This window comes from Rutidosis leptorrhynchoides, chromosome 1 (genome assembly GCF_046630445.1).
Source record: "Rutidosis leptorrhynchoides isolate AG116_Rl617_1_P2 chromosome 1, CSIRO_AGI_Rlap_v1, whole genome shotgun sequence".
NCBI classification, from domain to species: domain Eukaryota; kingdom Viridiplantae; phylum Streptophyta; class Magnoliopsida; order Asterales; family Asteraceae; genus Rutidosis; species Rutidosis leptorrhynchoides.
Window position 1 is genome coordinate 550,880,328 of NC_092333.1, and position 72,089 is coordinate 550,952,416.

Below are 72,089 nucleotides of genomic sequence, written 5' to 3' on the forward strand. Positions count from 1 at the left end.
GTTTAGAGGTTCCCGGGTCATTGTTACAACTTAAGGACTTCGGGGGTTGACGATACATATAAAGTTCATCGGGGTTGGAATTAGATTTCTCTATTTTTATGCCCTTTCCCTTATTATTTTCTTTTTCCTTTTTAAATTCAGTTGGGGTAATTTCTATAACATCATCGGAATTCTCGTCGGAATCCGATTCATCGGAGAATTGGTAATCCTCCCAATATTTTGCTTTCTTGGCGGAAACACCATTGACCATAATTAACCTTGGTCGGTTGGTTGAGGATTTTCTTTTACTTAACCGTTTTATTATTTCCCCCACCGGTTCTATTTCTTCATCCGGTTCCGATTCTTCTTCCGGTTCCGATTCTTCTTCCGGTTCCGACTCTTCTTCCGGTTCCTCTTCGGGAACTTGTGAATCAGTCCACGAATCATTCCAATTTACATTTGACTCTTCATTATTATTAGGTGAGTCAATGGGACTTGTTCTAGAGGTAGACATCTATCACATAATATCAAACGCGTTAAGAGATTAATATATCACATAATATTCACATGTTAAAAATATATAGTTTCCAACAAAATTTGTTAAGCAATCATTTTTCAAGTAAACACGGTCGAAGTCCAGACTCACTAATGCATCCTAACAAACTCGATAAGACAAACTAATGCAAAATTCTGGTTCTCTAAGACCAACGCTCGGATACCAACTGAAATGTCCCGTTCTTATTGATTAAAAACGTTCCATATTAATTGATTTCGTTGCGAGGTTTTGACCTCTATATGAGACGTTTTTCAAAGACTGCATTCATTTTTAAAACAAACCATAACCTTTATTTCATAAATAAAGGTTTAAAAAGCTTTACGTAGATTATCAAATAATGATAATCTAAAATATCCTGTTTACACACGACCATTACATAATGGTTTACAATACAAATATGTTACATCGAAATCAGTTTCTTGAATGCAGTTTTTACACAGTATCATACAAACATGGACTCCAAATCTTGTCCTTATTTTAGTATGCAACAGCGGAAGCTCTTAGTATTCACCTGAGAATAAACATGCTTTAAACGTCAACAAAAATGTTGGTGAGTTATAGGTTTAACCTATATATATCAAATTGTAACAATAGACCACAAGATTTCATATTTCAATATACATCCCATACATAGAGATAAAAATCATTCATATGGTGAACACCTGGTAACCAACATTAACAAGATGCATATATAAGAATATCCCCATCATTCCGGGACACCCTTCGGATATGATATAAATTTCGAAGTACTAAAGCATCCGATACTTTGGATGGGGTTTGTTAGGCCCAATAGATCTATCTTTAGGATTCGCGTCAATTAGGGTGTCTGTTCCCTAATTCTTAGATTACCAGACTTAATAAAAAGGGGCATATTCGATTTCGATAATTCAACCATAGAATGTAGTTTCACGTACTTGTGTCTATTTTGTAAATCATTTATAAAACCTGCATGTATTCTCATCCCAAAAATATTAGATTTTAAAAGTGGGACTATAACTCACTTTCACAGATTTTTACTTCGTCGAGAAGTAAGACTTGGCCACTGTTGATTCACGAACCTATAACAATATATACATGTATATTAAAGTATGTTCAAAATATATTCACAACACTTTTAATATATTTTGATGTTTTAAGTTTATTAAGTCAGCTGTCCTCGTTAGTAACCTACAACTAGTTGTCCACAGTTAGATGTACAGAAATAAATCGATAAATATTATCTTGAATCAATCCACGACCCAGTGTATACGTATCTCAGTATTGATCACAACTCAAACTATATATATTTTGGAATCAACCTCAACCCTGTATAGCTAACTCCAACATTCACATATAGAGTGTCTATGGTTGTTCCGAAATATATATAGATGTGTCGACATGATAGGTCGAAACATTGTATACGTGTCTATGGTATCTCAAGATTACATAATATACAATACAAGTTGATTAAGTTATGGTTGGAATAGATTTGTTACCAATTTTCACGTAGCTAAAATGAGAAAAATTACCCAATCTTGTTTTACCCATAACTTCTTCATTTTAAATCCGTTTTGAGTGAATCAAATTGCTATGGTTTCATATTGAACTCTATTTTATGAATCTAAACAGAAAAAGTATAGGTTTATAGTTGGAAAATAAGTTACAAGTCGTTTTTGTAAAGGTAGTCATTTCAGTCGAAAGAACGACGTCTAGATGACCATTTTAGAAAACATACTTCCACTTTGAGTTTAACCATAATTTTTGGATATAGTTTCATGTTCATAATAAAAATTATTTTCTCAGAATAACAACCTTTAAATCAAAGTTTATCATAGTTTTTAATTAACTAACCCAAAACAGCCCGCGGTGTTACTACGACGGCGTAAATCCGGTTTTACGGTGTTTTTCGTGTTTCCAGGTTTTAAATCATTAAGTTAGCATATCATATAGATATAGAACATGTGTTTAGTTAATTTAAAAAGTCAAGTTATAAGGATTAACTTTTGTTTGCGAACAAGTTTAGAATTAACTAAACTATGTTCTAGTGATTACGAGTTTAAACCTTCGAATAAGATAGTTTTATATATATGAATCGAATGATGTTATGAACATCATTACTACCTCAAGTTTAGTAGGTAAACTGTCACGACCCGGAAAATTTTGACAAATTTTAAACCAAACTCTCGATACGATATCGTATTTTGACACAATAAGCAAAGTCTGATAGGTTGAGACTCAAAAATTTTGAACTGTTTCATATATTCAATTGACCTTTGACCATTCTCAACGATTCACGAACAACAAATTGTAAATAGATACATATATATTTAAATGTATATACATATATATAATATTGTGATATAAGATTTAATTAATTTAATATGTAAACGACTTATGATATAATAAAACGAGTCCTATAAATTTTAGTTTTATTAAAAATAGAATTAGAATCTATTTGATTAATTTTAACATTTAGTATTTTTACTCGAGGTTGAAAGCTCATAAATAATTTTTTTTAATAAATGTATATAATTAATGACCAGTTTTACACTCTAAAAGACTGAAATAAATAAAGTTATTTAATTTAAAATTTTAGAATTTTTCCAAGACATTTTACCCGCCCCTAATTTAACAACGAAGTACGATTTAGCAGTCTGAGGAAACTGTCGACACAATAAGTTAATATGATGGCTGCTAATACATATTTTATTATTTATTAGTTGTACGTTATTGATTGTTAACTTATGATAATTGATTCATGTTTAATATTCCTTTACTGTTTTCTTTTTGGACTTCCTTGCAACTTGATCATCACCAACTGTACATGCACGATTTAAAGATTCATATTTCAAATATATTTGTCTATATATCTGTCTATATATAATTATATTTACATACACATGGCATCTCTCACAAAACCAAAAACACACCACCTTCACTCTCCTTCTTTCTCTATTTTCTGTTTATAGCTTCGATTGTAACAACAAGAACACCAAACCATTACTCCTTTCTTGTTTAATTTTTCGTGAACCTGAAACTAAAACCACAACCATCTCTCGGGCTTGTTGTCCAGCGTGAGCTTCCACAACCTCACACCACCACCTTCTAGTATCAAACTAAACCACCTTGAACCCACTTACCTCGCCACCACCTTAATTGATCACCAACACCGAGAACAACCATCTTATTTCTCCTAATCAACAGCTCGAGATTTTATTTTTTTCTGCTACTTACTTGCTTCGATTTTCTGTTTGGAACAACCATGAAAACCCGTTACCCACTTCATTCCTTCTCTTGTTTATCTTACCCTTTTTAATGAAACCCACTTCATTACTTCTTTAATCCATCACCCTTTGAAGATCACGACCTTGCACCACCAGGATTACTTGTTTCCGTTTCTATTTAACTCTTATTTCTGTTTCTTTCCTGAGCAAATACCGCAACCACCACCTTCGCAACTCTCTCTCCCTCCTCTCCCTCTCCTCGTTTTGTTTTCTTTTAATCGAAACCTGCAGTCAATATTCACGTTTTGTTATAAACCGAAGGACCCATGAAAACTTGTTACTGCTATCTTTATTTTGTTAGGCAAGGTGGTTGATGATGTAGAATGACGAACAGACAGAATGATGATGAAATAACAAATGAATATTTTATGTTAATGGATAGTGAGCTGTAAAAGAAAGTGATGTGCAAAAAGTGATCAATGAAGTAAACCAAAAATCATTTGTTCTTTTTGTCAATTTTTTTTTATTTGTAAAAAAATACGGGACACCGAAATAATTTTAGCATGGACGTGGCCAACATTGAGTTTTTTTTTATGGGCCATGTGTGATTTAATTTGCTAATTGGGCTTGTTTTATGGATTTAGGCTTGAAATCAATAGTTGGGCCGCAGGCCATTATTTTGTTGTTGTTGGGCCAAGAACTAATTCGGGAATACTGTGAAGCAAAATACGATAATGATGTACGTATGATATATTACTAATGATGATAATCACGAATTATAATGACGAGGTTATATGAATTAAAATAATGAAAGATGATGGTTGTGGTGAAAATGAAAGTCATGACAGTTGTAAGGATATATAGTTGGAAGTGGGAGATAATACAAGAATGTAATAAAGGGTTCATTGGGTTAGTGTGTTTGAGTTAACCGAGAGGTCTCGGGTTTGAGCTTGGTCGGGCATTTTTATTTTAAACACATAGCGTGATGATTAAGATTGTATTCGGGTTAGCGGGACGTCGCGGGTTCAGACCCGGACTTGGGCATTTTTTAAGAGCTACTCCTTTGAGGTAGAATTACTATTATTATTATTATTATTATTATTATTATTATTATTATTATTATTATTATTATTATTATTATTATTATTATTATTATAATTAAAAGTATCATTATTTTTATCATGTTTATTAAAATTAGTATTATTATTGAAACAAACATTTTTATCAAGATTATCATTTTTATTATTAAAATTATCATTAGTAGAATTATTATGATTTTTATCATAATTAGTAAAATTTTTATCATTATTATTATTAGTATTATTAATATATCAAATAAAGAATTTCTTAAAAAAAAATATATATATAATTATAACATAAAACATAACTATATTAATATTTTTGTAATAAATATGAATTATCTATTTAAAGTATACAAAAATAAATATATTTAATCATGATATGAATGAAACCTATAATATATTAAAATCACAATTATATCATTAATAATATGTAAATTGTTTGATTTCAATTATATGTGTTAATATATATAGAAATGATATAGGTTCGTGAATTCAAGGCCAATCCTACACTTGTTCTATGTCGTCATATGTATTTTTACTACAAAATACAGTATGGTGAGTTTCATTTGCTCCCTTTTTAATTGCTTTTGCAATATATATTTTTGGGCTGAGAATACATGCGCTGCTTTTATAAATGTTTACAAAATAGACACAAGTACTTAAAAACATATTCTACGTTGAGTTGTACCACTGGCATATTTCCCTGTAGCTTGGTAACTACTATTTACATGGGAATTGTAAACGCGAATCCTGTTGATAGATCTATCGGGCCTGACAACCCCAACCGGACTGGACGACCAGTATTCAACGGTTGCACAGTACTTCGTTTTGTGACTACATTTGGTACGGTGTAATGAGATTTCATAATAAAGGGAATATGCGACGTTGATTAAATGTTAAGTATGGTTACCAAGTGCTCAACCACTTAGAATGCTTTACATACACTTGAGAGTGTATTATGTTTATGATTATCAAATCTTGTGGTCTATTAACATATTAAAATGATTATTACAATAAACCTATGAACTCACCAACCTTTTGGTTGACACTTTAAAGCATGTTTATTCTCAGGTACGAATTAAGTCTTCCGCTGTGCATTTGCTCATTTTAAGGACATTACTTGGAGTCGATCATCGCAATGGGACCAAATGTTGATGACTTCGTCCAGGGGGATAAGGACGGGTTGTTACAGGTGGTATCAGAGCGTTGGTCTTAGTGAACCAGGTCTTGCATTAGTGTGTCTGACTAGTAGTTGTTAGAATACATTAATGAGTCTGGACTTTGACCGTGTCTATATGTCAAAAGTTTTGCTTATCATATTTAGTCGGAAATCATCTGCTTATCATCCTTAGGAATTGCCTGCTTAGTATTCTTAAGTCTAGACACGTCTTACTGCATTTAGTGCATCGATAGTGTATAGACAAAATTCTTATCCTAGCGTATCTGTTGCTATAGACATTGCCTGACGAATTTCAAAGATTCTCCGCAAATCACGGGATTTTGAGTATTATAAATACATATGTAAGTTATGTATTGAAGAATATCAAACCCAACTCCTATAATTTATCCCAAACCAAAAATTCATTCCCCGACTATACAAGATGAACTCCGCGTCCAGTTCGAATTCCTCCGACCCCGACAGCTACGCTGATATGGATTTTCATTCGGGCTCCGAAGGCAGCGTCACTGGAATGGATCAACTAATTTCCCATCATCTATTTTGGATGAATTGGGGATGGGTTCGTAGTGTACTAAATTATTGGAGACAAGAAGAAGGTGATCCCTTTCACCCACCGAATTGCCCTATTGACGACGAACCTGAAGCACTTACCGGCGAACCTGTTCGAGAAACCATTTTCTCTCTCATTTCTCGAGTATCTCGTCACGATTATATCCTATCCCATATTTCGGATCTTGTTCATTCGCTCACCCCAACCGCCAATCATCCTGGTGTACTATCAGAAATTAACGAACTTCGCGCTCGTGTGACGGCTTTGGAGAACACGGTGCGAAGATTACAAACATCAGCAGCAGCACCGGCAGCATAATCTGTATCATCATCATCAACGCCGACAATACTCTTAACACCCAACCACAATCACGTCGTAAATCTCAACATCACGGTCTGTATCTCGGATATCAACATCACACGCCTCAATATCATCATCTGTACTTCAAGTATAATCCTCGTTCTATATATCATTTTACATCGATTACCTTCGCTTTATGTAACGTTCTACCTCATAAATCTTCGTTCGACATGGTGATTATGAAATCTCTAATGTTTTAGAGATCATGTAATCCAGTATTAACGATAAATCAAATGAGTTTAATATCTTATTGACTCATTAAATTCATAATTACGTCTGAAGAAAATATATATGCAAGTATATTTTCATAAAGATTGTAATTGAAATTTCCTTCGTACAAACTATTAATGATGAAAATATTTTAACGGGTAGGTAGTACCCGAGGAATATTTGGATTTCACATTAATAAGTTACACTGAACATTTTCCGAATCTGATTCAACGGTCATTTGTTATTCTAATTACAACCATCGATATACGTATCCGTTTACCATAAAATAACCATTTCTGTTCAAATTTCATATTTGGATTTTGACCTATCAGAATCCAACAAGTGTCATAATGAAGAAAACATTTGACAAAATAAAATTTGTTAGAAACAAACAAATTAACTATGAGAAATTTTGTTAAGAAACCACGCTAACTGTTCCTAGCTAATTGTTCCCAGCTAACTGATTACACTTTATTTATCGCAATTTACATTCTTGCAATTTTATTTATCGTCATTTAATTTCTGTTATTTACTTTACGCATTTTATTTATCGTCATTTAATTTCTGTATTTATTTTACGCACTTTAAATATCGGGACACGTATACAAGGTTTTGACATATCATATCGACGCATCTATATATATTATTTGGAATCACCATAGACACTCTATATGCAGTAATGATCGAGTTCTCTATACAGGGTTGAGGTTGATTCTATAATAATATATATACTTTGAGTTGTGATCGAGTCTGAGACGTATACGGGTCACGACACGTATTAATTAATTCGAATATAATATAATAAAATATATATGAAGTACTGGACTGTTAATTGTGGACTATCGGCTGTGGACTAATAACATTGAACAATTAAAATGAATTAAAATATTGATTATAACATGTGAAACTAAACAATTCTTCAAGTTTGCCACTTGATTTCTTCTTAAACCTCATTTGAATCTTAACGATTCCAATCCATGTTCAAATCTTTCAAGATTCTTGAAAACACCTCGATCGAGAGGATGAACCATCCGCACTTCATCTACGGACGGAAAGAGTTATACATATAGTTATGCACCTGAAAAACTCTCAGAAACTGAGTAAACGTTTCACACGTAGTTGTGCTAATTCCTTTAGTGTTATTATTACCCAAAATAACTTTGCAGTTCTTCTTCAAAGTAGCAAATTTTGTCACAGCTCCAACAAGACAACTTCGACTTTTCGTTCAAAACAACCTTATTATAACCGTGCAATATGTACTTGTTCTTTTATTGTTACCGGGGAACCTTTTATATTCCACCATATTACCATCAGCGTTTAATCATCTAAAAACATAATTCTCTTGAAAACACCTCGATTTGATAACCAATGATCCAGATCCGTTAACTTTGAAAATGCTGACAAAGTAGCATGTTGTAGATGGTCTTAATGGCCAAAAGTTGATGATAAAGAAGGAAGTGTTAGGAACGCTCGATAGAAAATTTGGTACTGAAAATTTGATTGAGCACACTGTGAAGGAAACAAAGAACAAATACAAGGACCAAACCCTATATTCAAAGAATCCAGATAATTCTGGATCCGATGAAAACTTTAGAGAATATCTTGCTCCAAGGTCATGTTAAAATCTTGCGGAAAATTTTTTTTTCATCAACCTTCAAACTTAGAAATTCCAAAATATCATCATAAATATCTTCGATATTCCTGAAGATACCTTCATAAATATCCTTGACCGAAATTATCTATCTCCTCGTGCTATCTATGCTACATCATAAAAGAAACTGTTTTAGTTTCTATCCTTCTGTAAAATTTGAGTTTAAATTATGAATGTTTCTGGAGTAGTGTTGGGAATTGAAGCATGAGTTAGTATAATATAATGACGTCAGGCCAACGTGATTATATTACAGTAAGTCATGCTGAGTTTCTAATGGAACGTGATAATGGTTCGCAGATCATACCCTCATCATATGCCATATTACACAACTCTTTCATTCTAATTAAGCTCTAAGCATATCACGGAAATATTTCCTTTGATATTTCTGTTCTTCCGTAATTCCAACAGTTTGATAATAAATCGTGCTATTACATTTCTTTCTGGATAGAAGATTTCCTTAAATTCCATGAATTCCGAAAATCCACCATGACTACGTCAAAAGTTAAATCTCTATCTCGATCTTTTGTGATAGCTCCATTTATACGCTTCAAGTAATCGAATTGTTTTATCCATATTACTTAATGATGATAAAACTCTATTTATCAATTAATATTCGTCATAAAAAAAAAATTATTGTTAGCCATGAGGACCTCGATCAAATTTTGGGACGAAATTTCTTTAACGGGTAGGTACTGTCACGACCCGGAAAATTTTGACAAATTTTAAACCAAACTCTCGATACGATATCGTATTTTGACACAATAAGCAAAGTCTGATAGGTTGAGACTCAAAAATTTTGAACTGTTTCATATATTCAATTGACCTTTGACCATTCTCAACGATTCACGAACAACAAATTGTAAATAGATACATATATATTTAAATGTATATACATATATATAATATTGTGATATAAGATTTAATTAATTTAATATGTAAACGACTTATGATATAATAAAACGAGTCCTATAAATTTTAGTTTTATTAAAAATAGAATTAGAATCTATTTGATTAATTTTAACATTTAGTATTTTTACTCGAGGTTGAAAGCTCATAAATAAATTTTTTTAATAAATGTATATAATTAATGACCAGTTTTACACTCTAAAAGACTGAAATAAATAAAGTTATTTAATTTAAAATTTTAGAATTTTTCCAAGACATTTTACCCGCCCCTAATTTAACAACGAAGTACGATTTAGCAGTCTGAGGAAACTGTCGACACAATAAGTTAATATGATGGCTGCTAATACATATTTTATTATTTATTAGTTGTACGTTATTGATTGTTAACTTATGATAATTGATTCATGTTTAATATTCCTTTACTGTTTTCTTTTTGGACTTCCTTGCAACTTGATCATCACCAACTGTACATGCACGATTTAAAGATTCATATTTCAAATATATTTGTCTATATATCTGTCTATATATAATTATATTTACATACACGTGGCATCTCTCACAAAACCAAAAACACACCACCTTCACTCTCCTTCTTTCTCTATTTTCTGTTTATAGCTTCGATTGTAACAACAAGAACACCAAACCATTACTCCTTTCTTGTTTAATTTTTCGTGAACCTGAAACTAAAACCACAACCATCTCTCGGGCTTGTTGTCCAGCGTGAGCTTCCACAACCTCACACCACCACCTTCTAGTATCAAACTAAACCACCTTGAACCCACTTACCTCGCCACCACCTTAATTGATCACCAACACCGAGAACAACCATCTTATTTCTCCTAATCAACAGCTCGAGATTTTATTTTTTCTGCTACTTACTTGCTTCGGTTTTCTGTTTGGAACAACCATGAAAACCCGTTACCCACTTCATTCCTTCTCTTGTTTATCTTACCCTTTTTAATGAAACCCACTTCATTACTTCTTTAATCCATCACCCTTTGAAGATCACGACCTTGCACCACCAGGATTACTTGTTTCCGTTTCTATTTAACTCTTATTTCTGTTTCTTTCCTGAGCAAATACCGCAACCACCACCTTCGCAACTCTCTCTCCCTCCTCTCCCTCTCCTCGTTTTGTTTTCTTTTAATCGAAACCTGCAGTCAATATTCACGTTTTGTTATAAACCGAAGGACCCATGAAAACTTGTTACTGCTATCTTTATTTTGTTAGGCAAGGTGGTTGATGATGTAGAATGACGAACAGACAGAATGATGATGAAATAACAAATGAATATTTTATGTTAATGGATAGTGAGCTGTAAAAGAAAGTGATGTGCAAAAAGTGATCAATGAAGTAAACCAAAAATCATTTGTTCTTTTTGTCAATTTTTTTTTATTTGTAAAAAAATACGGGACACCGAAATAATTTTAGCATGGACGTGGCCAACATTGAGTTTTTTTTTATGGGCCATGTGTGATTTAATTTGCTAATTGGGCTTGTTTTATGGATTTAGGCTTGAAATCAATAGTTGGGCCGCAGGCCATTATTTTGTTGTTGTTGGGCCAAGAACTAATTCGGGAATACTGTGAAGCAAAATACGATAATGATGTACGTATGATATATTACTAATGATGATAATCACGAATTATAATGACGAGGTTATATGAATTAAAATAATGAAAGATGATGGTTGTGGTGAAAATGAAAGTCATGACAGTTGTAAGGATATATAGTTGGAAGTGGGAGATAATACAAGAATGTAATAAAGGGTTCATTGGGTTAGTGTGTTTGAGTTAACCGAGAGGTCTCGGGTTTGAGCTTGGTCGGGCATTTTTATTTTAAACACATAGCGTGATGATTAAGATTGTATTCGGGTTAGCGGGACGTCGCGGGTTCAGACCCGGACTTGGGCATTTTTTAAGAGCTACTCCTTTGAGGTAGAATTACTATTATTATTATTATTATTATTATTATTATTATTATTATTATTATTATTATTATTATTATTATTATTATTATTATTATTATTATTATTATTATTATAATTAAAAGTATCATTATTTTTATCATGTTTATTAAAATTAGTATTATTATTGAAACAAACATTTTTATCAAGATTATCATTTTTATTATTAAAATTATCATTAGTAGAATTATTATGATTTTTATCATAATTAGTAAAATTTTTATCATTATTATTATTAGTATTATTAATATATCAAATAAAGAATTTCTTAAAAAAAAATATAATTATAACATAAAACATAACTATATTAATATTTTTGTAATAAATATGAATTATCTATTTAAAGTATACAAAAATAAATATATTTAATCATGATATGAATGAAACCTATAATATATTAAAATCACAATTATATCATTAATAATATGTAAATTGTTTGATTTCAATTATATGTGTTAATATATATAGAAATGATATAGGTTCGTGAATTCAAGGCCAATCCTACACTTGTTCTATGTCGTCATATGTATTTTTACTACAAAATACAGTATGGTGAGTTTCATTTGCTCCCTTTTTAATTGCTTTTGCAATATATATTTTTGGGCTGAGAATACATGCGCTGCTTTTATAAATGTTTACAAAATAGACACAAGTACTTAAAAACATATTCTACGTTGAGTTGTACCACTGGCATATTTCCCTGTAGCTTGGTAACTACTATTTACATGGGAATTGTAAACGCGAATCCTGTTGATAGATCTATCGGGCCTGACAACCCCAACCGGACTGGACGACCAGTATTCAACGGTTGCACAGTACTTCGTTTTGTGACTACATTTGGTACGGTGTAATGAGATTTCATAATAAAGGGAATATGCGACGTTGATTAAATGTTAAGTATGGTTACCAAGTGCTCAACCACTTAGAATGCTTTACATACACTTGAGAGTGTATTATGTTTATGATTATCAAATCTTGTGGTCTATTAACATATTAAAATGATTATTACAATAAACCTATGAACTCACCAACCTTTTGGTTGACACTTTAAAGCATGTTTATTCTCAGGTACGAATTAAGTCTTCCGCTGTGCATTTGCTCATTTTAAGGACATTACTTGGAGTCGATCATCGCAATGGGACCAAATGTTGATGACTTCGTCCAGGGGGATAAGGACGGGTTGTTACATAAACCTACTGGAAGTGACAAGAAATGATCTAGCTTCAAAGGATCTTGGATGGCTTGAAAGTTCTTGAAGTAGGATCATGACACAAAAACAAGTTCAAGTAAGATTTTTACTCGAATTAAGATAGTTTATAGTTATAGAAATTGAATCAAAGTTTGAATATGAATATTACCTTGAATAAGAAAGATAACCTACTGTATATAACAAAGGTTTCTTGATCTTAGATGATTACTTGGAATGGATTAGAAAGCTTGGAAGTAAATTAGTAAACTTGAAGGGATTTTTGAAGTGTTCTTGAAGTGTTCTTCCTATGATGATTATAGCTTGATTCTTGAAGTGATTTTTGATGAAGATGATGATTAACTACTGTAAAAATACGTTCATAATAGTGTGTGTGTGTGTTGAGAGAGAATTAGAAAGAGAATTGGAAGTGAAATGGAGTGAATGATGAGTGGTAATTGGTGAGTGGTGAGTGGGGTTAAAAGGAGTTCTAGTTAGTTGACTAGCTCATGGTAGAAGTTAAAATTGATTAGTCATACATGACATAATCAAGAGTGGAATCCCATGCTAGTTCCTATTGGTATATACCCATAGTAAGTACGTTTTGAAGCTGTGTATAATACGGGTAAGAATACGACTAGAATTCTTGATGAAAGAAAAGAATGGGAAAGTAACTGTAACCATTTTCGTTAAGTATGAGTATTTTGATATATGTCTTGAAGTCTTCCAAAAGTATTTTAATACATCTAAATACACTACATGTATATACATTTTAACTGAGTCGTTAAGTCATCGTTAGTCGTTACATGTAATTGTTGTTTTGAAACCTTTAAGTTAACGATCTCAATTAATGTTGTTAACCCATTGTTTATTATATCTAATGAGATGTTAAATTATTATATTATCATGATATTATGATATATTAATATATCTTAATATGATATATATATACATTTAAATGTCGTTACAACGATAATCGTTACATATATGTCTCGTTTCGAAATCCTTAAGTTAGTAGTCTTGTTTATATGTATATAACTTATTGTTAATATACTTATGGAGATACTTACTTATCATAATCTCATGTTAACCATATGTATATCCATATATATATCGTCATGTCATTTTTACAAGTTTTAACGTTCGTGAATCGCCGGTCAACTTGGGTGGTCAATTGTCTATATGAAACATATTTCAATTAATCAAGTCTTAACAAGTTTGATTGCTTAACATGTTGGAAACATTTAATCATGTAAATATCAATCTCAATTAATATATATAAACATGGAAAAGTTCGGGTCACTACAGTACCTACCTGTTAAATAAATTTCGTCCCGAAATTTTAAGCTGTTGAAGGTGTTGACGAATCTTCTGGAAATAGATGCGGGTATTTCTTCTTCATCTGATCTTCACGCTCCCAGGTGAACTCAGGTCCTCTACGAGCATTCCATCGAACCTTAACAATTGGTATCTTGTTTTGCTTAAGTCTTTTAACCTCACGATCCATTATTTCGACGGGTTCTTTGATGAATTGAAGTTTTTCGTTGATTTGGATTTCATCTAACGGAATAGTGAGATCTTCTTTAGCAAAACATTTCTTCAAATTCGAGACGTGGAAAGTGTTATGTACAGCCGCGAGTTGTTGAGGTAACTCAAGTCGGTAAGCTACTGGTCCGACACGATCAATAATCTTGAATGGTCCAATATACCTTGGATTTAATTTCCCTCGTTTACCAAATCGAACAACGCCTTTCCAAGGTGCAACTTTAAGCATGACCATCTCTCCAATTTCAAATTCTATATCTTTTCTTTTAATGTCAGCGTAGCTCTTTTGTCGACTTTGGGCGGTTTTCAACCGTTGTTGAATTTGGATGATCTTCTCGGTAGTTTCTTGTATAATCTCCGGACCCGTAATTTGTCTATCCCCCACTTCACTCCAACAAATCAGAGACCTGCACTTTCTACCATAAAGTGCTTCAAACGGCGCCATCTCAATGCTTGAATGGTAGCTGTTGTTGTAGGAAAATTCTGCTAACGGTAGATGTCGATCCCAACTGTTTCCGAAATCAATAACACATGCTCGTAGCATGTCTTCAAGCGTTTGTATCGTCCTTTCGCTCTGCCCATCAGTTTGTGGATGATAGGCAGTACTCATGTCTAGACGAGTTCCTAATGCTTGCTGTAATGTCTGCCAGAATCTTGAAATAAATCTACCATCCCTATCAGAGATAATAGAGATTGGTATTCCATGTCTGGAGATGACTTCCTTCAAATACAGTCGTGCTAACTTCTCCATCTTGTCATCTTCTCTTATTGGCAGGAAGTGTGCTGATTTGGTGAGACGATCAACTATTACCCAAATAGTATCAAAACCACTTGCAGTCCTTGGCAATTTAGTGATGAAATCCATGGTAATGTTTTCCCATTTCCATTCCGGGATTTCGGGTTGTTGAAGTAGACCTGATGGTTTCTGATGCTCAGCTTTGACCTTAGAACACGTCAAACATTCTCCTACATATTTAGCAACATCGGCTTTCATACCCGGCCACCAAAAATGTTTCTTGAGATCCTTGTACATCTTCCCCGTTCCAGGATGTATTGAGTATCTGGTTTTATGAGCTTCTCTAAGTACCATTTCTCTCATATCTCCAAATTTTGGTACCCAAATCCTTTCAGCCCTATACCGGGTTCCGTCTTCCCGAATATTAAGATGCTTCTCCGATCCCTTGGGTATTTCATCCTTTAAATTTCCCTCTTTTAAAACTCCTTGTTGCGCCTCCTTTATTTGAGTAGTAAGGTTATTATGAATCATTATATTCATAGATTTTACTCGAATGGGTTCTCTGTCCTTCCTGCTCAAGGCATCGGCTACCACATTTGCCTTTCCCGGGTGGTAACGAATCTCAAAGTCGTAATCATTCAACAATTCAATCCACCTACGCTGCCTCATATTCAGTTGTTTCTGATTAAATATGTGTTGAAGACTTTTGTGGTCGGTATATATAATACTTTTGACCCCATATAAGTAGTGCCTCCAAGTCTTTAATGCAAAAACAACCGCGCCTAATTCCAAATCATGCGTCGTATAATTTTGTTTCGTGAATCTTCAATTGTCTAGACGCATAAGCAATCACCTTCGTTCGTTGCATTAATACACAACCGAGACCTTGCTTTGATGCGTCACAATAAATCACAAAATCATCATTCCCTTCAGGCAATGACAATATAGGTGCCGTAGTTAGCTTTTTCTTCAATAACTGAAACGCTTTCTCTTGTTCATCATTCCATTCAAATTTCTTCCCTTTATGCGTTAATGCAGTCAAGGGTTTTGCTATTCTGGAAAAGTCTTGGATGAACCTTCTGTAGTAACCAGCTAGTCCTAAAAACTGGCGTATGTGTTTCAGAGTTTTCGGGGTTTCCCACTTTTCAACAGTTTCTATCTTTGCCGGATCCACCTTAATACCTTCTTTGTTCACTATGTGACTGAGGAATTGAACTTCTTCCAACCAAAATGCACACTTTGAAAACTTAGCGTACAATTCTTTCTTCCTCAATACTTCTAACACCTTTCTCAAATGTTCACCGTGTTCTTGGTCATTCTTTGAGTAAATAAGTATGTCATCAATGAAACAATGACAAACTTGTCAAGGTATGGTCCACACACTCGGTTCATAAGGTTCATGAACACAGCTGGTGCATTAGTTAAACCAAATGGCATGACCATAAACTCGTAATGACCGTAACGTGTTCTGAAAGCAGTCTTTGGAATATCATCTTCTTTCACCCGCATTTGATGATACCCGGAACGTAAGTCAATCTTTGAATAAACAGACGAGCCTTGTAGTTGATCAAATAAGTTGTCGATTCTCGGTAGTGGGTAGCGGTTCTTGATGGTAAGTTTGTTCAACTCTCGGTAGTCGATACACAACCTGAATGTACCATCTTTCTTCTTGACAAACAAAACAGGAGCTCCCCACGGTGATGTGCTTGGTCGAATGAAACCACGCTCTAAAAGTTCTTGTAATTGGCTTTGCAGTTCTTTCATCTCGCTGGGTGCGAGTCTGTAAGGAGCACGAGCTATTGGTGCAGCTCCTGGTACAAGATCTATTTGAAATTCAACGGATCGATGTGGGGGTAATCCCGGTAATTCTTTCGGAAATACATCGGGAAATTCTTTTGCAATGGGAACATCATTGATGCTCTTTTCTTCAGTTTGTACTTTCTCGACGTGTGCTAGAACAGCATAGCAACCTTTTCTTATTAGTTTTTGTGCCTTCAAATTACTAATAAGATGTAGCTTCGTGTTGCCCTTTTCTCCGTACACCATTAAGGGTTTTCCTTTTTCTCGTATAATGCGAATTGTATTTTTGTAACAAACGATCTCTGCTTTCACTTCTTTCAACCAGTCCATACCGATTATCACATCAAAACTCCCTAACTCTACTGGTATCAAATCAATCTTAAATGTTTCGCTAACCAGTTTAATTTCTCGATTCCGACATATATTATCTGCTGAAATTAATTTACCATTTGCTAATTCGAGTAAAAATTTACTATCCAAAGGCGTCAATGGACAACTTAATTTAGCACAAAAATCTCTACTCATATAGCTTCTATCCGCACCTGAATCAAATAAAACGTAAGCAGATTTATTGTCAATAAGAAACGTACCCGTAACAAGCTCCGGGTCTTCCTGTGCCTCTGCCGCATTAATATTGAAAACTCTTCCGCGGCCTTGTCCATTCGTGTTCTCCTGGTTCGGGCAATTTCTAATAATGTGGCCCGGTTTTCCACATTTATAACAAACTACATTGGCATAACTTGCTCCGACACTACTTGCTCCGCCATTACTCGTTCTGACACCATTTGTTCCTTTCGTTCTATTAACCCCTGGTCCGTAGACCTCACACTTCGCCGCGCTATGACCATTTCTTTTACACTTGTTGCAAAATTTGGTGCAGAACCTCGAGTGATACTTTTCACACCTTTGGCATAGCTGCTTCTGATTGTTGTTGTTGTTGTTGCGGTTATTATTGTTATTGGGATGATTGTTGTAGTTGATGTTGTTGTTGTTGTTGTTGTTGTTGTTGTTGTTGTTGTTGTTGTTGTTAGGCCGTTTGTTGTAGTTGCGATTGATGTTGCGATTGTTGGGATAATTGTTGCGATTATTGTTGTAATTGCTGTTGTTGTTGTATTGGTGATTCTTATCACCATTTTCCTCCCACTTTCTTTTGACTTGCTTCACATTGGCCTCTTCAGCAGTCTGTTCTTTAATTCTTTCTTCAATCTGGTTCACTAGTTTGTGAGCCATTCTACATGCCTGTTGTATGGAGGCGGGCTCGTGTGAACTTATATCTTCTTGGATTCTTTCCGGTAATCCTTTCACAAACGCGTCGATCTTCTCTTCCTCATCTTCGAATGCTCCCGGACACAATAGGCACAATTCTGTGAATCGTCTTTCGTACGTGGTAATATCAAATCCTTGGGTTCGTAACCCTCTAAGTTCTGTCTTGAGCTTATTGACCTCGGTTCTGGGACGGTACTTCTCGTTCATCAAGTGCTTGAATGCTTACCACGGTAGTGCGTACGCATCGTCTTGTCCCACTTGCTCTAGATAGGTATTCCACCATGTTAACGCAGAACCTGTGAAGGTATGCGTAGCGTACTTTACTTTGTCCTCTTCAGTACACTTACTTATGGCAAACACCGATTCGACCTTCTCGGTCCACCGTTTCAATCCGATCGGTCCTTCGGTTCCATCAAATTCCAAAGGTTTGCAGGCAGTGGATTTACGGAGGTTTTAGCGTCGTTGTGGGTAGTTTTTGATGGCTTTTCTTTAGAAGTGTGGTGCCGTATCTCAACTGGCAACATTAAGGTCGCCAAAATTGTTTCTCTTTGTTTCAAAGCCAGCACATGACCTCTTGTTTGTTGTACTTCGGATCCTTGGTTGTCTAAGTTGTTGTGTGTTTGGTTTTGTGCATCTAGATCATTTAGAGATATATTGTTTTTATGTTGGTAAGTGGGTTTGGTTCAAAGTTGTTTGTTGGTTGTGTTTTGTTCAAGGTGTTGGTAGTATCATGATTTGTATATTTCTTAACCTACTTCTCTTTTCTCTTCGTTTAGCGCTGGATCGTTTTTTTAACTCCTTCTCTTGCGATTCATCTTGTGCCGCTACGCTTCTTCTTGGACGCTAACTCTTCATTCGAGTATGCTTTTGTGGCTCTGTTGTTCTATTTTTGGGTGCGACTCGTGGATTCCAAGGATGTTTTTATTATTATCCATTTGTCTGTTTCATTTAAGATTTGAACGGGTTTACTCACTGAGTGAGTTGTGTTTCTGATGGTTTACTCGGATTGGAGATATAGGCTGCAACAACATCAACACTCACACCTCATCTCAGCTAATCACCACAGGAAACATTTGGTTACCAATAGCCCTCTTTAACTTAACCAATTTAACTTATTTAGTAGTAGTCAACATTAGTCAACTCAATAGTCAAATAGTTGGTAAGGTTAGTTACAAAGTTGTTACACATAATGTATTCGTGTATATATAGTCCTTGTAGCTACTTGTAATAGTTAGTTCACAATTAATGAAATCTTAAGAGAATTTGAGTTTACTGTTATGGTATCAGAGCGGGACGATCACTAAGGTCCCTGTATCTGGTCACAATTCGACCACATTCATCTTCATCACATCCGCCATTGATGCTCTGCAACTAAGCAGCATCAATAGCTCAAGATCACCCAATTAAACCACAAAGCAGCACTATCTGATCACTCCGATCATTACACAATCCTCAATTTCATCACTAATCAACCTTCTAAACCTAATTTCACCGTTTAATCAAGATGACAATTAATGCTTCATCAATTGAAGAAGACATAACCTCACCAAATCATCCACTATATCTCCACCAGAATTATCACCCTGGGCTGATCCTAATCTCAAAGAAGCTAACAGGATCAGACAATTACAGCTCCTGGAGACGATCTATCATGATAGCTCTAAACGCGAAGAACAAATTGAAGATCGTAACTGGTGAAATCACAGAACCTGCAGCTAAATCAAACATCAAATCTCATTGGGATAGGACTAATGACATGATTATCTCCTGGATCTTGAATACAATTTCAGATCAAATTGGTAACTCACTAAGTTTCATCAACTCTGCATCTGCACTTTGGAAGGAACTGCAAGAGCATTACTCTCAATTGGATGGACACAGGATCTACCAATTAGCAAATACAATTGAAACAAGAAAGCTGCACGGTTGAGATCTACTACCAGAAGCTAAAAGGATATTGGGATGAATTAGATGCCCTAGAAGCTCCAAACATCTGTACCTGCATCTGCAATTGTGAGAATGGAAAGGTTAATGGTGAAAGGGAACAAAGGAAGAGGCTAATTCAGTTTCTCATGGGACTAGATGAGTGCTACTCGAATGTTAGGGGTCAAATTTTACTTATGCAACCAATGCCAAATGCAGCTAAGGCATATGGCATGATTAGGCAAGAAGAGAAACAGAAAGAACAGCACTCCATGAGGCCATCAACTGCAGCTGCACTGTCTATGCATTCAAACAACAAATTCACCACAAGATGGAATGCACAAAGGCCTAGCACAAACAACATGAAGAGCAAATTCAAGAAAGGCATATTCTGTGGCAACTGCAGTCTTGAAGGGCACACAAAGGAGGAGTGTTATAAGCTTGTGGGATATCCTATTGGTCATCCTTTGCATGACAGGTATAAGCCACCAAACAAGGTCAACACCAACACTGCACATAGCAACAAAACAGTCAACATGGTCACTTCAAATATTGAAACTGCAACAAATGACTCTGCAATGAATGCAAGGATGAATCAATTACAAAACCAGTTAAATCAAGTGCTAATGATGATGCAGTCCACACAACAGGAGCATACAACAGCAGGTATACACAGATTTATTGCATCTCATATCAATATGCAGAAATATAAATTCATTGTTTCTGTCATGACACATCATACAGATGTATGGATTGTAGATAGTGGGGCCACTGATCATATTTCCACCTCACTCACCCTAATGCACAATATCCAAACCTGCACTAACCCTATCTTTGTCACTCTACCAAATGGCCATCATACACAAGTGAACCAATGTGGTTCAGTCACAATAAACAATGAAATCACGCTTCATGATGTATACTACATACCTAGTTTTGCTTATAATCTCCTCTGTGTAAGTAAATTAGGTCAACATCTACCTTTATCTGTACTTTTCACTCCACTATCTTGCTACTTTCAGGACCACAACAGGAGGATTGCACATGACACCCTCTGTAATGGTCTGTATGTCATCAAACAAGACAAAGTGCACCAAATTCATTCCATCAACCATCCTTCTATCACTGCAGAAGCTCTACTGTGGCATTCAAGGCTTGGCCACTCTTCATTTCAAGTTTTAAAACATATAGCATTTCTATCCCCTGTAATCAAACAATCTTTAAATACTCATGAATGTACTGTGTGTCCTATGGCAAAACAAAGTAAACTTCCATTTAGTGATAGTAAATCTCATGCTACTACTATGTTTGACTTGATCCATATTGACATGTGGGGTCCATACAAGCATACCACTATGCACAACTGTAAATACTTCCTCACCATTGTTGATGACTATTCAAGAGCAACATGGACTTATATCCTTCCATCAAAACAACATGCTACTTCCCAAATAAAACTGTTTCATTCTTTTGTTCTTAATCATTTTAAAAGCAAACATCAAAACTGTCAGATCAGACAATGGGTCTGAATTTCTCAATCACTCACTACAAGAATTTTTCCAAACTCATGGCATCATACATCAAACAACCTGTCCTTACACACCCCAACAAAATGCTAGGGTTGAAAGAAAACACAAGAAACTACTTGAAATTGCTAGATCCATTAGGTTTCAATCTCATCTTCCAATTCACTTTTGGGGATATTGCATACAAGCTGCCACATACCTTATAAATAGATTACCTACAAACCACTAAATAACCACAGTCCATATCAACTACTTTTCAATAAACCACCTGACATATCTCATTTAAGGATAATTGGTTGTCTAGCTAATGCTCATAACCTGACACATGATAAGTTTGACACAAGATTCATACCATCTGTTCTATTAGATTATCCAACTACCCAAAAAGGATATATACTCTACAATCTGCAAACTCACAAAATCTTCACTAGTAGGCATGTTACCTTTAATGAGAACATCTTTCCTTTTGCACCACAATCCACTCCCACTTCTACAACATCTACATCTCAACCCATATCCACTACATATCACTTTGAATCATATGGGCTTACTATACCACCTTCACTCACTTCTTCAAACACATCTCAACACAACAACAACAACAACAACAACAGCAGCAACAACTCTCAATCATCTTCTACACCACCAACACCAATATCTACACATCAGACTAATCCTTCTTCTACCACTCAGTCATCTTAATCACAATCTACCTCCACAGCCACATCATGTCAACCTCAAGACTCACCACCTCAACCAACAACAACCATAACTCAAACAACCAACTTAAACACAAGAAGAACATCATCCAGACCACACAATCCACCACTAAAATCTAAAGATTATCACTGCTCCCTCAAGACTTCCACACTTAACTCTGTCACCAAATTTCATCACTCAAAATATATTAACTACCATAATATTCACTCTCCAACCAATATACATCTTATCTGCTCCATCAATGCATCAGTGGAGCCACAAACCTACAATCAAGCATCTAAAAATGTGAAGTGGGTAAAAGCAATGAACAAAGAATTGGAAGCCCTTGAATCAAACAACACATGGGTCATTACTATACTACCAGATGGTAAGAATACAGTGGGTAGTAAATGGGTCTACAGAATCAAACTTAAGGCAGATGGGACCATTGAGAGATACAAGGCAAGATTAGTTGCAAAGGGATTCACACAAAAGGAAGGTATAGATTTCACTGAAACTTTTGCACCAGTTGCTAAAATGGTTACAGTCAGGACACTAGTTGCAATTGAAGTACATCATAACAGGCCAATAGAACAACTGGATGTAAACAATGCTTTTTTACATGGGGACCTTCATGAAGAGGTCTACATGCAAATTCCTCAAGGGTACAACAGAGAATTACCTCCCAATGCAGTGTGCAGGCTCACTAAGTCATTATATGGCCTCAAACAGGCCAACAGACAATGGTTTACAAAACTCACAACTTTTCTATTACATAATGGTTTTAAACAAAGCTATGCAGACACCTCTCTACTCACCTATACTCATGGTCCTGATTTCATAGCCATAGTCATCTATGTTGATGACTTGATCATTACTGGTAACAACACCTCACTCATTTCTACCTTCAAAACCAAACTGGACAAGGCTTTCAGCATCAAAGATCTTGGATCTCTCAACTATTACTTGGGAATTGAATTTCTAAGAAACAATGAAGGCATCACAATGACTCAAAGAAAGTATGCTCTAGAATTGCTTCACACTACAGTCTACAGGAATACTTGATGAAAAACCATCAAATGTTCTAATTTACCCAAACATTAAACCTGTTGCTGAAGAAGGAGTTCCACTATCTGATCCATCTCTCTACAGAACCCTAGTTGGGAAATTAATCTACCTAACTATTACAAGGCCAGACTTATCATTTGCTGCACAACATCTCAGTCAGTTCAGCCAACAACCCACTACTTTCCACCTAAAAGCCTTGTATAAGGTCTTGAGATATATCAAATTATGTCCAGCACAAGGTTTACATATTTCAGCCAACAGTCCACTAAAGCTTAGGGCTTTCTGTGATAGTGATTGGGGTAACTGTCCAACCTCAAAGGGTTGTCTCAAGATCCTCCACTGAGGCAGAATACAGGGCCTTGGCTGATTGTACATGTGAGATTACCTGGTTACAGAGTCTTCTCAAAGACTTGCAAGTTTCTGTACATTTACCTATCTCTATCCTTTGTGATAATGATTCTGCAGTTGCCTTGGCATCCAATCCTGTACAACATGCAAGGACTAAACACATTGAAATAGATTGTCATTTTGTTCGGGACAAAATCAAAGCTGGTCAAATTATCAAAATGTTCACACCATCCAATACACAAGTTGCAGATGTCCTGACTAAAGCTCTCAGCAAATCACCATTTTATAGTTGCATCGCCAAGTTTGGCATCTGTGATCCTTACACATTGCCAACTTGCGGGGGGAGTATTGGAGATATAGGCTGCAACAACATCAACACTCACACCTCATCTCAGGCTAATCACCACAGGAAACGTTTAGTTACCAATAGCCCTCTTTAACTTAACCAATTTAACTTATTTAGTAGTAGTCAACATTAGTCAACTCAATAGTCAAATAGTTGTTAGGGTGGGTTAGTTGTTATAGATAATGTATTCGTGTATATATAGTCCTTGTAGCTACTTGTAATAGTTAGTTCACAATTAATGAAATCTTAAGAAAAATCGAGTTTACTGTTAGTAATGTGTTGTCTACTTGATGGTTTATTAGATGTAGTTAAAATGACTCCTATTTCAGTTGTGGTTTTTGATGGTTGTTTCCGTTGAATTTTTTGGTTGTTTTTGGGGCTTCAAAGACGTTTTGCTTTATCTTTATTGTTTATGCAATTATGCTGAATCTGTAAAAGATGAGAACCATAGAGTGAGTACTGGAAAGAATGGTAAAAACCCTTTTCCATTGTGTTTCGAAAACAATCTAACATATAGCAACAGATAGATTTTGTTACACCTCTTTTATGTGTTCTTTTGTGATCGTGTTCTTTCAATTTGACAAGCACTTGTATGAGTTACTAGATTCTAAAATAAAATACTATATTTTTTTGTGTACATAAGTCACTCATGACTTTACTTGCAGATTTCGATTCAGGTCAAAATTCACCTTTGAGTTTTGATGATTCTCCAAAGTCATCAAATGCGCCATCAAGTGGTCTGATATCAATCCAATTTGGCGATAAAAGTTCTCGTTATAAATCTTCTTGTTGATTTTGCTTTTATTTCAAAAACAACTAACAACAAAACCCAATACCACATAAGTGGTGTATGGGGAGGTGAGATGTAGACAATCTTTCCCCTATCCGAGAATAAAGACAAATCATTTCTCCACTCAAAGTGAAAACACTCTCAAACGTAGAGAAAGTCATCCCTCTCTCTACTCGACGGATAGAGAGATTGCTTTCGAGTGAACCTCCGGCCAATAAGTAGGAAAAATTTTAAAAAATTAAATTAAATTAAAAATAAAATTGAGACACCGTGAAAGTGGTAAAATCAAATTTCCATGGATTTTAAATCCTGCCTGAAATTTAATTTAGGCTCTAAGAGTCAGTCAAGTCGCCAATAAATCGACGCTTGCTGTCGACTCAATAACTAGAGCCGTACATTTATTTCAAAAACATTTTCGGTTATTTTAAAAGTTATCTTAATTTTTGCCAAAAAAAATAATCAATCCAACTTGGCAATAAGATTTCAGATAAGAACGGTGTTTAACAAATTGCCAAACCTCCTAGGTATGTTGTTCATATATTTAATTGCTTCTCCATGTTATACGTACTCGAATGCTAAAGCTCTCAAACATCATATAGATCTTGTTATAATTGAACGAACCTTGTGAAAATAAAGAACTATATAGAAAACTTTACATTATATTAGAACGTGCTAGCCACATAAAAACAAGTAGTGGCATCTAAAATGCACAAGACCTTCTTAACTTTTCAAATGTGGGAGTGGGAGATTGCTTCATTTGGTTTATCACAGCCCATTCATAATTGTAGCAAAGAATCAATCATGGTATGGAAATGGTTTATTTGGGTCGTAATGGGTCAAGTGTTATTCAACTATAACACTTATATAAATGCAGTGACGTGACATACAACTTATAAATGTTGGGTGCTAAATTGATTAGTTGTAAATAATTCTTCTACGTTATACAGTGACAACCGACAACACAAATTAGTCATTTTGGAAGTATCAACCATGGTTTTTGGTCAGTTAGGTTATGCAGACAATTAATGTTTCTAGTTGCAACTGTGGTCTATAAAATATATGTAAAGAACTAAAGATAGATGATTTCTACGACTCTCAATGGATTAACAAAATGGTTAGGTTGTGTATTTGTAAGCCATTGTAAGTTCGATAGATCTTTTCTACAGGTTGCAACACATCTTTGCCCAGATATCTCCCTCGTGGTACAAACCACAAAGCCGAGTACAAAAAAGACAGAAAGTCACATTTCAGTTAGATTTTTTGTTCAAAGATCGAAATCTGTGTTATCACATTCCCAACTAAGAGAAGACATAACAGAACTACCAAAAGACTGATGACGAGATCCTTGTATTCATCATGTCTTGCTGTCAACCATACTTTCGCATCTGCTCTCTGCACAAAACGATTACATCTGAGTCTCTTCCTTGTTGGAATTTACATGAAATATCAAGTGAACAAGTGAAGCAAGAAGAATGGCAGGCATACCTTAGTTTCTGCTGATAGCCTGGTTTCAATGTTTCCGCAACACCTAGTGTCATTCTTGTTATATTCAAGACTTGGTACTCCCACTTTACATCGCTGATTATCAACAACACAAAAAATGTCAGTAACTGCATCTCGCCATACCACAGTAACAAGTAAGCACATTATACTATTGTTTACCTGTTTCCCGGGTCTATTTCAAGAGCCCTTTTCAAATCAATTTCTGCGAGGTCCAAGTCCGCAAGACCAAGGGAAGCTTTGGCCCTTCTATACATCGCCTTGATGTTTGTGCGGTCAATTTTCAATACCTGCAATAAATAAACTCATCATGTCAACCTCTCTGTATATATTTACAGTATACATCCATCTATCTATCTATCTAAATGTAATAAAAAGATTCTATAGTTGGCATTTTGCAGGAAAAAATTTCTACAGCGAACAGGACTCAGGTCAAAACATGCAACATTTTAAGTGCACCTTGTTACAAAATTTCTTAATATGTGAACTGTTGATCAGCAAGTTAAGTGGATCAAGTTTTTTTTATAAAAAAAATACTATTATATAAGCTGTCAAATTTGACACTCTATCTGAACCAAATCAACCCCATCTATAATTAAGTGGTTTGGAATTTAATAAAGAGAAAATTGTGCGGTTGATCCATGAGGTTTACATCATATGAAGTAGTTGGTCCCTGAACTTTTTTTCCGAGGTGGTTGGTCCTTGTGGTTTACAAAATGGGCGTGGGTGGTCTCTGTCCGTAATTATGATGTACGTTGGCGGACCAACCACCTCGAAAATAAAGTTTAGGGACCAACTACTTTATATCATGTAAACCACAAGGACCAACCGTGCAATTTTCTCTTTAAAAAATTAAAATTTTAGATCTTGTTTTTCAAACACACCTTGGAGCAAAGCTTCCGAACTTCTTTGTAATCATTCAGCTCATCCAGCTCCAGCTTAGAGGCTGCATCATTGAGGTAGCAAACGACCTTTAATGCTCTTGTTTGCTCCTTTTCCTCCTCACTAAAATCAGTCTCATCTTCAATAAACTTGGCAGCCTAAAAAAATTAACAAAACTTAGCATATCCACAAGCTATTATTATTAACACATTTTACATCCACAAACAGGAAAAAGGACACAGGACAATACAATACCTTCTCATATCGCTTAGCAGCTTTCAGATATTTACCGGCCTTAAAGTAGGTGTCCCCTTCTTCCTTCTTTTTGTCAGCTGCCTCAATCTTCTCCAAAGTAGTCATATAAGAAGACTCTTTACCCTGCAAATACATGTTGTTACGTAACCTATAACTTTGTAGTTGTAAACATGATCATCAATTCATCATCAATTAACTCCCACTAACCTTAACAAAAGAAACAAGCTCAATTTCATACTTCACAGTTGAGTTTGGAGGCACAACAGCTAATTCTTGCTTAGATTTTGCAGAACCAAAAGCGTATTCTGGTGCAATAACGAGATCAGCAACCTCGCCTTTCTTCATTGTCACCACAGCCCAATCAAGCCCATCAATTACTTGCTCTGATCAAAGACCAAAATAGCCAAAAATCAAAACAGACAAATTATTAATTAAAGACATGACGACTTTCAGATGTTTCATACCTTCATCTGTCTTGAATTCGAAAAGCGCAGTCTCATCATAACCTTTTTTGAAGAATATGGTTCCATCTTGGAGTTTACCAACCAATTTCACTGCCGAATTATTATAAACAACAAAATTATAACACAAACTCGATTAATTCCATACGATAAAATAAATGACAACAGAAAAGAAAGATGCGTACCCTGAACTACAGCTCCTTCGTTCGGGTGCTCATACCCTTCACCTTCTTTCAATATTTTCTTTACAACCTTTTTGTCACTTGTAACATTTATAACAGTTATCCATGACACAAGCTCTAATGTAATTTGTAAAGTAGCATTTGGTGGTACTCCAACTTCATTACCCGAAGCTTGTTTCCCCTTCTCTCCAAATCCATCTATAACATATTGTAATAAATTCGACTAAACGAAACACACGAAATAAATTCTATTTTTAAAGTGCTAAAACATTCACTTACATTTTGGTTTAACTGCAAGGACTACTTTTTCACCTTTCTTCATTGTTTTCACAGCCTTAGACAACGCAGGGCAGAAATGGCCTAACCAAATAATAAGCAAATCATCACTAAAAGTAAAAGACACTGCGACAACAATGAAACTTGACAGAAAAGAAGAGGTTATCAACAAAGCAAATTTACCATCTTTGACAGTGAACTCGATTTCATCTGATTTCACAACCAAAGTATCATCCGCAAGTTTAACCTCATAATTCACTGCACAAACATCAAGAATGAATAAGAAGAAATAATGTTTAATGAATGACAACCTAAATAAAATACCTTTGACTTCATCAAAATCCTTGGGGTTCTCCAATTTCTCTCCTTTGACTAAAATCTTCTTGATTATTCCACCATCTTTGCAAATATCGATGACACTCAACCACGAAAGCAGCTGCACATTAAACTGTAGAGTAGCGTTTGGTGAGATATTTGGAGGCAAACCAGACTCACCATATGCAAGCTCTGCAGGAATGGTGAAAAGCGCATTCTCTCCTTTCTTCATTGTTTTGATCCCTTGATCCCATCCCTTAATTACTTGACCTATTGAGACACAATAACACTATGGACTAAAGTGAACAATTCAATTGTAAGACATTCAATTGTTAACATAAACCAGTTTTGCACTTTAAGTGGTTGCAGGTAAAATGGTAAATACACGAGTCGACCTAAACATTAGCGAATATAAAATCTCCAGCAGTGTACGAAATAAATAACACGAACGAGTAATGCAACCAACAAGATTACAAAATAAATTTGTCTGGAGATGGATACATAAAACTACATATACTATGTACTAATTTAGAAAAGATCAAATAAGGTTTAAATGATGCGAAAATGAACAAATGAGTCTTGAACACATTTGAAGCTAATAAAAACACACCAGTAAGACGCTAAGTAACCGCATAAGGATTTCATAATTAGCAAACCACGATCCATGAACCCTAATCTATGCCACTAACAAACAAACATGTATTTGTATAATGCCATTTCAAGTATTCAACGTCATGCGTTTTAGATAAATATAATAACTATTTGTGTGCTTTTAAATTAAGAATATTACTACATTTGCTGAATAAATAATGCCACCACAGATAGCTCAATTAAAATTAGATCACAATAAAATACATCCAATAACTAATTTGATACTCAGAAAAATAAATAAACTGTATTTGATCAAATAAATATAAATATAGCAATTGAATAAGAAGCAATAATGCTCACCTTGACCTACAGTTAACTTAAATGGAGTTCCCCTATCACCACTCGAATCGAATTGAGTTCCGTCAAGCAACGTTCCAGTATAATGAACTGTAGTAAGAGAACAGAATCAATAGCAAAAATACATATACATGTAGATACATATAGATACAGAATCAGAGAGCCGCCGGTATACCTTCAACCTCATCGCCATTATCAGGAGTGTCACGACCTTCACCTTCTTTGACAATTTTCTTCTTTATACCTAGAGTACCGATTTCCTTTTCGTCTCCAACTTTTAATGTCACCGGAGCATCATAGGCCGCCGGTAAATTGTTCATAATATCTCCGGCTGCCGGAAAATCAAAAACGTCATCCATTGTGTTTGATTGTGATGAAACAAATTTTGTGGTTAAAATGTATATTTTATTCAAGATAAACGTAGTGAATTAGTGGAACTTGTGACGAAAGGGGGAGGGTTTTCTTACAGGAGTGATGATGGAAGACAAATGTGAAATGGTTCTAGAAACTTCTTTCTAAAACGGTTTTTAAGTGAGTGAAAAATAGGGTGATGAAGGAGTCGGATTGTTCTAGATTTGTTCCCCTATATTCTTACATTTATTTACTTGTTCCCCTTTATTCCTACACTAGGTTGGTTTTAGAGCCCGTGTAGAAAATCATGCCAAAACATAAGTTTTATTATTTATTATTAAGGGGTGTTTGTCTTTGCGATTAAAACTGATTTTCTGATTATCACGTTTATCAAATCACAAAAAATCTATTTTTAGTGTTTGGCAAAGATGTGGAAAAAAGTGATTTTTTGCGTTTATAAAGCTCCAAAACATGATTTTGCAAAAGTGGGTGGGGGCTTACTACCAAGAAAACGGCTTACTACCAAGAAAACGCAATTCTCAGAACATTTCCCATCCCATCAATGCATATTACTATTACTATTATACCCAATTTAAAAATCATTTCTATTTACCGTACCTTTATTTCAATCTTGTTCCTTCAAACTGCTACTTTTCTTTTTGTCTACGCCTATACGTTGTCTCATCTCCTACTATGAATTTTTCTCTTATAAATACAGATAATTTTTCTCTTATAAAGTTATAAGTATATAATACACTAACTCCAATACGTTTGAGCAACCTTGCTTGTTTTTTTGTTTGTTTTTGTTTATGTTTATGCATATAATCAATAATCAATGTCAAATGGATGAATGAATTATTCGTGTTTATTTGTGTACCATGATTACAACGATTGCTCAAACGTTTATGATTTTATTGTTTACGATTTTTTATGTATGTATTTTATTTGTGTATTTTTTTATGTTATCTATGTATTTTATTTTTCTTAAAGGAATGTACTTTTTAGTAATTTTACATGTTAGGTTGTCAAATTATAAGATTTCCCAAACACTCAGAAAATTGATTATCTGATTATTTCGATATCAAACAGCATAATCAAATCCAAACACTATAAAACTAAATCACGTTTTGATACAGCTGATTATTTGATTCTGATTATTTAAAACGCATAATCAGTTTTCAAAACGCAAATCCAAACACCCCCTAAAACAGTGTTGCAAAACTTCCTTGCAGAGCCCGTCCATTTCACAACTGTTGAATAAAAAAATAAAAAAATCATTCTCAGAAAACACAAAATGTCATTATATTACTTGCATTACAAATGAAATCAGAATGAATAGTTAGAAAACCAAATGTATTATGAGAGTTCACAAACGTTAGAACCTTTTTATTTAGTATTGATATTTATCAAATATATAATACGATTAATGAAAAGAAAACCATTTTCTTACTGATAACATTTTTATTGAAAACATTAGTATTGAATATTTACACATATATTATGAGCCCGTCTATTGAAACCATTTTAACTTCAACTGAAAATTAATCGATAAACACTAAAAACATAAACTCGTAAAGAGTTGTTTTAAAATTTATCGTTAATAATAATATTTTATGTACATCTCTAATTGCATATAATTTTAGTACAAACTAATTTTATTGTGAGAAAATTGTGCGGTTGGTCCCTGTGGTTTACATGAAATGGGGTGTTTGGTCCCTGAACTTCATTTTCGGGGTTGTTGATCCCTGTGATTTTCAAAACACGTGTGGTTGGTCCCTATCAGGGACCAACAACCCCGAAAATGAAAGTTCAAAACTTGTGTAGTTGGTCCCTGTCAGGGACCAACCACACGTGTTTTCAAAATCACAGGGACCAACAACCCCGAAAATGAAGTTCAGGGACCAAACATCCCATTTCATGTAAACCACAGGGACCAACCGCAAAATTTTCTCTTTTATTGTGTCAGCTATTTTAGTTTTAGTTGACAAACATGAGCCTGTAAAATTTGATGGCTAATATAATGTTTTAGTTTATGTAATGTATGAATTAGTGATGTGTGACAGATTCAATATGAAGGAATGCCAAATAACTTAACGTGTTCATAAGTATGTATCAACGTTAAGGCTTTAATAAATTACTAATAATTTTAATGAAAATTAGTCATCAACAAAACACATACATGATGACGGGCTATTTTCAAAATTACTGATAGTTAAACCTGTGGTTGATAAGTAGAGTATATATTTTGATATATAAAGGATTAATAAATTATTGAATTTAAAAATATTAATTGAAATAAAGTGCCCGTGCGTTGCACGTTTTGACCCACATATTAATATTTTGATATTCGCGTTCTAAATGGATGCATGACTGAGTTTGCTAAGATCTTCGATGAAGTCGGGGATTGTAGCGGGAGAGAAGCAACCTAAATATACAAGATGGATTTTTGGCAATAATGAAGTCGAGGATGTTGTTAACAATATAAATCATATATTAAATATTAAATGGTTAAAAAACCAATTTCAATTATCTACAATTACAACTACGATATGATGTAACGACCAAAAGAGATTCCTAAATATCACCAAATGGAAAGGCAAACAAAAATTACTTATTCGTAGGACAACCTCCAAAAACCACAAAGAAATTAATAACTAAAAACTCAAGACTCAAGTAGGAAATTCATGTATGTATCCATTACGTCTTATAAAGATGCATTTTTTCTTTCATTAGGTGCACCTAAACATACACTTAAGAACCTACAATTTTAAGGAAGTATATCAACATTCATACATGTTCATAATTGTGACGATCGCTCCAAATCCATTTGGCCGAATACGTCATTCATTGATTTCATTGCGAGGTATTTGACCTCTATATGATACGTTTTATAAACATTGCATTCTTTTGAAAAGGCACACCATAAATGAATATTAAATCAAAGGTTTTCGACATCTGATGATTTCTACATATAAACAATCACCTTATATAATAGTTTACAATAGTACTTCCATTGACAATGCAGTCTAAATAAGGTACATGGTGATGAATTGGTGAATGCAACGTTTTCTTGAAAAATATGCCATGTAAGATTCCATGCACATAGCTTGTCTATCATATAAGAAAACAGCGAAAGACTTCTAGGGAACCTGAGAATAAACATGCTAACAAGTGTCAACACAAAGGTTGGTGAGTTCATAGTTTTAGTGTTTCGCATAATCTGCATATAAAAGTGGATAACAAGATTTCAGTTGTTTCATCCAGAAACGTTTATCAAAATATTCTACGAAATTGAGCATCCTGGTAACTAAACTTAACGTATATATAATTTGTACCCTTTGTATAATCATCTTAATAATACACGTAAACCAACGTGTACGCTTCTCAAATAGCATACGTCCGTTAAAAGGCTAGTGCTCTAGCTCGGACGGGGATATCAAGCCCTATGGATCCATATACTACTACTCGCGCCCACCAGTTCTTATAACTGGCAGTTACTAGTTACCAAAGCTAAGGGATTTTTGGTTCAAACTCAGTGTAGAATTTAGTATGTACTTGTATCCATTGTGTTTAAAATAAATTGCATGTATTCTCAATCCAAAAATATATATTGCAAAAATATATGTATTAATAATAATAAGATTAATAATAATATTAATCTTAATAATAATAATAATAATAATAATAATAATAATAATAATAATAATAATAATAATAATAATAATATAAATATGGAGTATGATATGTATGTGTGTAAGACATAGACCAAAATGCTCGAGCTTTTATAGGTGTGGCCTGATTCTGATGCCCATGCGATCGCATGGGTTTTATGCCTATTTGCCATGCGATCGCATGGCCGTCAGATCCAGCTCACATATTTTTTGTAATTTTGTTTGTCGACATAATTTAATATAATATATATAATATATTTAATTTAAATAATTAATTATATATTATATTAAATTCACATGCATAGTTGACTTGTAATTTTTGTTCCGATAAGTCGTACGTCATCACTCGACTTATGTCCCGGTTCCGGTTTTTCGAGTGTCCCTTCGTACGTTGAGAAAACTTGTACATTACGTTTAGCGACTCGTACCTTTGTCAAAATATAGTCTTAAATTATTCCTAAACTATACCACTCAAAGTATATCTTAAACTTTCGAGTATTTTGATCATTTACTTCTATAAATCATCGTCTCGTTATTTGTTATTATATATATAATAACAGATTGTTTTATGACCAAGTTAATATTATATTTAAATATATATATTCAATATTTAATAAACACGTTTTTAAAATACATAACACAGGTTATTCATATATCTAATTCCAACAGTTAATATTCCTTATTATTGTATGTGTCCAAGTTACGTTATTTAAACAAACACTTTATCATTTGTTCCGAATACCGTTAAAAATGGATAATTTCTCAAATCAACGTGGACCTCTCAATAGAGACCCGTAATGATATCATAATCCTTAAGAGACTCAGTAAATGTCTTTTACTTGAATCGTTTGGCATAATCTTTTAACTCCGTAGTTAAATATATCAATCAGGTAATCAATCAAATAAGATTAATGCACAGTATCATATACCCAACACTTAGTTACGTTTTCAAGTTATAGTATATGTATCTATTTACATATAATTATTCGTGCATCATCGTGAATAAACGAAAGGTAATTGAATAGTTCAAGAATTTTGAGATTCAGTTTAACAGACTTTGCTTATCGTATCGAAATCATATAAGATTAAGTTTAAATTTGGTCAAAAATTTTTGGGTCATCACAGTACCTACCCGTTAAAGAAATTTCGTCCCGAAATTTGAGTGAGGTCGTCATGGCTAACAATAAAAATGTTTTCATGACGTATATGAGTTGATAATTAGAGTTTTATCACCGTTGAATAATATGGATAACACAATCCAATTACTCGAAGCGTATGAGGGAAGTTATCGTAATAAAGTGAAATAGAGAATAGAGATGCGTCTTATCTCTTGACGTAGTAACGATTGATTTCTGAAATTTAAGGAATAGAAAGTCTTCATAATCTAAATAAGATTTGATTCTTCGGAATTTAAGAAAATTAAGATCTTCTTTAATTAAATGAGGTCACCTGCCTCGATTGCTCTGTCTGTTATTTTGCTTATAAATTAACCCCCTTTCGTCTCATTATTTTCACCACTCCTACATCTTCTTCCTCATTTCATACTTCCAAAAGATTGTGAAATGCTTCATCCAGTTCTTATTCTTGATATACTCCTAACTTTCATATCTGTCATTCTTCTTTTTCATCTACCACCAGAGGAAGTTACTTTCTTCTACCATTACCTTAGGGTTATAGTGTTTTTCATTCTCCCGTGTCTTTATATTGCTATACGCATTGATATACACAGTTTGTAAATTTTGAGGTTGTTATTGGGCTTTATATTCTCCATTATATTTCGGAGCTTCATGCTTTCGTTTTCTCTTCCTGACCTTAAGTCAAGCGGATAATGGTCCAGAATTCGTAGGTATGAAGTTTCAGATGAACATAACTAATGTTCTAAGAAAGAAATGGTAATAGCACAATCTGACTTGTCAAATTACCAGAATACCTCAAAAAAGACCGAATCATTAAGAAAATATTTTCTTGATATTTTTAGAGATTATATAGAATGAAAGAGTTATGTAACATGGTTCATGATGAGGGTATGATATGTGAACCTTTATCACGTTCCATTAGAAACTCAGCATGACTTACTGTAATATAATCACGTTGATCAAGTGTCATTATATTATATTAACTCATGCTTCAATTCCCAACATTACTTCAAAACATTTATATTTTAAACTTGAAAGTTTCAGAATTTAGAAACTAAAATAGTTTCTTTTATGGTGTAACACAGATATCGTAAAGAGAAAATTGATTTTCGATAAGAATGATTATGAAATTATCTCAAAAAATATGGAGGATATTTATAATAAAAGATACGATGATATCTTAGAATTTCTAATATCAGAGGATGATGAAGAAATTGTCCGCAAGGGTTTAGATTCGGAAGCAAGGTATTCGTTAATGGCTTCAACAGATACTGAATCATTTGGATTCTTTGAAGACAGGTTTCGTCCTTGTGATTTATCCACAGCCTCTTTCATACTTTGCTCAATCCGTTTTCCAGTTCCAAACTTTCTCTTTTTCTCAGCTTTACCACCATACTATTCTTTATCATCAAACTTTTGACTGTTAAGGTCGTTTACAGTTTTTGCTGCTTCATCAACATTTTTCTAAAATTCGGAGAACTAGTTTCGTAGTTTGGGGTGTTTTTCGGAAACTTCACATTCAAAGTATGTAAGTCCAAGAGGTAGACGTTATATGTACACATATAACTGTTGGCGTAGACGTGCTACAAGATTTCAAAATACTGATTGCTAATTCCTGATAGTTGGTATGGCAATTGTCGTTACAAGATGTGGATGAGTACATGATACGGTTTCAATGAGTATAAGGATTTTTCAGAAGGTCAAAGATCAATGAAGTTGTTGGTAAATTTACTGCTAATGTGGTGGAACATGAAAGGTTCCCCAGTAACAAAAACGTATATGCCAAAGTTACAAGTCTGAAAGGTCGTCGTTGACTGGTTGAACGGTTGATAATACTGGATACTTTCGAAAAGGAATTGCAAGGTTATTTTCAGTAATAACAATGCTAAAGGATCTTTCACATTTTTGAAGTCAAAGTATAGCTTTGAAAGATGTAGAGATCTAAGAATGATGTCACCCGTTAAATCTTGACTTGGATTCTGATCCGTCAATATCAGAATATGTAATTGAATTTGTATGGAAACGATTGTATATCGCTGTGAGCATAGTTAATAATTTTTGAATCAAAGTTGAAGAATGTACAGTGTAACATATTAATTGTGAACTTAAATATTTCTCGGGAATTACCTACCCGTTAAAGATTTCACAAGTAATATTTTGTACAAAAGAATTTTTATTACCGTCTTTATGAAAATATATGTATGTATATTTTCTTCAGATGTAATACAGATTTGATGAGTTAATATCATATTAAGCTCATTTGATTTTTGACTTGAATTAGAAATGAATAAAACATTAAAGATTTAATAATCTTTACGGAGTATTTCACTAATGTAATCAATACTCAGTTTTATTGATATTTTCTCAGTGAATCATGTTGGTGCTCATGGAACTCTTGCTAACTTCGCAAGGTACGAATGATGTTTTCTAGAAAGTTTCGAATACATCGAAGATGAAAGTATAAAATCAACCATATAATTGAATAATATACTTAGTTTATTATGAAATGGAATTCATTGAGTTGGAAACAGAGATTGTAGTTAACGATGGTTAAGTCATTAACGAAGTATGTACATCATAGCATATTAGTAATATGAATTAACCGAGTAGTACCTACCAGTTAAGATTCACACGTAATAACTTGGTACGAAAAGATTTATTTTGATTTCAAAATTCATATATATTAAATATACATAAAATTTCTTCAGGGGAAATGAGTTAATACTTCATCGGTTATTGTTGCTGGTATTTCTTGGTAACTACGGTGCGTATGACGTTGATGCTCGTGGAACAGATTGTGAAGTTGAGGTTTGCGATGCGGATGTTGTTGGTGGTGGTAATGGTACTGTTGGTGTTGTTGTCGGTGGTACTGTTGATGCCGGTGATGCTGCTGGTGCTTGTAACCTTTGCACCATATTCTCCAAAGCCACTACCCGAGCGCGAAGCTCGTTGACTTCTTCTACTACACCGGGATGATTGTCGATTCGGACGAGCGGACGAATAAGATTTAGAATGTGAGATAGTATATAATCATGACTAGATACTCTGGAAATGAGAGAGAAAATGGTATTACGAACAGGTTCGCCGGTAAGTGCTTCAGGTTCTTCGCCAAGAGGGCAATGTGGTGGATGGAAGGGATCGCCTTCTTCTTGTCTCCAATAATTAAGTAGGCTACGAACCCATCCCCAATTCATCCAGAATAGATGATGGCTAATTGGTTGATCCATTCCAGTTACACTTTCTTCAGAGTTCAGGAGAATATCCATATCGGAATAGCTGTCGGAATTTAAGGAATTTGAACTAGATACGGGATCCATCTTGTATATTTAGATAGATGATTTTTGATATGAAATAGATTATAGAATTTAGTTTGTAATTCTTCAATACATAATTTACATATGTATATATAATACCAAATTCCATAAATCACGGAGAAATTTTCGGAAGATGTCAGGAAAAGTTTACAGTAACAGATACGCTAAGATATGAATTTTTGTCTATACACTATTTATGCAATCAATGCAGTAAAACGTGTCTAGACTTAAGAATGATAAGCATGTAATTTTCGACAAAAAATGATAAGCAAAACTTTTAACATGCAGACACAGTCGAAGTCCAGACTTACTAATGCATCATAACAACTATCAGTTAGACACATTCATGCAAGACCTGGTTCGCTAGGACCAACGCTCTGATACCAACTGTGACGATCGCTCCAAATCCATTTGGCCTAATACGTCATTCATTGATTTCATTGCGAGGTATTTGACCTCTATATGATACGTTTTATAAACATTGCATTCTTTTGAAAAGGCACACCATAAATGAATATTAAATCAAAGGTTTTCGACATCTGATGATTTCTACATATAAACAATCACCTTATATAATAGTTTACAATAGTACTTCCATTGACAATGCAGTCTAAATAAGGTACATGGTGATGAATTGGTGAATGCAACGTTTTCTTGAAAAATATGCCATGTAAGATTCCATGCACATAGCTTGTCTATCATATAAGAAAACAGCGGAAGACTTCTAGGGAACCTGAGAATAAACATGCTAACAAGTGTCAACACAAAGGTTGGTGAGTTCATAGTTTTAGTGTTTCGCATAATCTGCATATAAAAGTGGATAACAAGATTTCAGTTGTTTCATCCAGAAACGTTTATCAAAATATTCTACGAAATTGAGCATCCTGGTAACTAAACTTAACGTATATATAATTTGTACCATTTGTATAATCATCTTAATAATACACGTAAACCAACGTGTACGCTTCTCAAATAGCATACGTCCGTTAAAAGGCTAGTGCTCTAGCTCGGACGGGGATATCAAGCCCTATGGATCCATATACTACTACTCGCGCCCACCAGTTCTTATAACTGGCAGTTACTAGTTACCAAAGCTAAGGGATTTTTGGTTCAAACTCAGTGTAGAATTTAGTATGTACTTGTATCCATTGTGTTTAAAATAAATTGCATGTATTCTCAATCCAAAAATATATATTGCAAAAGCAATTAAAAAGGGAGCAAATGAAACTCACGCATATAAATATTGTAAATCAGTTAATAAAGGATTTGCATGTATTCTCAGCCCAAAAATGTAGAGAGTAAAAGGGATCATATGAAACTCACCTTAGCAGCATATAAAGTCGTTCACCAAAATGTGATCGAAACTCGGATTACCAAATAACCGTAGATCTCAACCTAGAGAACATATGTTGGTCAATAAATGTCTATCAAGCTAGGTCAGGTCATAGTGTATAACAATCCTAATGCTCGAGATCGACATACAAAAGTTATCCAAAGTCGTTTCAAAAAGTCAATTTTGACAATAATTCAACAAAACGAGACGTGCCTTATATATGGATTCATTTACTTGCCTGGTAATATTCAAAAATCCAATTTATCATTCTTACAAACAAGTTTCAAAAGCAATTTCAATCAATGTCAATCATAATTCAGTTGATCATATCTTTTAATTCGTTCACCGAAATTACGCGATTTCTAAATGAAAAGTTATTGATTTTTCGCCAGCTTTCCAAAAACATGCATATCATATACCTTTTATCAGTAATATATGTATTTACTTCGTGATTCATCATAACTGTTTAACGACAAAATTTAGCGTACAATAATGTATAAATATATACACTCGAGCACTAGTATGTATACACTATTAATTTATAAAATATAAAATATAAATGCTTACGTATTAATATTGAGATTCAATATTGTAGAAAAGTACGTAGACGCAACAGAGATGATAAACACTAGATTTGATTCATAAATATACCCTCGAACATTACCCATAACCTCTTTGGCAATAACCCATAATTTCCTTAGCTCTATCCCGCTCTTAAAACCATTTTGAAAGTGACACACTCATAACCTCGTCGTAGTATTTTATGTATAATACTAATTAATAATATTAATAATAATAAGATTAATAATAATATTAATCTTAATAATAATAATAATAATAATAATAATAATAATAATAATATAAATATGGAGTATGATATGTATGTGTGTAAGACATAGACCAAAATGCTCGAGCTTTTATAGGTGTGGCCTGATTCTGATGCCCATGCGATCGCATGGGTTTTATGCCTATTTGCCATGCGATCGCATGGCCGTCAGATCCAGCTCACATATTTTTTGTAATTTTGTTTGTCGACATAATTTAATATAATATATATAATATATTTAATTTAAATAATTAATTATATATTATATTAAATTCACATGCATAGTTGACTTGTAATTTTTGTTCCGATAAGTCGTACGTCATCACTCGACTTATGTCCCAGTTCCGGTTTTTCGAGTGTCCCTTCGTACGTTGAGAAAACTTGTACATTACGTTTAGCGACTCGTACCTTTGTCAAAATATAGTCTTAAATTATTCCTAAACTATACCACTCAAAGTATATCTTAAACTTTCGAGTATTTTGGTCATTTACTTCTATAAATCATCGTCTCGTTATTTGTTATTATATATATAATAACAGATTGTTTTATGACCAAGTTAATATTATATTTAAATATATATATTCAATATTTAATAAACACGTTTTTAAAATACATAACACAGGTTATTCATATATCTAATTCCAACAGTTAATATTCCTTATTATTGTATGTGTCCAAGTTACGTTATTTAAACAAACACTTTATCATTTGTTCCGAATACCGTTAAAAATGGATAATTTCTCAAATCAACGTGGACCTCTCAATAGAGACCCGTAATGATATCATAATCCTTAAGAGACTCAGTAAATGTCTTTTACTTGAATCGTTTGGCATAATCTTTTAACTCCGTAGTTAAATATATCAATCAGGTAATCAATCAAATAAGATTAATGCACAGTATCATATACCCAACACTTAGTTACGTTTTCAAGTTATAGTATATGTATCTATTTACATATAATTATTCGTGCATCATCGTGAATAAACGAAAGGTAATTGAATAGTTCAAGAATTTTGAGATTCAGTTTAACAGACTTTGCTTATCGTATCGAAATCATATAAGATTAAGTTTAAATTTGGTCGAAAATTTTTGGGTCATCACAATAATTCTCTACTATGCAATGCAAAAATGTTCTATAATTATACCATTAAGCAACATTTTACAATCTCAACTTTAAAGTATCAATTAATTAGCCAATCTCTCTGCCATGTTCAAAACTAAAAGATATACGAAGTATTGACAATATATGACATCTGAAAAAATTTAGTTACTTTAATCAATAATTATGTACATTTTTTTTTATCAATGTGCATCTACGAACAGGTTTACAAATTTTTACGTAACTAAAAGTAAATAAGTCAATATTCAAGCTATACTAACCTTATCAAAGGTGCTCTTTCTAACATCATTCTTCTTCATAATAGCATGAATCTATCTTCTATTTATATTGTTGGTGCATGAATCCCCAGCCGTTATTCGTTTTTATGTTTAACACGTTTCGGTTATGTAATAATGTTTACTCGAGACTATTGATTATATTTGTGTTTGTGCGTACTTAATTTATTAAGTGATCAATATGTTAAACTGCACACAGTCGACCAAGTGTGTATAGACACTCGACCGACTGTGTCAGTCAGTCGACCGAGTATTCACAGACACTCGACCGAGTGTGTCTGTGTACACTATATATACGGGTTTAGACTTCTTTGATGAGTTTACTCGTCCCATTCACCCTAAGTCGTAGGTTTTCGTCTCCAGAGAACCCTAACACCATATACCACCGAAATATATCGTCTAGGAGCCGATCTAATCTAGATTTTGCTCTAGGTTTGACCAATTCGATCTCAAAACGACCCATATCTCGGTTTAACCCTTTTCTAGTGTATTCCGCCTCTAGTTTAGAGTCCAAGCAACCTAAGATCCTTAGAACAATCGTCTACAAAGTGGTATCAGAGCTGGAGTCGCTGATTTTGCTTGATCAAATCGTTTGTGGGTAAAATTGATGTTTTTGGTGTTTTTGGATTTTTAGTCAATTAATTGGTTTTTCTACGTTATTGTTGGTAGTTTTATTGTCAAAAGGCGTTTCTGGAGTCATCACTATTGTTTTCTACGTGTTGGTTTTTGTGTTTTTCATCCATAATCGATTGCAAAATCGATTTTTGTCTAGAAAACCCTAATTGTCGACCTGCTACTGTCAAGAACACACTCGGCCGTGTGTGTACTGACAACTGACTGAGTGAGTCCTTAGATCGACCGTGTGAGTATTTCAACCGACCGTGTGAGTTTTACCAGAGCCGTGTTAGTTTCAAAAGGTCAGTCGGCCGTGTTAGTTTGTCACTCGACCGTGTGAGATAGTGAACCGACCGTGGGAGATAGACAATCGGCCGTGTGAGTTTGTAATACCCAAGGCTCATTTTGTAACGAAGTGCTGCCAAAATTTGGTCAGACAATCGACCGTGTAAGTCATACACTCGACCGTGTGTCTCAATCAATCGACCGTGTGTCAAGGACATTCGACCGTGTGACTTTAAAACAGCTCATAATTAACTTTAAATTTAACATTTAATCAATTAAAATGTCTAACACAAACGAACAAGTGATGAATGAATACAGTGCATTAGTTATCGCACCTGGACTACAAAAACTATTACTGAATGAAAGTGAATCTGGTTCTTCGAATAAAGTACCTAGACAAAGTTAGGTTTGTTAACCACTTTACATCGTTGATTATCAACAACACAAAAAATGTCAGTAACTGCATCTCGCATTACCACAGTAACAAGTAAGCACATTATACTATTGTTTACCTGTTTCCCGGGTCTATTTCAAGAGCCCTTTTCAAATCAATTTCTGCGAGGTCCAAGTCCGCAAGACCAAGGGAAGCTTTGGCCCTTCTATACATCGCCTTGATGTTTGTGCGGTCAATTTTCAATACCTGCAATAAATAAACTCATCATGTCAACCTCTCTGTATATATTTACAGTATACATCCATCTATCTATCTAAATGTAATAAAAAGATTCTATAGTTGGCATTTTGCAGGAAAAAATTTCTACAGCAAACAGGACTCAGGTCAAAACATGCAACATTTTAAGTGCACCTTGTTACAAAATTTTTTAATATGTGAACTGTTGATCAGCAAGTTAAGTGGCAAGTTTTTTTTTAAAAAAAAAATACTATTATATAAGCTGTCAAATTTGACACACTCTATCTGAACCAAATCAACCCCATCTATAATTAAGTGGTTTGGAATTTAATAAAGAGAAAATTGCGCGGTTGATCCATGTGGTTTACATCATATGAAGTAGTTGGTCCCTGAACTTTTTTTCCGAGGTGGTTGGTCCTTGTGGTTTACAAAATGGGCGTGGGTGGTCCCTGTCCGTAATTATGATGTACGTTGGCGGACCAACCACCTCGAAAATAAATTTTCTCTTTAAAAAATTAAAATTTTAGATCTTGTTTTTCAAACACACCTTGGAGCAAAGCTTCCGAACTTCTTTGTAATCATTCAGCTCATCCAGCTCCAGCTTACAGGCTGCATCATTGAGGTAGCAAACGACCTTTAATGCTCTTGTTTGCTCCTTTTCCTCCTCACTAAAATCAGTCTCATCTTCAATAAACTTGGCAGCCTAAAAAAATTAACAAAACTTAGCATATCCACAAGCTATTATTATTAACACATTTTACATCCACAAACAGGAAAAAGGACACAGGACAATACAATACCTTCTCATATCGCTTAGCAGCTTTCAGATATTTACCGGCCTTAAAGTAGGTGTCCCCTTCTTCCTTCTTTTTGTCAGCTGCCTCAATCTTCTCCAAAGTAGTCATATAAGAAGACTCTTTACCCTGCAAATACATGTTGTTACGTAACCTATAACTTTGTAGTTGTAAACATGATCATCAATTAACTCCCACTAACCTTAACAAAAGAAACAAGCTCAATTTCATACTTCACAGTTGAGTTTGGAGGCACAACAGCTAATTCTTGCTTAGATTTTGCAGAACCAAAAGCGTATTCTGGTGCAATAATGAGATCAGCAACCTCACCTTTCTTCATTGTCACCACAGCCCAATCAAGCCCATCAATTACTTGCTCTGATCAAAGACCAAAATAGCCAAAAATCAAAACAGACAAATTATTAATTAAAGACATGACGACTTTCAGATGTTTCATACCTTCATCTGTCTTGAATTCGAAAAGCGCAGTCTCATCATAACCTTTTTTGAAGAATATGGTTCCATCTTGGAGTTTACCAACCAATTTCACTGCCGAATTATTATAAACAACAAAATTATAACACAAACTCGATTAATTCCATACGATAAAATAAATGACAACAGAAAAGAAAGATGCGTACCCTGAACTACAGCTCCTTCGTTCGGGTGCTCATACCCTTCACCTTCTTTCAATATTTTCTTTACAACCTTTTTGTCACTTGTAACATTTATAACAGTTATCCATGACACAAGCTCTAACGTAATTTGTAAAGTAGCATTTGGTGGTACTCAAACTTCATTACCCGAAGCTTGTTTCCCCTTCTCTCCAAATCCATCTATAACATATTGTAATAAATTCTACTAAACGAAACACACGAAATAAATTCTATTTTTAAAGTACTAAAACATTCACTTACATTTTGGTTTAACTGCAAGGACTACTTTTTCACCTTTCTTCATTGTTTTCACAGCCTTAGACAACGCAGGGCAGAAATGGCCTAACCAAATAATAAGCAAATCATCACTAAAAGTAAAAGACACTGCGACAACAACGAAACTTGACAGAAAAGAAGAGGTTATCAACAAAGCAAATTTACCATCTTTGACAGTGAACTCGACTTCATCTGATTTCACAACCAAAGTATCATCCGCAAGTTTAACCTCATAATTCACTGCACAAACATCAAGAATGAATAAGAAGAAATAATGTTTAATGAATGACAACCTAAATAAAATACCTATGACTTCATCAAGATCCTTGGGGTTCTCCAATTTCTCTCCTTTGACTAAAATCTTCTTGAATATTCCACCATCTTTGCATATCGTTGACACTCAACCACGAAAGCAGGTGCACATCAAACTGTAGAGTAGCGTTTGGAGGGATAGTTGGAGGCAAACCAGACTCACCATATGCAAGCTCAGCAGGAATGGTGAAGAGCGAATTCTCACCTTTCTTCATTGTTTTGATCCCTTGATCCCATCCCTTAATTACTTGACCTATTGAGACACAATAACAGTATGGACTAAAGTGAACAATTTAATTGCAAGACATTCAATTGTTAACAAGATTACAAAATACATTTGTCTGGAGATGGATATATGAACTACATATACTATGTACTACGAAGTAATTTAGAAAAGATCAGATAAGGTTTAAATGATGCGAAAATGAACAAATGAGTCTTGAACACATTTGAAGCTAATAAAAACACACCAGTAAGACGCTAAGTAACCGCATAAGGATTTCATATTTTACTAGCTCTTAACTTGATGGAGGATTTCATAATTAGCAAACCACGATCCATGAACCCTAATCTATGCCACTAACAAACAAACATGTATTTGTATAATGCCATTTCAAGTATTCAACGTCATGCGTTTTAGATAAATATAATAACTATTTGTGTGCTTTTAAATTAAGAATATTACTACATTTGCTGAATAAATAATGCCACCACAGATAGCTCAATTAAAATTAGATCACAATAAAATACATCCAATAACTAATTTGATACTCAGAAAAATAAATAAACTGTATTTGATCAAATAAATATAAATATAGCAATTGAATAAGAAGCAATAATGCTCACCTTGACCTACAGTTAACTTAAATGGAGTTCCCCTATCACCACTCGAATCGAATTGAGTTCCGTCAAGCAACGTTCCAGTATAATGAACTGTAATAAGAGAAAATAATTAATAGCAAAATGCATATACATATACATGTAGATACATATAGATACACAATCAGATAGTCGTTATACCTTCAACCTCATCGCCATTATCAGGAGTGTCCCAACCTTCACCTTCTTTGACAAGTTTCTTCTTAATACCTAGAGTACCGATTTCTTTTTCGTCTCCAACTTTTAATGTCACCGGAGCATCATAGGCCGCCGGTAAATAGTTCATCATATCTCCGGCTGCCGGAAAATCAAAATCGTCCTCCATTGTGTTTGATTCTGATGAAACAAATTTTGTGGTTATTTTAGTGAAGATAAATGTAGTGAATTAGTGGAACTTGTGACGAAAGGGGGAGGGTTTTCTTACAGGAGTGATGATGGAAAACAAATGTGAAATGGTTCTAGAAAGTTCTTTCTAAAACGGTTTTTAAGTAAGTGAAAAATAGGGTGATGAAGGAATCGGATTGTTCTAGATACTTGTTCCCCTATATTCTTACATTTATTTACTTGTTCCCCTATATTCTTATTCTTACATTTATTTATTTATAAGATAAAATAACATATAATTACTATTACTCTTACTATTATTAACTATTAACAATTATATTATACTATACACTAAATATGGACAAAACCCATCAATCATACCACGCCACCTATCCCGCAAACACTTTAGCTACTGTAGCAGCTACTGTAGCTACAGTAGCGAAATCACTGTAGCAATTTTTTTTTTTTTCCTTACCACAATGAAGTATAAAAATATAAATTCATAGATAAACAAAGTTGCTCTGAAATTTTTTTTTTTTTCCCCTTACCACAATGGAGTATAAAATATAAATCTTTTGGGTTTTCCCTTACCACAATGGAATATAAAATATAAATCCATAGATAAACGCAGTTGCTCTGAATTTTTTTTTTCTTACCACAATGGAGTATAAAATATAAATCCATAGATAAACACAGTTTGTAACATCCTCATTCGGGCCTAGATGTAAGATTACTAATGTGCCCTTAAGTTAGTATTGTGTTACTATGTGCTTTTATTTTTATTTAATATTTATTATTAAATAATAATGTGGTTAGGACCAGTTTGTGACAAGGGTCACAGAACAGGTTTGTTTATTTAATTTGGACTTCGTTTGGGTTACCAAATGATGTACGAAAGATATCAGATAACTGATAAATACCCGTGTGTCACACAGTATGGGATTTAATCCCAAATAATAGACTTGTGTCTATCCCTTTCTTGCATTTTCCAGAATTTTCCCAAACCACCCCGTTCTTCATCTTCTCCAACTACCAAAACCCTAATTCCCCATTGTTGATCTTGAGCTCGAATTGGTCTTGGAATCACGTTCTTTACACTCTACTGATTCTTTTAAGGTATGAATCATGAGCTTTCATGATCAATTTGGTGTTAAAATGGTGTTTTTAAGTGTATTTGTTCAAAAGCTTGAATTTGTGTCAAAACAAGTGATTTAAGTGTTGTTATGGTCAAATTGTTGTGGGTTTATAGTCTATAACATGTAGTAATTGAGTTGTTGTAAGTTTTGATGTCGAAAACGAGCTCTAGATCGAGTTTTGGTGAATTTAGCTTGAAGTCCGTAGCCTATGTTCAGTTTCTGAAGAAGATGAACACAGTCGGCCGACTGTCAGTCGACAGTCGACCGACCGACGTAGTGAACCGACCGATTGACATACAACCGACCGACTGAGTGTTGACTTTCGGCCGATTGTGGAAATAGCAAGTGAGTCGACCGACTGAGAAGGTCAGTCGACCGATTGTGTAGACAGTCGACCGACTGTAAGAGTCAATCGACCGACTGAGTGTCCAGGGCAGAATATTTTACCAAAGTGTTGAGTTTTAGCCGTTATGCTGCCCGTTTGTATTTTGATGATTTTGATGTAAATTTTGAAAGTGCATAAGTGTTAAGGAGAAAAATTTTTAGCGGACAGTTTTTCTGACAAAAATTTTTATATTGTGTTATTTGGTGTTAACGGACAGAAACTAACTTGTGTATATGTTTTCTCAGGAGAAAAGGAGAAAGAGAAGGTTCATTGATTAGATAGCTGAATACCTTCTCGTTTGCTGGTATTTGGTGAGTGGGACTAACTGGAGAATATAGTATATTGTAACATGTTATATTATGATTGCCATGCTTGTTAGATATACTTATTGTTGTGATTAGTTAGTACCTTGTGATGACTGCATGTTAGTTGATGCTTGTCTGCTGGAGCCCAGTGCGTCCCTATCTTGTGGTAGCCTAATTCGATAGGAGAGATCAACCTGCGGGTTGGGTTCCTCATGTGGTAGCCTATTTGCATCCGTGTAGTATATGTTTGAATGACGCGTACGTCGCGTGTGGATGATTTATGCAGCACGGTATGTAGGAGGAACTTCCGGTAAATCCCAGCCCGATCAACTGGAGGTTAATGGTTTGGCCGAACCGCCGGAGTCTCTGTAGACTGCACTACTGGGTGATGTTTGTGTGTTAGACTATGTGACATGATTAGTATAACACTTATGTATGCTATGGCCTGTAGTTAGTCGTACTCACTTAGCTTCGTGCTAATTCCCCTCCCTCTCCTCCCTGCAGGTTATTAGCTTTTGTAGTTTATGCTTTTGGGTAGAAGACGGGCATGAAGATGTTATGTTTGACAGGAGTCAACTCTGATGTTGTCTTGCTTTATGAAAACAATAATCTTTTTGTAAATATGTCTTCTCTGTATAAACAAGTATTTTGTAATGACACGTGACACAGGTTGTATTAACAATAGTTAATGTGGATATCGTATTAAATTAATATTATGCTTCCGCCACGTATTAAAAAAAAAAAATCAGCGGTGTCACACAGTTGCTCTGTATTTTGCCACCATAGCATAATTTTTAAACGAACTAGATTAACTAAAATGAAGTCGTGTGGCTAAAAGGATTATACAACAGATCTAGAAAACATCTAGAAAACTTCAATATTTCAAGTATTCATAACGAACTAATTTTAATTACCTAATTAGATATTAGATATTAGACATTTAGTAGATGATAAGTAAAAGAATAACAAGAAAAGAATGAGAAGGAGAATGTGGTATATGGAATGAAAGAAGGGGGAAACAACACTGGAGAAATAAGTTAATTAATGGAAAAGTAATTTTGTTTGTATAGTATATAAGACGGGTCAGCCCAGAGGCCCATTGGTGGGCTTTGGAGGTTAAAACGTTGGTTGAGTAATTGAACAAATGATTTCTTTGATTTTTCTTTAAAATATAAAATTTGGTGTACACAACAACACAGCAACAAAACTCAATCTCACATGTATGGGTTATAGGAGAGGTGAGACGTTGATAATCCTTCATTTATCCTTCAATAAAGAAAAGTCGTTTCTCAACCCCAAGTGAAGACCACCGGCCAATATGAAACCGAACATATACAAATATTACATACAAAATAGAAAAATTGTTTACTTTTTTAAGTATTATAAAATATTGTTATATGTTACTCCTCGGTCCAATATTAATAGTCTTTAGGTAAAAATACACAGTTTAAAACATTACATTCATTATATTATGCTTTTTATTTACTTTACCATTTAACCACTTACTTTTTACCTATATTTTTATCTTATATACAAAAGGTAATGATTATTTTTATCTATTTTTGGAAGTCGACTTATAATTTACCTTATTTTATAACCCGTTTATTTATTATTGATTAAGAAAAGTATTGAAATTATATGTGTATGTGAATTTAGTCTCCGTAGCGAAGCACGGACCTCCAAACTAGTTAACTAACTATATTAACTATTAGACAAAAATAGTGAATAGTAATTAGGGTCATTTTTATCGTTTCAATTTTATTTTATTTTGAAGAAATTACGCTGTTGGTACTTGTGATTTATTCACAATTTCATCACAACACCTAAACTTCAATTTTTGCGTTGTTGGTACCTGTGGTTTCATTAAGTTACCTGGATCATACCCCAACCTAACGGCCGTCTATTTTTAAGGTTAACCCCTCACATGTGCCACACATGTGAGGGTAATTTCGTACAAATCTTTCTATTAACCAATAATTTGGTCAATCATCATGTGTGTAGAGTGTAGACTGCTATAAATCCAATAAATATGCCTAAATTAAGTTTTAAAAATAACTTTAGGCAAATTAACCCCTCATTAGAGAAAACAAGAAAGAAATTCAGAATACACGAGTGCTGCTGCTTACATGGATGACGAGAACAGGGAACTTCACACAATCACACACTGAATCTTATTAATGCTTTGTATATTACCTGAGAAACTTGAGTTGCTGCTTCGGTGGCCTTTGGTTGGGGCATCACGAGTACAAAAATAAGAATAAAGTATCATGCCAACAACAGCAACAAGGATTCCAAGAATGTTTCACCAGCTAAACGGGTCATTTAGTAAAACGTACCCAAAAGCCAGAACAAGACACGTTTTTAGATGTCCTAGAACCTGATACGTCACTGGAGATGTCTTCCCGATTACCAAAAAAAATATTGAAATTCACAGAGACCGTTATAAAGCAGGAAAGCACAATAAACGCCTGTAACAACATACGATTATGATTTGGGTTACTAAAAAAAAAAAAGAAAAAAAGGTGGTTAGTCCTCGCCAGTACTTGAGGTGTATATTTGAAAGCAAAAACATTCTTATTCGTCAAAAGGCCGTCTAAAAATGGGCCCACGATGAACAATGTAAGAGCCTGATATGGGCAAGATTGATACCGGAGTTGAGTCGAAGAAACCTTAAATTTCTTCTGGATTGTATTTGTCATGTGAGGTAAAAATGCTTAAGATTAAACCAATACAATTTGGACGCATACATTTAGACCCACTTTAACGGTGCGTGCTCGAGCATGTTTTGCACCAACACGTCGGCAAACACGTCATAGTGCGGCGTGTTGGGAGGAGTTTTACGAGGCGTGCTTCAAATTAACACAGGAGTTTTACGAGTGTGTTTGAGTAAATGTGTACGTATATACACTGATATATTGCAACGGCTCTCAGTTTCTTTCTTCTATATATATACAGATACACACATACATATATTCACACAACATAAACATATAGACATATACACCTCTACATATAATAAAAACACAATGAATTCGAACAAACTTTCTCTTGACGTTCACTACGGGGGCCGAGTTGAGTACGACTGGAAATCGTACGTAGACGGGGAAAAAAATTCATTTGAAGATGTTGACGTTTCCGATATTGAAGATTGGACGAAGCTGTCCAAGTTTCTCCAAAAAGAAACACCATACGTATTTACGCAAATTGTGTATTTCGACGAAGAGCATCAATCGTTGATGTTTATGTTTACGGATGAGCAATGGGATGCGCAAAAAGAGCGAGCCAGGACACGACCATGTCGAATTGTCTTGTATCTTGTAAACATGGGCGTTACTCCGGTTAATCGGGAGCCCTCCGATTCGAGTAGCCTTGAAGAAGGTTACGTGAGTCAGGATTCTATTTATTAGTTTATGACTTTTATTTTTCGTATCATCTATCGTATCATCTATCGTATCATCTTTATTATGTAATCGTATCGTTTTTATTAATGTAATCGTATCGATTTTATTTAATTTTAATCGTATCGTTTTTATTTTAATCGTATTTGTTTTCTTTTTAATTAATAAAATAATAATATAAAGTAATTAATAAATCAATAAAATTGAAAGAAAAATGAAAAAAAAAATACCCCTAACACGCCACTCAGCACGCCACCCATTACCCAGCAGTCTGACAGCACGCTAATTAAGCACCCCACCCCACCCCACCCAGCAACACGCCCATCAACTCCTTTAGGGATAAAGATGGTCTTATAGATGGATCAATTTGGATTAAGTTAATAAATAACATACAAGGTTAATAAAATGATTTGGACGAAATTACCCTCACATGTGTGGCACATGTGAGGGGTTAACTTTTAAAAATAATGGCCGTTAGGTTGGGGTATGATCCAGGTAACTTAATGAAGCCACTGGTACCAACAACGCTAAAATTAGAGTTCAGGTGTTGTGATGAAAATGTGAACGAACCACAGGTACCAACAACGTAATTTTTTTCTTTTATTTTTATTTTTTTACTTTTTCCTTCCTTTTCCCAAATAAAGCCCCCCAACTTTGTTCAGAAAATAAAACCGACCCCCAAACAGGGGGTAAAGTGTCAAATAACTATTTTCATAAAAAATGTTAACTAAACTCCACCCAAATATTTAACGGGTCATATCTTCTCGCTCGCAACGAGTTAAATTTTTCCGACAACATCGTTAAACTCGAAATAATTTTAGGAACATAATGTCACTAACTATAGGCAAAACTGACGGTTTTTAAAAAACGATAAATATTTGAGATACTTTTCATACACGTTGATTTTGCGTTAAATTTTTAAAAATCGACAATTCCATAGCGAAACGCGGAGATGTAAAATAACATCTAAATCTTTGACGGGTTATACCTTTTAGTTCGACTCGAGTTGCGCTTCAACGACATGATCGTTAGCCACGAAATAATTTTACAAACTAAACACAATAAAATACATTGAAAATCGAACCCCCTGCGCGAAGCGAGGGTTCGATAACTAGTTATAATTTATTTACAACTAGTAAAGGCGAGCGCGCGTTGTCGCGCCATCGTGTAGACATTTTTTTACCAAGCTCATGGAGTCTTCAAGGTTGTTTGCTGTTGTTGGCGAAAGTTTAGGGAATAATAATAATAAAAAAAAGCAATAAACATAACGTTTTTCTTTATAGAAAAATTAGTTTTATAAAAATCGGGCCAACGGTTTTGTGCAGTCCTTTAGTAAAATTTGTTAGTGAAAAATAGGGTGATGAAAGAATTGGATTGCTCTAGATACTTGTTCCCGTATATTCTTACATTTATTTAAATGATAAAATAATAATTATACTTAAAGATGTTCCATACGGTTTGGCCTCGTTCACACAGCCGCCCAGCAATGCGTCGATGACAGCAAGCCCCACCCTATCGGCCACCCTGCTCCGCCCTGCCTCCATCGCCCTCTTTCATTTATTTTTAGGGCAGATATTTGGACGGAACAAATGTTAAACAGACTTGTACATGGTGTTTGCAATTTTTGTACTAGACAATAATTAATTTAATATAATCCTGTTATATAATGAAACCCGCGAGGATTACTTTATTATTGATAACTATATATAGAGTTTACATGGATACCTAGAAACCCTAAACCCACAACGGGCGAGCTTAATCTACACTCTAACACTCTCCCGCAGTCCGAACGTCGAAAACGAAAGTTCGGACTGAAAACAGAAGACTTGAAATGTCCCGTTCTTATTGATTAAAAACGTTCCATATTAATTGATTTCGTTGCGAGGTTTTGACCTCTATATGAGACGTTTTTCAAAGACTGCATTCATTTTAAAACAAACCATAACCTTTATTTCATCAATAAAGGTTTAAAAAACTTTACGTAGATTATCAAATAATGATAATCTAAAATATCCTGTTTACACACGACCATTACATAATGGTTTACAATACAAATATGTTACAACAAAATAAGTTTCTTGAATGCAGTTTTTACACAATATCATACAAGCATGGACTCTAAATCTTGTCCTTATTTAAGTATGCGACAGCGGAAGCTCTTAATAATCACCTGAGAATAAACATGCTTAAAACGTCAACAAAAATGTTGGTGAGTTATAGGTTTAACCTATATATATCAAATCGTAACAATAGACCACAAGATTTCATATTTCAATACACATCCCATACATAGAGATAAAAATCATTCATATGGTGAACACCTGGTAACCGACAATAACAAGATGCATATATAAGAATATCCCCATCATTCCGGGACACCCTTCGGATATGATATAAATTTCGAAGTACTAAAGCATCCGGTACTTTGGATGGGGTTTGTTAGGCCCAATAGATCTATCTTTAGGATTCGCGTCAATTAGGGTGTCTGTTCCCTAATTCTTAGATTACCAGACTTAATAAAAAGGGGCATATTCGATTTCGATAATTCAACCATAGAATGTAGTTTCACGTACTTGTGTCTATTTTGTAAATCATTTATAAAACCTGCATGTATTCTCATCCCAAAAATATTAGATTTTAAAAGTGGGACTATAACTCACTTTCACAGATTTTTACTTCGTCGGGAAGTAAGACTTGGCCACTGGTTGATTCACGAACCTATAACAATATATACATATATATCAAAGTATGTTCAAAATATATTTACAACACTTTTAATATATTTTGATGTTTTAAGTTTATTAAGTCAGCTGTCCTCGTTAGTAACCTACAACTAGTTGTCCACAGTTAGATGTACAGAAATAAATCGATAAATATTATCTTGAATCAATCCACGACCCAGTGTATACGTATCTCAGTATTGATCACAACTCAAACTATATATATTTTGGAATCAACCTCAACCCTGTATAGCTAACTCCAACATTCACATATAGAGTGTCTATGGTTGTTCCGAAATATATATAGATGTGTCGACATGATAGGTCGAAACATTGTATACGTGTCTATGGTATCTCAAGATTACATAATATATAATACAAGTTGATTAAGTTATGGTTGGAATAGATTTGTTACCAATTTTCACGTAGCTAAAATGATAAAAATTATCCAATCTTGTTTTACCCATAACTTCTTCATTTTAAATCCGTTTTGAGTGAATCAAATTGCTATGGTTTCATATTGAACTCTATTTTATGAATCTAAACAAAAAAAGTATAGGTTTCTAGTCGGAAAAATAAGTTACAAGTCGTTTTTGTAAAGGTAGTCATTTCAGTCGAAAGAACGACGTCTAGATGACCATTTTAGAAAACATACTTCCACTTTGAGTTTAACCATAATTTTTGGATATAGTTTCATGTTCATAATAAAAATCATTTTCTCAGAATAACAACTTTTAAATCAAAGTTTATCATAGTTTTTAATTAACTAACCCAAAACAGCCCGCGGTGTTACTACGACGGCGTAAATCTGGTTTTACGGTGTTTTTCGTGTTTCCAGGTTTTAAATCATTAAGTTAGCATATCATATAGATATAGAACATGTGTTTAGTTGATTTTAAAAGTCAAGTTAGAAGGATTAACTTTTGTTTGCGAACAAGTTTAGAATTAACTAAACTATGTTCTAGTGATTACAAGTTTAAACCTTCGAATAAGATAGCTTTATATGTATGAATCGAATGATGTTATGAACATCATTACTACCTTAAGTCCCTTGGATGAACCTACTGGAAAAAAGAAAAATGGATCTAGCTTCAATGGATCCTTGGATGGCTCAAAGTTCTTGAAGCAAAATCATGACACGAAAACAAGTTCAAGTAAGATCATCACTTGAAATAAGATTGTTATAGTTATAGGAATTGAACCAAAGTTTGAATATGATTATTACCTTGTATTAGAATGATAACCTACTGTAAGAAACAAAGATTTCTTGAGGTTGGATGATCACCTTACAAGATTGGAAGTGAGCTAGCAAACTTGAAAGTATTCTTGATTTTATGAAACTAGAACTTTTGGAATTTATGAAGAACACTTAGAACTTGAAGATAGAACTTGAGAGAGTTCAATTAGATGAAGAAAATTGAAGAATGAAAGTGTTTGTAGGTGTTTTTGGTCGTTGGTGTATGGATTAGATATAAAGGATATGTAATTTTGTTTTCATGTAAATAAGTCATGAATGATTACTCATATTTTTGTAATCTTATGAGATATTTCATGCTAGTTGCCAAATGATGGTTCCCACATGTGTTAGGTGACTCACATGGGCTGCTAAGAGCTGATCATTGGAGTGTATATACCAATAGTACATACATCTAAAAGCTGTGTATTGTACGAGTACGAATACGGGTGCATACGAGTAGAATTGTTGATGAAACTGAACGAGAATGTAATTGTAAGCATTTTTGTTAAGTAGAAGTATTTTGATAAGTGTATTGAAGTCTTTCAAAAGTGTATAAATACATATTAAAACACTACATGTATATACATTTTAACTGAGTCGTTAAGTCATCGTTAGTCGTTACATGTAAGTGTTGTTTTGAAACCTTTAGGTTAACGATCTTGTTAAATGTTGTTAACCCAATGTTTATAATAACAAAAGAGATTTTAAATTATTATATTATCATGATATTATGATGTACGAATATCTCTTAATATGATATATATACATTAAATGTCGTTACAACGATAAACGTTACATATATGTCTCGTTTCAAAATCATTAAGTTAGTAGTCTTGTTTTTTACATATGTAGTTCATTGTTAATATAATTAATGATATGTTTACTTATCATAATATCATGTTAACTATATATATAACCATATATATGTCATCATATAGTTTTTTTACAAGTTTTAACGTTCGTGAATCACCGGTCAACTTGGGTGGTCAATTGTCTATATGAAACCTATTTCAATTAATCAAGTCTTAACAAGTTTGATTGCTTAACATGTTGGAAACATTTAATCATGTATATATCAATCTCAATTAATATATATAAACATGGAAAAGTTCGGGTCACTACAGTACCTACCCGTTAAATAAATTTCGTCCCGAAATTTTAAGCTGTTGAAGGTGTTGACGAATCTTCTGGAAATAGATGCGGGTATTTCTTCTTCATCTGATCTTCACGCTCCCAGGTGAACTCGGGTCCTCTACGAGCATTCCATCGAACCTTAACAATTGGTATCTTGTTTTGCTTAAGTCTTTTAACCTCACGATCCATTATTTCGACGGGTTCTTCGATGAATTGGAGTTTTTCGTTGATTTGAATTTCATCTAACGGAATAGTGAGATCTTCTTTAGCAAAACATTTCTTTAAATTCGAGACGTGGAAAGTGTTATGTACAGCCGCGAGTTGTTGAGGTAACTCTAGTCGGTAAGCTACTGGTCCGACACGATCAATAATCTTGAATGGTCCAATATACCTTGGATTTAATTTCCCTCGTTTACCAAATCGAACAACGCCTTTCCAAGGTGAAACTTTAAGCATGACCATCTCTCCAATTTCAAATTCTATATCTTTTCTTTTAATGTCAGCGTAGCTCTTTTGTCGACTTTGGGCGGTTTTCAACCGTTGTTGAATTTGGATGATCTTCTCGGTAGTTTCTTGTATAATCTCCGGACCCGTAATCTGTCTATCCCCCACCTCACTCCAACAAATCGGAGACCTGCACTTTCTACCATAAAGTGCTTCAAACGGCGCCATCTCAATGCTTGAATGGTAGCTGTTGTTGTAGGAAAATTCTGCTAACGGTAGATGTCGATCCCAACTGTTTCCGAAATCAATAACACATGCTCGTAGCATGTCTTCAAGCGTTTGTATCGTCCTTTCGCTCTGCCCATCAGTTTGTGGATGATAGGCAGTGCTCATATCTAGACGAGTTCCTAATGCTTGCTGTAATGTCTGCCAGAATCTTGAAATAAATCTGCCATCCCTATCAGAGATAATAGAGATTGGTATTCCATGTCTGGAGACGACTTCCTTCAAATACAGTCGTGCTAACTTCTCCATCTTGTCATCTTCTCTTATTGGTAGGAAGTGTGCTGATTTGGTGAGACGATCAACTATTACCCAAATAGTATCAAAACCACTTGCAGTCCTTGGCAATTTAGTGATGAAATCCATGGTAATGTTTTCCCATTTCCATTTCGGGATTTCGGGTTGTTGAAGTAGACCTGATGGTTTCTGATGCTCAGCTTTGACCTTAGAACACGTCAAACATTCTCCTACGTATTTAGCAACATCGGCTTTCATACCCGGCCACCAAAAATGTTTCTTGGGATCCTTGTACATCTTCCCCGTTCCAGGATGTATTGAGTATCTGGTTTTATGAGCTTCTCTAAGTACCATTTCTCTCATATCTCCAAATTTTGGTACCCAAATCCTTTCAGCCCTATACCGGGTTCCGTCTTCCCGAATATTAAGATGCTTCTCCGATCCTTTGGGTATTTCATCCTTTAAATTTCCCTCTTTTAAAACTCCTTGTTGCGCCTCCTTTATTTGAGTAGTAATGTTATTATGAATCATTATATTCATAGATTTTACTCGAATGGGTTCTCTATCCTTCCTGCTCAAGGCATCGGCTACCACATTTGCCTTCCCCGGGTGGTAACGAATCTCAAAATCGTAATCATTCAATAATTCAATCCACCTACGCTGCCTCATATTCAGTTGTTTCTGATTAAATATGTGTTGAAGACTTTTGTGGTCGGTATATATAATACTTTTGACCCCATATAAGTAGTGCCTCCAAGTCTTTAATGCAAAAACAACCGCGCCTAATTCCAAATCATGCATCGTATAATTTTGTTCGTGAATCTTCAATTGTCTAGACGCATAAGCAATCACCTTCGTTCGTTGCATTAATACACAACCGATACCTTGCTTTGATGCGTCACAATAAATCACAAAATCATCATTCCCTTCTGGCAATGACAATATAGGTGCCGTAGTTAGCTTTTTCTTCAATAACTGAAACGCTTTCTCTTGTTCATCATTCCATTCAAATTTCTTCCCTTTATGCGTTAATGCAGTCAAGGGTTTTGCTATTCTGGAAAAGTCTTGGATGAACCTTCTGTAGTAACCAGCTAGTCCTAAAAACTGGCGTATGTGTTTCGGAGTTTTCGGGGTTTCCCACTTTTCAACAGTTTCTATCTTTGCCGGATCCACCTTAATACCTTCTTTGTTCACTATGTGACCGAGGAATTGAACTTCTTCCAACCAAAATGCACACTTTGAAAACTTAGCGTACAATTCTTCCTTCCTCAATACTTCTAACACCTTTCTCAAATGTTCACCGTGTTCTTGGTCATTCTTTGAGTAAATAAGTATGTCATCAATGAAAACAATGACAAACTTGTCAAGGTATGGTCCACACACTCGGTTCATAAGGTCCATGAACACAGCTGGTGCATTAGTTAAACCAAACGGCATGACCATAAACTCGTAATGACCGTAACGTGTTCTGAAAGCAGTCTTTGGAATATCATCTTCTTTCACCCGCATTTGATGATACCCGGAACGTAAGTCAATCTTTGAATAAATAGACGAGCCTTGTAGTTGATCAAATAAGTCGTCGATTCTCGGTAGTGGGTAGCGGTTCTTGATGGTAAGTTTGTTCAACTCTCGGTAGTCGATACACAACCTGAATGTACCATCTTTCTTCTTGACAAACAAAACAGGAGCTCCCCACGGTGATGTGCTTGGTCGAATGAAACCACGCTATAAAAGTTCTTGTAATTGGCTTTGCAGTTCTTTCATCTCGCTGGGTGCGAGTCTGTAAGGAGCACGAGCTATTGGTGCAGCTCCTGGTACAAGATCTATTTGAAATTCAACGGATCGATGTGGGGGTAATCCCGGTAATTCTTTCGGAAATACATCGGGAAATTCTTTTGCAATGGGAACATCATTGATGCTCTTTTCTTCAGTTTGTACTTTCTCGACGTGTGCTAGAACAGCATAGCAACCTTTTCTTATTAGTTTTTGTGCCTTCAAATTACTAATAAGATGTAGCTTCGTGTTGCCCTTTTCTCCGTACACCATTAAGGGTTTTCCTTTTTCTCGTATAATGCGAATTGCATTTTTGTAACAAACGATCTCTGCTTTCACTTCTTTCAACCAGTCCATACCGATTATCACATCAAAACTCCCTAACTCTACTGGTATCAAATCAATCTTAAATGTTTCGCTAACCAGTTTAATTTCTCGATTCCGACATATATTATCTGCTGAAATTAATTTACCATTTGCTAATTCGAGTAAAAATTTACTATCCAAAGGCGTCAATGGACAACTTAATTTAGCACAAAAATCTCTACTCATATAGCTTCTATCCGCACCCGAATCAAATAAAACGTAAGCAGATTTATTGTCAATAAGAAACGTACCCGTAACAAGCTCCGGGTCTTCCTGTGCCTCTACCGCATTAATATTGAAAACTCTTCCACGACCTTGTCCATTCGTGTTCTCCTGGTTCGGGCAATTTCTAATAATGTGGCCTGGTTTTCCACATTTATAACAAACTACATTGGCATAACTTGCTCCGACACTACTTGCTCCGCCATTACTCGTTCCGACACCATTTGTTCCTTTCGTTCTATTAACCCCTGGTCCGTAGACCTCACACTTCGCCGCGCTATGACCATTTCTTTTACACTTGTTGCAAAATTTGGTGCAGAACCCCGAGTGATTCTTTTCACACCTTTGGCATAGCTGCTTCTGATTGTTGTTGTTGTTGCGGTTATTATTGTTGTTGGGATGATTGTTGTAGTTGCTGTTGTTGTTGTTGTTGTTGTTGGGCCGTTTGTTGTAGTTGCGATTGATGTTGCGATTGTTGGGATAATTGTTGCGATTATTGTTGTAATTGCTGTTGTTGTATTGGTGATTCTTATCACCGTTTTCCTCCCACTTTCTTTTGACTTGCTTCACATTGGCCTCTTCAGCAGTCTGTTCTTTAATTCTTTCTTCAATCTGGTTCACTAGTTTGTGAGCCATTCTACATGCCTGTTGTATGGAGGCGGGCTCGTGTGAACTTATATCTTCTTGGATTCTTTCCGGTAATCCTTTCACAAACGCGTCGATCTTCTCTTCCTCATCTTCGAATGCTCCCGGACACAATAGGCACAATTCTGTGAATCGTCTTTCGTACATGGTAATATCAAATCCTTGGGTTCGTAACCCTCTAAGTTCTGTCTTGAGCTTATTGACCTCGGTTCTGGGACGGTACTTCTCGTTCATCAAGTGCTTGAATGCTGACCACGGTAGTGCGTACGCATCATCTTGTCCCACTTGCTCTAGATAGGTATTCCACCATGTTAACGCAGAACCTGTGAAGGTATGCGTAGCGTACTTCACTTTGTCCTCTTCAGTACACTTACTTATGGCAAACACCGATTCAACCTTCTCGGTCCACCGTTTCAATCCGATCGGTCCTTCGGTTCCATCAAATTCCAAAGGTTTGCAGGCAGTGAATTCTTTGTAGGTGCATCCTACACGATTTCCTGTACTGCTAGATCCAAGGTTATTGTTGGTATGTAGCGCAGCCTGTACTGCGGCTATGTTTGAAGCTAGAAAAGTACGGAATTCCTCTTCATTCATATTCACGGTGTGTCGAGTAGTCGGTGCCATTTCCTTCAAAATAGTTAAATGGAACAAGTTAATCATACAGAATATTAAGAGTAGTTAATAGTATTTCGTAGCATAATATGAACTCATTTATAAAAGCTTTTTCTTCATATTAGCGTTTTATAAGTTTAAATTCGGGTAGTACCTACCCGTTAAGTTCATACTTAGTAGCTAATACACAATTCAACTACTACAATTCTATATGAAAAACTGATTGTAATAATATTTCGCGTTCAAACTTTTATACAATATTTTACAAACTTACAATACCGCTTATTTTACATAAAGCATGAAATATAGCACACAATAACTTTGATACAAGATAGTTGTGAAGATAATTCTAGCTAGTACACAAGTCGTTCAGCAAAGGCAATAAAGACACATAATTCATACGTCCAGAAACAAGTCATGCATTCTGGTTTTACTAGGACTACTTCCCATCCTTGGTCTTGTGCAACATAACCGTTATGGCCGTTGATAAGACAGCATGTTGTAACGTCATCAAAGGGACGAGGGTTACGTAATGTCCAACAGTCCCGTAACAATCTAAAAACCTCATTTCTTACCCCAATTACCGACTCCGTCACTTGTGGAAACGTTTTGTTTAATAGTTGTAGCCCGATGTTCTTGTTCTCACTTTGGTGAGAAGCGAACATTACTAATCCGTAAGCATAACATGCTTCTTTATGTTGCATGTTAGCCGCTTTTTCTAAATCACGAAGTCCAATATTCGGATATATTGAGTCAAAATAATTTCTTAACCCGTTGCGTAAAATAGCATTTGGGTTCCCCGCAATATATGCGTCAAAGTAAACACATCGTAACTTATGGGTTTCCCAATGTGATATCCCCCATCTTTCAAACGAAAGTCTCTTATAAACCAAGACATTCTTGGAACGTTCTTCGAATGTCTTACAAACTGATCTCGCCTTAAATAGTTGTGCCAAGGAATTCTGGCCGACTCTAGACAAGATTTCATCAATCATGTCTCCGGGTAGGTCTCTTAAAATATTGGGTTGTCTATCCATTTTGTGTTTTTATACTGTAAAATAGACAAGAGTTAGATTCATAAAAAAAAATACTTATTAATACAAGCAATTTTTTTTTTTACATATATCATAAAGCATAAGCACACTATATTACATATATTACACCACACGAATACAACTATCTTATTCCGACTCGCTTGTTTCTTCTTCTTCGGTTTTGGTTCGTTTTGCCAAGTTTCTAGGGATATATGATGTTCCCATAATACGAGCCGTCGTGATCCACATTGGTTTAGAAAAACCTGGTGGTTTAGAGGTTCCCGGGTCATTGTTACAACTTAAGGACTTCGGGGGTTGACGATACATATAAAGTTCATCGGGGTTGGAATTAGATTTCTCTATTTTTATGCCCTTTCCCTTATTATTTTCTTTTGCCTTTTTAAATTCAGTTGGGGTAATTTCTATAACATCATCGGAATTCTCGTCGGAATCCGATTCATCGGAGAATTGGTAATCCTCCCAATATTTTGCTTCCTTGGCGGAAACACCATTGACCATAATTAACTTTGGACTACAACTATTCACACAACATAAACATATAGACATATACACCTCTACATATAATAAAAACACAATGAATTCGAACAAACTTTCTCTTGACGTTCACTACGGGGGCCGAGTTGAGTACGACTGGAAATCGTACGTAGACGGGGAAAAAAATTCATTTGAAGATGTTGACGTTTCCGATATTGAAGATTGGACGAAGCTGTCCAAGTTTCTCCAAAAAGAAACACCATACGTATTTACGCAAATTGTGTATTTCGACGAAGAGCATCAATCGTTGATGTTTATGTTTACGGATGAGCAATGGGATGCGCAAAAAGAGCGAGCCAGGACACGACCATGTCGAATTGTCTTGTATCTTGTAAACATGGGCGTTACTCCGGTTAATCGGGAGCCCTCCGATTCGAGTAGCCTTGAAGAAGGTTACGTGAGTCAGGATTCTATTTATTAGTTTATGACTTTTATTTTTCGTATCATCTATCGTATCATCTATCGTATCATCTTTATTATGTAATCGTATCGTTTTTATTAATGTAATCGTATCGATTTTATTTAATTTTAATCGTATCGTTTTTATTTTAATCGTATTTGTTTTCTTTTTAATTAATAAAATAATAATATAAAGTAATTAATAAATCAATAAAATTGAAAGAAAAATGAAAAAAAAAATACCCCTAACACGCCACTCAGCACGCCACCCATTACCCAGCAGTCTGACAGCACGCTAATTAAGCACCCCACCCCACCCCACCCAGCAACACGCCCATCAACTCCTTTAGGGATAAAGATGGTCTTATAGATGGATCAATTTGGATTAAGTTAATAAATAACATACAAGGTTAATAAAATGATTTGGACGAAATTACCCTCACATGTGTGGCACATGTGAGGGGTTAACTTTTAAAAATAATGGCCGTTAGGTTGGGGTATGATCCAGGTAACTTAATGAAGCCACTGGTACCAACAACGCTAAAATTAGAGTTCAGGTGTTGTGATGAAAATGTGAACGAACCACAGGTACCAACAACGTAATTTTTTTCTTTTATTTTTATTTTTTTACTTTTTCACTTTTTCCTTCCTTTTCCCAAATAAAGCCCCCCAACTTTGTTCAGAAAATAAAACCGACCCCCAAACAGGGGGTAAAGTGTCAAATAACTATTTTCATAAAAAATGTTAACTAAACTCCACCCAAATATTTAACGGGTCATATCTTCTCGCTCGCAACGAGTTAAATTTTTCCGACAACATCGTTAAACTCGAAATAATTTTAGGAACATAATGTCACTAACTATAGGCAAAACTGACGGTTTTTAAAAAACGATAAATATTTGAGATACTTTTCATACACGTTGATTTTGCGTTAAATTTTTAAAAATCGACAATTCCATAGCGAAACGCGGAGATGTAAAATAACATCTAAATCTTTGACGGGTTATACCTTTTAGTTCGACTCGAGTTGCGCTTCAACGACATGATCGTTAGCCACGAAATAATTTTACAAACTAAACACAATAAAATACATTGAAAATCGAACCCCCTGCGCGAAGCGAGGGTTCGATAACTAGTTATAATTTATTTACAACTAGTAAAGGCGAGCGCGCGTTGTCGCGCCATCGTGTAGACATTTTTTTGCCAAGCTCATGGAGTCTTCAAGGTTGTTTGCTGTTGTTGGCGAAAGTTTAGGGAATAATAATAATAAAAAAAAGCAATAAACATAACGTTTTTCTTTATAGAAAAATTAGTTTTATAAAAATCGGGCCAACGGTTTTGTGCAGTCCTTTAGTAAAATTTGTTAGTGAAAAATAGGGTGATGAAAGAATTGGATTGCTCTAGATACTTGTTCCCGTATATTCTTACATTTATTTAAATGATAAAATAATAATTATACTTAAAGATGTTCCATACGGTTTGGCCTCGTTCACACAGCCGCCCAGCAATGCGTCGATGACAGCAAGCCCCACCCTATCGGCCACCCTGCTCCGCCCTGCCTCCATCGCCCTCTTTCATTTATTTTTAGGGCAGATATTTGGACGGAACAAATGTTAAACAGACTTGTACATGGTGTTTGCAATTTTTGTACTAGACAATAATTAATTTAATATAATCCTGTTATATAATGAAACCCGCGAGGATTACTTTATTATTGATAACTATATATAGAGTTTACATGGATACCTAGAAACCCTAAACCCACAACGGGCGAGCTTAATCTACACTCTAACACTCTCCCGCAGTCCGAACGTCGAAAACGAAAGTTCGGACTGAAAACAGAAGACTTGAAATGTCCCGTTCTTATTGATTAAAAACGTTCCATATTAATTGATTTCGTTGCGAGGTTTTGACCTCTATATGAGACGTTTTTCAAAGACTGCATTCATTTTAAAACAAACCATAACCTTTATTTCATCAATAAAGGTTTAAAAAACTTTACGTAGATTATCAAATAATGATAATCTAAAATATCCTGTTTACACACGACCATTACATAATGGTTTACAATACAAATATGTTACAACAAAATAAGTTTCTTGAATGCAGTTTTTACACAATATCATACAAGCATGGACTCTAAATCTTGTCCTTATTTAAGTATGCGACAGCGGAAGCTCTTAATAATCACCTGAGAATAAACATGCTTAAAACGTCAACAAAAATGTTGGTGAGTTATAGGTTTAACCTATATATATCAAATCGTAACAATAGACCACAAGATTTCATATTTCAATACACATCCCATACATAGAGATAAAAATCATTCATATGGTGAACACCTGGTAACCGACAATAACAAGATGCATATATAAGAATATCCCCATCATTCCGGGACACCCTTCGGATATGATATAAATTTCGAAGTACTAAAGCATCCGGTACTTTGGATGGGGTTTGTTAGGCCCAATAGATCTATCTTTAGGATTCGCGTCAATTAGGGTGTCTGTTCCCTAATTCTTAGATTACCAGACTTAATAAAAAGGGGCATATTCGATTTCGATAATTCAACCATAGAATGTAGTTTCACGTACTTGTGTCTATTTTGTAAATCATTTATAAAACCTGCATGTATTCTCATCCCAAAAATATTAGATTTTAAAAGTGGGACTATAACTCACTTTCACAGATTTTTACTTCGTCGGGAAGTAAGACTTGGCCACTGGTTGATTCACGAACCTATAACAATATATACATATATATCAAAGTATGTTCAAAATATATTTACAACACTTTTAATATATTTTGATGTTTTAAGTTTATTAAGTCAGCTGTCCTCGTTAGTAACCTACAACTAGTTGTCCACAGTTAGATGTACAGAAATAAATCGATAAATATTATCTTGAATCAATCCACGACCCAGTGTATACGTATCTCAGTATTGATCACAACTCAAACTATATATATTTTGGAATCAACCTCAACCCTGTATAGCTAACTCCAACATTCACATATAGAGTGTCTATGGTTGTTCCGAAATATATATAGATGTGTCGACATGATAGGTCGAAACATTGTATACGTGTCTATGGTATCTCAAGATTACATAATATATAATACAAGTTGATTAAGTTATGGTTGGAATAGATTTGTTACCAATTTTCACGTAGCTAAAATGAGAAAAATTATCCAATCTTGTTTTACCCATAACTTCTTCATTTTAAATCCGTTTTGAGTGAATCAAATTGCTATGGTTTCATATTGAACTCTATTTTATGAATCTAAACAAAAAAAGTATAGGTTTCTAGTCGGAAAAATAAGTTACAAGTCGTTTTTGTAAAGGTAGTCATTTCAGTCGAAAGAACGACGTCTAGATGACCATTTTAGAAAACATACTTCCACTTTGAGTTTAACCATAATTTTTGGATATAGTTTCATGTTCATAATAAAAATCATTTTCTCAGAATAACAACTTTTAAATCAAAGTTTATCATAGTTTTTAATTAACTAACCCAAAACAGCCCGCGGTGTTACTACGACGGCGTAAATCTGGTTTTACGGTGTTTTTCGTGTTTCCAGGTTTTAAATCATTAAGTTAGCATATCATATAGATATAGAACATGTGTTTAGTTGATTTTAAAAGTCAAGTTAGAAGGATTAACTTTTGTTTGCGAACAAGTTTAGAATTAACTAAACTATGTTCTAGTGATTACAAGTTTAAACCTTCGAATAAGATAGCTTTATATGTATGAATCGAATGATGTTATGAACATCATTACTACCTTAAGTCCCTTGGATGAACCTACTGGAAAAAAGAAAAATGGATCTAGCTTCAATGGATCCTTGGATGGCTCAAAGTTCTTGAAGCAAAATCATGACACGAAAACAAGTTCAAGTAAGATCATCACTTGAAATAAGATTGTTATAGTTATAGGAATTGAACCAAAGTTTGAATATGATTATTACCTTGTATTAGAATGATAACCTACTGTAAGAAACAAAGATTTCTTGAGGTTGGATGATCACCTTACAAGATTGGAAGTGAGCTAGCAAACTTGAAAGTATTCTTGATTTTATGAAACTAGAACTTTTGGAATTTATGAAGAACACTTAGAACTTGAAGATAGAACTTGAGAGAGTTCAATTAGATGAAGAAAATTGAAGAATGAAAGTGTTTGTAGGTGTTTTTGGTCGTTGGTGTATGGATTAGATATAAAGGATATGTAATTTTGTTTTCATGTAAATAAGTCATGAATGATTACTCATATTTTTGTAATCTTATGAGATATTTCATGCTAGTTGCCAAATGATGGTTCCCACATGTGTTAGGTGACTCACATGGGCTGCTAAGAGCTGATCATTGGAGTGTATATACCAATAGTACATACATCTAAAAGCTGTGTATTGTACGAGTACGAATACGGGTGCATACGAGTAGAATTGTTGATGAAACTGAACGAGAATGTAATTGTAAGCATTTTTGTTAAGTAGAAGTATTTTGATAAGTGTATTGAAGTCTTTCAAAAGTGTATAAATACATATTAAAACACTACATGTATATACATTTTAACTGAGTCGTTAAGTCATCGTTAGTCGTTACATGTAAGTGTTGTTTTGAAACCTTTAGGTTAACGATCTTGTTAAATGTTGTTAACCCAATGTTTATAATAACAAAAGAGATTTTAAATTATTATATTATCATGATATTATGATGTACGAATATCTCTTAATATGATATATATACATTAAATGTCGTTACAACGATAAACGTTACATATATGTCTCGTTTCAAAATCATTAAGTTAGTAGTCTTGTTTTTACATATGTAGTTCATTGTTAATATAATTAATGATATGTTTACTTATCATAATATCATGTTAACTATATATATAACCATATATATGTCATCATATAGTTTTTTTACAAGTTTTAACGTTCGTGAATCACCGGTCAACTTGGGTGGTCAATTGTCTATATGAAACCTATTTCAATTAATCAAGTCTTAACAAGTTTGATTGCTTAACATGTTGGAAACATTTAATCATGTATATATCAATCTCAATTAATATATATAAACATGGAAAAGTTCGGGTCACTACAAGACTAATATAAAAATACAAATAAAACACAATTTATTTACCATTGTTGTGATTTTCGTGATGTCGTTGCATCTTGCTTGACTGCATTTCCTTTTCTGTAAGGTTTTATTTATACGTCGTGGCTTGCTTTGCCTAAGGATTGAGCAAGACTTGGGCAGAGAACTTTGTCGACGACAACAATCTTCATCAATGTTGCAAATAAGATTTTTTTGGTTTTTTTTTTTTTTTTTTGATTTTTTTCGAGATTTGGAACCTAGTCACGCTAGGTGGTTCAACCCCACGTCGATTATAATTGAGATAGGTGGGCTAAAAAGAGATTTAAGAAAAAGAGATTTAAGAAAATTGATGAATAAGGAATGGTGGATATGAAAAGATTTTGATTTCGATTCGAATTATAAGAAAATGAAAAATGAGATTTAGGGTATGTTTGGATGAAAGTAGCTGGAGCTGGAGCTGGAGCTTATGAGATAGAGCTGGAGCTGGAGCTTATCTTATAAGCCGGTAGCTGGAGCTTATTATTTTTTATAAGTGTTTGGTAAACTAGCTGGAGCTTATTTTCTAGTTCATAAGCTCTACTTTTTTTTCCATAAGCTACTAAAAGTAGCTTATTTTTCCAGAGCTTATGATTTTCATAAGCTCTACTCTTTTTGTCTACCAAACGAAGCTTATGACTTGGAGCTTATTAACATCATAAGATCAAGCTCCTATAAGCTCCCATAAGCTCCGACAAGCTCCTCACCCAAACACACCCTTAGGAAGGTTTTAATGAGTTAGGAAATTAAAAACGAGATTTGGAAAGAAATATTGGAACAGTTAAGTAGATGATTTTGTTTCATTATTATTAAAAAGAAAAATAAAAAAACAGAATTGAGTGCCGGGGAGAACAACAAACGGAGAGAGAAAAAAAATTCTTAAGGCTTGAATTTGTTTTCTAGATGATAAAGACTACTACGTATATGGTAATCACAATTTTTTTCTAGAACGGAAAAAGGAAGGATTGGCTTGATTATAGAAAAGAAAAATAATTACGGAGTATTATAATTATTGCATAGTGGCTACGAATCAAGTTCAAGAATAAAATAGTATGAAATATGAATATGAATGCTAAGCGATTTTTCTTTTTGGATAAAGAAACTGAATGCAACTTTGCTGTTGATAAATTGCTTGCAAAAGTGATAAAAATAAAAAAAGAAGTTACCGTTGATGTTTGGTTTGTAAAGAAAGATTAACTACGAATAATTGACAATAATAATAAAATAAAAAATACATACGGAACTTTGAAGATTGAGGAAGAGAAATTAGAAGTAACGATGTATTGGGATCCCTCCCGATCACCAATAAATAGTCGATGACCGGAGGATATATGGTTGGTGGTAGTAGGCGGAAGCGGTAGGTAAGAGGGTTAAGCTACCCGCTCTGATACCATGTTATATAATGAAACCCGTGAGGATTACTTTATTATTGATAACTATATATAGAGTTTACAACCTGGAAACCCTAAGTCCACAAACGGGCGGGCTTAATCTAGAGTCTAACAAATGGATCCTAATTTATTTGAGAAAATATGTCATGATTGTGCGTGTTTAGTATTAATGAGGAAGTGTTGACGTGACGCTAATGTGTCGGCTAGTCTTGGTGAGGAAGCTTATCATGGTTGATAGCATCTTAATGACCCGTGAAAACACTACATTAGACTAATAATTTAACCCTTTAATTTTAGAAAAATAGTATGAAATCCTTAGCTTAAATAGTACGGAGTACTGAGTAGTTCATTGAATTTGAATTCATATACTGAGTCCATAATCTATTTGAAGATCGTCTAAAGAAAATACCGGCTTACATGCCAACCTAGTATCAAAATACAGCTGTAACGACTTACATGTCAATTTCTTGTCAAAATATAGATGTAGCTAAAATTCATACCATATGGCAACATTTATATAACATTCCTATAAACGCCTTTTATACGCTATGAAGATGACCATTTATCTTCATTCTTTGAGTACTTGCATTTTATTTGATAAAAAAACATGAAATTTGATGTTAAATGAAAGCATGCACATGATGCACCTAAACAAAGTCCTCTTGACATTTGTAAACCACAACTAAAAATATACGACATAACTTAAGATAACTAAAATACATTTTAACTTATAAATGAGCTGATTCGGAACATATTTTTTTTTCTTCCTAATGGATCAAATTAGTCGAATTGATTAAAGTTGCTCAAAGACTATCTCTAAAGCATAAAACCTCTTGAATGCTAATATTACAAAAAAAGAAAAAAAATAGTAATCATATTTAGCACACTAACTTGAAAGTAAAGATTGTTTTTTAAAGTAAAAACTGTTAGCCCATATATTTGTTAGCTCATATGTTTGGTAGATTCATTTGTAGCCCATTCTTATAAGGGCCCATTAAGGATTTTATGTGGTAGTCTATATATACTCTTTGTAATGTATTATTTTGGCACTAATCAAATGATAATCATAATCGCAGACTAACATGGTATCAAGAGCCTACTTTGTACTACCCTAATTTCTTTTCTTCCTCATTCGGTCAGATCTGTGGCTATTATAGTCAAACACCCAATCAACCAATCAACATCCTTCTTCTTAATTTCACGTGAATCGATCTGCATCTCCCTATTTTCTACCTTTAAGACTATTATTAACCAATTCAATTTGGTTGCATTTTTCGTGAAAAAAAAAAAGTATAAGAAGAACGAAGGAAGGAATATCAGCCATCATCCGTATCACTTTGAAAAGAGGAGATAAGTATTAGGTTTTATATATTATTTTTCTTTTTCAACTCCATACAAGAATTAGAAAGGCTTTGATTACACCCTGGGAGTTTGTGTGTTGAAGCAGCTATTGATTTTTAATTAGTATATTGAAATTATGCAAGCCCAACGACAGCAACAAGCTACAACCTTTTTCAGCGGGCCGGCTGCACCTACTAACAGCCCATTTGTCGGTCCTATGCAACATCAGGAGACTTTTATACCGAAGGCATTTAATGCCAACACTCCTTCAGACTATGGTAATTCCGGTTGGATCATGGACACTGGTGCGTCAACTCACCTCACCTCTAGCATTAAAAATTTAAGTACTGTTTTTAATCATTGCATTTATCCTTCTGTTGCTGTTGGTGACGGGAACCACATCCCCGTTGTCAACACTGGTCATAGCGTTTTGCCTAATGTTAACCGACCCCTACACCTGTCTAATGTTCTCGTTACACCTAACATTGTAAAAAACCGTATTTCTGTTCGTCGTTTTGCACGTGACAATAAAGTGTCTGTTTGTTTTGACGAGTTTGATTTTTCTGTCAAAGACTACATGACTCATCGTCTGCTCCTCCGATGTGACAGCACCGGAGATCTCTACCCGTTCACACCTCAGTCATCTACACTTGTCCAACATGCTCTCCTCACTACCGCCACTACTTGGCATCAACGTCTCGGACATCCCATCGTTGAATCATTTCGTCGTCTTGTTTCTAATAAATACATAGCTTGTAACAAAACGAAGCCTCCCGAGTTCTGCCATGCATGCCAACTTGGTAAACACGTGAGACTTCCGTTCAGTAGTTCTAGTTCGCATGTTACT

General features: G+C 34.5%; 2 protein-coding genes and 1 pseudogene across 2 annotated transcripts; 1 reads left to right on the forward strand and 2 right to left on the reverse strand.

The window, feature by feature from the left end:
- Nucleotides 1-19,680: 19,680 nt before the first annotated feature.
- Nucleotides 19,681-20,106, forward strand: LOC139843497 (uncharacterized). Its single transcript, XM_071833597.1, has one exon. The coding sequence runs from the start codon at nucleotides 19,681-19,683 to the stop codon at nucleotides 20,104-20,106; it is 426 nt and encodes a 141-aa protein (XP_071689698.1).
- Nucleotides 20,107-26,534: 6,428 nt separating this feature from the next.
- LOC139879391 (peptidyl-prolyl cis-trans isomerase FKBP62-like) lies at nucleotides 26,535-30,054 on the reverse strand. Its single transcript, XM_071865417.1, has 11 exons — nucleotides 29,871-30,054; nucleotides 29,699-29,785; nucleotides 28,757-29,017; nucleotides 28,616-28,690; nucleotides 28,436-28,516; nucleotides 28,160-28,354; nucleotides 27,978-28,067; nucleotides 27,721-27,896; nucleotides 27,514-27,636; nucleotides 27,261-27,416; nucleotides 26,535-26,666 (listed from the first exon to the last, which is right to left on the reverse strand). The coding sequence occupies exons 1-11, from the start codon at nucleotides 30,052-30,054 to the stop codon at nucleotides 26,535-26,537; spliced, it is 1,560 nt and encodes a 519-aa protein (XP_071721518.1).
- A 12,877-nt stretch (nucleotides 30,055-42,931) lies between these two features.
- On the reverse strand, nucleotides 42,932-46,496 carry LOC139879375 (peptidyl-prolyl cis-trans isomerase FKBP62-like; annotated as a pseudogene).
- Between the last annotated feature and the right edge of the window lie 25,593 nt (nucleotides 46,497-72,089).

Bases quoted from the DNA above. Each gene is read 5' to 3' on its own strand.
- LOC139843497 (XM_071833597.1), top strand. From the start codon at position 19,681: ATGACAATTAATGCTTCATCAATTGAAGAAGACATAACCTCACCAAAT.
- LOC139879391 (XM_071865417.1), bottom strand. From the start codon at position 30,054: ATGGATGACGTTTTTGATTTTCCGGCAGCCGGAGATATTATGAACAAT. The intron at 29,018-29,698 runs GTGAGCATTATT...GTGTCTCAATAG, and splicing joins TAAGTTAACTGTAGGTCAAG to GTCAAGTAATTAAGGGATGG. The intron at 28,355-28,435 runs GTAAGTGAATGT...AATATGTTATAG, and splicing joins CCTTGCAGTTAAACCAAAAT to ATGGATTTGGAGAGAAGGGG.